The sequence below is a fragment of the Magallana gigas genome, chromosome 9 (assembly GCF_963853765.1).
Source record: "Magallana gigas chromosome 9, xbMagGiga1.1, whole genome shotgun sequence".
In the NCBI taxonomy this organism is placed as follows: domain Eukaryota; kingdom Metazoa; phylum Mollusca; class Bivalvia; order Ostreida; family Ostreidae; genus Magallana; species Magallana gigas.
In genome coordinates, this window is record NC_088861.1 from 27,907,457 (window position 1) to 27,979,545 (window position 72,089).

Sequence of the window (72,089 nt, forward strand, 5' to 3'; positions counted from 1 at the left end):
CGGTTATATGTGTGAAAAGGGTGTTGACGCAAGATTACGCTCTATATTTCCTGTAATTGAATATGTAGAAGAACCGATGAATGTTCATGCTTTTGATAAATTGCGGAAAAAATTCCAATAGTGTGACATTTCAGAAGCACGAGAAATTATTATAAAACTTCTAAATTTCTGTAACTGACAAAATCAGTTTTATGCTTTATTGAACTATCTAATATCAATTTTTATATGATATGATATTGCTTATTTTTAAATGTGAAATAATGGGGGCAGAAATAAGACCTTATTGAATATAGTTCTTTGTTTGATAAAATACACATGTATATGCATTATGTGTCTATGGAACAAAACGATAAGGATATCAAGAAGCAAAATGATATGAAAAACAATAAGAAAAGCAGTCAACAATTGGACAGATAAAAGTAATATAATTGCATTTCATTCTCTTGAATTACATGTGTACATACAAATCTGTTTCTAAAAGTTTGTTATTAAAAACTCTGACTACATCTGCATGAAATTTGTTGAACAACATAAAAAGCTTCTACAATAATACAAGGTGTAATAAAAACCACTTAAATGAATTCTCAAATCTTTCAATATGATATCACTTTAAATATGATAAAGATTTCTGTACAAATGAACTATAACTGCTTCTTAATATTTTTTTCACACAAAGCAAATTGACTAACAGAAGATTGACCATAATTTTCGTTGTTCTTTTTTTTCAGGTTGGGGGTTGGTATTGGGGTTGGGAATGGGGGGATGTGGGGTCAACTTTTGAAATATTCCCTGAACCAAACCATGGGACAACATTTTTAAATATTATGCAATGATTTTTAACAACTGTTTTTTTTTATATTTGAAGACAAAAGATATTTCCAGAGCAGTAATACCAAACATAAGGGCGGAATGTAAAAATTGAGCACTTTTTTTAATTTACAAAATCGTATAAAGCCGTATCGTAAAAATGTTTGAGAGAATCTTTTACAAAATTAGGTTGGTAAATGAATATTTTTTTTTATCAAAAGAACATGATATATTTAATAGTAAAACTACATACAAAACATTTCAACAAATCATTTTAAGTAATTTTTCAACTTCTGAAAATAAGAAAAAAAAATATTTTGAGTAGTTTTTGAACAGTAAGAATTTCCGGCAGGTACAACTCGTTTTGTTAAATGATCGACGTTGTATATGGAAACAGAAGCTAAAGGTCCAATGCTGAGCAATATAAGATATGGGTATTGAATACATTTAGTTTATCATACAGCATCATTGAAAATTGGACATCAGACTATGGACAGAATGTTTTCATGTTTTAGAACCTTTCAAATCTGCTTGGATCGGTATCGGATATCTCTTTTGGCATCCGTAGTAATTTTAATATGTTACTTTGTTTCAATTTGGGCCAATACTTATACAATAACAAACCAGAAACCAGAACTGCAATTATGACAATAACTGTTACAGCTATGGCAACAGCGGTTGTTGAAGAATTATCATTGATCTTCTTGATGTCGGGAGCCTTCGCATTGTCTACAAATATATTGATGATATTTATATCCTTAACAGATTTTCCCTGATAATTAAGAAATGATCTAGTATATTTTTAAAAATAGATTATGTCTCAGTGCTAGTGTTTTTTCCTTCAAAAAAGTTCCCTTTATAATGTTGACATCTAAAAAAAGAATATGTTATATACATGTGTGCACGATTATGATAGAAATTCATATGCACAGACTTAACGTTGTAAGAAAAACAATGAAAGAAAGCGTAAGGCATCATATAAATGAATGTGTTTCTGTAGCGGTTATTTTTTGGATCTGCTTTTCATAGTCAGACAGGAAGACATGATTTATATACCAGATATTTATCATTATTATTGATTTATGATCATACAATGGCCTCTAGGGCCTATGATATTGGTCTAAGGTAAAATACACATGGAATGGTTCAGTGATAAATGAAATAAACGCTTCCTATTCAAAAAGACCCGCGCAGGTATCTGTGATATACCACGTGAAATTAAGTTTTAAAAAATTGGTCATTAGAGATGTTTGAGTGGAATGATGCGACAACCAAGTTTTTAAGTATAACGAGCATTTACATAAATTAAGTAGAAAATATCGCACCTTTTGAGATTCCATAAAAATGAAGCCTCCAGGATATAAGAGTGGCTAAAATAAAAAAGAAAACAGCTTACACTTAGCCTTACGCATATACATATTCAACTATATTTATTTTTACAAAAACAATACACAATTTATGAATCTTTCTCTTTAATTTGTATCATTTTTTCTAAGATAGAAATGAATACCTGAAACATCATGTGTATTCAGACTATCTTCAGATTCGTACTTCATTGATAGGTTCCATTTTCCTTGAATGTTTTCTCCCCAGAAATGAACAGATGTATATGTCCATGTAACGATTCCAGGTGAATCATGTGTTATAAAAGAGTCCATTGACCGTGGGGTCATTAGGTAGGACTTAGTAAATGAAGGTGACTCCAAAATCAGAGTTATATCTCCTCTCCTTGAATCAAAGGAAAAACACACATCTATCTGAACCTTTTCTAGAGAACGTATTGTGCAGTTTTCACCGGAGTCTTTTATTGTACTGGTTAACTCTGAGATTGTTGTGTTAAACACATCCCTCGAATTGTTTCTGTAAAACATAACGGTAGGAAACTGTGATAATTAAAACCTTTAAATATTCCAGTTATTCATGATTATGGTTATCAGAAAATAAAAGATATCCTTACAAGTTTTTGTTAACGTTCTTTGTTTCAGAGGAACAATACAGTTGTTGGTCTACTAGGGTCCATGTCTTTGCGAGGGATACCATTGCTTCTGCATCCATCATTCCAAAACCAACAATCTGACTCACTGACATATGACATTAAAAAAAATAGACATGGCAAGGTTTTGCACAATGCAAGACTGCTCGAAATATTCTGTAAAATAAGTTTTTTCTGAATGCGTTTTTTATCACCTGTACTTATGAATAACTTTATGGAAAACAATTCAAAAGACAATATACCATTAAACCCGGCTCCATTGATTTGCCAAGGTTGTTTCTCAAAGTCATCGTCAATATTGTGTCGTTTACTTGTCTGTACAATCAAATGTTGAACATCTCGCCATGTGAGCGAAGGACTACCACAACAATATCATTTGCATTCAAAGTAGTGAAAGCAAGACAATTTATATATATTATATGTTTTGCATTAAAGTGACACGGTGACTTAAAATAGATGATTTACTTTTTGATTATGACTAAATATACTAAATTTTATCATTCGGAGGTTACACACAATATAATTTATCATCTATCAGTTAATTTATAAATCATTAAAACTCATCCGAAATATACACAAGTAAACAAACTGAGTTGTTTTGGACAGTGATTTTAGTGTCACGTGATTGCGATTAATATTAGTCTCTAAAAATAGTTACAATGGGATTAACACACCGAGAAAAGAATTTGAACTTGAAGCTATTTGATGTATGTGGTAAGAAATATGCATTTACAGAGAGTACATCTTAATAAACATATAGTTCTTGATGAAATCAGGTTTCAATGAGAGGCCCCTGGCTCATGATATATGTCAGACTGCAGCATTTACGATCCCCTGCGCTTGCGTGGCTAAGCGGAAGGAAAACGCAATATTTTTGTGTTGGACAAACACTTAATTCTATTTTTCTCTTTTTAATTTGATTTAATTACTTTTGAACAACGTAATTTTTAAAAAGTTCATTTTTTCATATGATAGATAAAAATACAGAAATCGTGTAAAAATTGCTAAATCATAGGTTTGTGCGTCAATATGTCTTTTTAAGACACATGTTATACTGTAATTGATTTCATATAAAAGTAAGTTTGCAAAAAAAATCTTAAATTAGTTACATTTCGTTTTGATAAATAAACAATATTAAAAACCAAAAATTTAATGGATGACGTTACATGAATGGTGCCATCTAAAAAGACATGATGTGCTGTTCACAAGTTTCTGTAAACACGTGAAAATCTTTTAAAGAATGAATACTTATTACTTTGCCTGAAGAGCTAATGCCACAATTGCTGAAGCTTGTGGAGCCGAAAAAGACGTTCCCTCCAGGTTGCTGTTGCTGACACATGTAGAGTTCAGAGATGTAGAAGTCTGTAAGAATAATCGTTATCAAATAATGAGAATAAGAATCGGTTATACAAAGTTGGGAGCATAATAATATTCCAGCCTTTGGCAAAAATCATTTATTATAAACGGAATGAAAAAAAAATACTCCTTGGACTGTTTTAAAGATCGTCGACACCTATGGAAGAAGTTTTGCATATAAGTCTTAATTTTTATTGTCTAAATAAATTTGAAATTTAAAATTCCTAGCATTTATTTGACTTGAAAATAAAGAAAATATCAATCTGAGAAAATAATCAAGTTTATAGATTTATTTCAATTCATAAAAGCAAAGGTCTTTGCCTTGATAAAACTCGTGATCTATTACCCATTGAGCTACATGCATGTATATGGAGACTTTGTTGGCGATATAATAAGGTTTACATTCACTGTAATAAATTGAAATCGCCATGTTAAGACGTAGTGTCATAAAAAAGTAAAAACAACAGAAGTGTCGGGGACCTTACTGTCTAAGAGATTTAAAATTCTAGCATTAATTGGACTTGAAAATGAAGAGAAAATCAAATTGAGAAAAAAAGTTCATAGATTTAATCATATTAAAGTATTGTTACATTACAGTCAGTTCAAGCATATCTTTTACAACATACACCATAGCATAGCATAGCATTGAAATCTCTTTACAATGTACTGGAATCTCATACCATAGCTTTGTGATCTCATACCATAGCATACAACTTCATAGAATCTCATTCATCACATCATGCCATAGCATAGCATACAGCATTATTTTAACTCGGTTTTAAATGTTTTTATTTGAAAAAAATAAATGTTCACATTGCAGATTAGTGGTAAATTTGAGCTTCTTATTTTATTACTTCGAAATGTGTGAAACGCTTCTGTGTGTGGAGGCGTTTTGTTCAAATCTCATAGCATACCTAAAATAACATATCAATAAGCCCTTCATTTCAATTTCTCATAGCATAACATACAAATCTTATAGCATATCATTAAAATTGCATAACATATCATTAAAGTCGCATACCATATTATAGCATAAAATTGTAAAAGATATGCTTTAAATGACTGTACCAACTGTCGTTCCGGTATGCTTGAATATGTTGCAGCGAAAGCTGAAGCGCAAACTTCGGCATATGGAGCAGCCTTTCCATCAATGCCGATACTTGTTATTGGAATTGTACATAGATTACTGAGTTTGCCATCCGCGTTGCAGTTGTCATCTTTTCCGCCATTGCCTGCGGCGAAGACATATATAACACCTTTCCCGTTTCGTCCCTGCGTTGAAAAAAGAAACCATACATAATCATTCGTTCAAAAGAAAAGCAGTGCCTATTTGTTAACTATTTGTTGTATACCCGTTATGCGTTTTCCACGTAATCATGTTTTACATTTAAAAAGAATCATTGCAGTCTTATCTTTAAAAGGCGGTTTACCAGAAGTGGTTTATATATTTAATATTCCTTTCCTTTTTATGTGGTACGAAAGAAATATGATGGGAGAAAAATCTCATTTACTTCAATAGTGTTTAACATTACAGATACAATTAGCTAAGGATCTGATTTAAATGGGTGTCAGTAAAGTTGATGATTATAAATCGTAAAAAAGAGAAAATAAACTCATAATAAAGTATGTGTGTTTATTTCTATATTAAAATTCTTTCACAGCGTCAAAAAAATCTATTTTACGCAGGTATTTGTTACAAATATTACAACGGACATCCAAACAAAGTTTGCAGTTTTACATCTATGTACTGTTATCTTAAATAGTTATGCCTGTGTAGCAGTTAAATGGACAAAACGTTATAAAGTAAGATAATCAGTTTCCGTAGATACATGTAAAAGCGAATATTGCAAAAGTGAAGAAGGTTAATTCGTATGAACTTTACCTGAGCAAAATACCGGTATTATTGCATGTACTAGTACTTCTCGTTTTGTGAATGGCTTTGTGTTACAAAAACTTTATTTAATGGTTGCAAATTTGATAATTCATTCATAACACGTTATTAAACCAATGTCTTTGCGAACCACCACGAAATAATTTCCAAGACTTGTTATTTAAATAATTTAAATGGATATCTACGTATACCTTTATCCTATAAGACACCTTGAAGAATAAGAAATCACACGATTTTGTAGTTGAAAATGACCATTAAATCTTGTTAAAAACAAAGTTACCAATGCTTTTTATTTGCACTTAGTCACGCATAATTATGTATACTTTCTCAGCAATATTTTTAGCAAACAAACATGACTAAACCTGAATTATAAATAAGTTTTGTTATGGTTTCGTCATCATATAAAGATATTTTAGAAATGAATGTAATCAACAAAGGAGAAAGGTATACTTCAAAGCAATGATAAATGTAGTTCATTTCTTTTATAAAAACTCCAATTTGTTCCTATTTGTTTCAAATCATTATAGTCAAGAGTTTTATAAGACTTGCATATGTTTGATCAGTTTGATCATCCACGATTGTGTGTACCTTTTTTGGAAAATCTATCTAAACTACTATATTAAAATAATAGACTCGAATTTTTGGTCTTTAATACTGAAAATTCGGAAGGGTTCTGTCCTTTGTTTTATATATTTTAAACATGATTGGAACTTGAAGATTACCAATTTGTTTTTTCTCAGTCAAGCTTTGCTAATTTACAAAATCAACGAAAATTCCTTTTAAAAATCCGGTAATCTTTTGGGTTTTTGTCGATTTTACAATTATGCACATGCGCATTATATTCACGCTAAATTACAGGAGGGCTCTTTAGTTTGTATCTCCACAATTTCACATTTGCATGGAGAAACGATATTACAAATACATGTACCTTTTCATTGAAAATTGTCATATATTCTTTTCATCAAAGGAAATATGGGAGATTACTCTAACTCAGTGCATCTAATATAAGAAATATCCAGAGTTTCGAATGTCAACATGGTGTAAAAATTCGAAGCGCGTAAAAACGTTAGAGAAAAAGTGTTGAAATTTTCAAACTTTTAGATGAAATATATTTTTAGCCTCAAAATGGTTTCTTATGACTAATTTAACTGTTATCTTCAATGCAGCTTCATTAATTTTCTCCAAAATCGTTTTGGAGCGATTTTGCAATTTTTTGCTACATTAAGGGTATATGGGAGGCATCTTAACCGGCTGTGGGGAAGGCCTGTTCCGAGACACGGTTAGATTATTCTAACTAAGCATAGTGTAGTGAAATTAATAGCATTATTGTAGTCTTAAAGCTTGGTTATGTAAATGTCAACAATACGGTGTGTAGATGTATATATTTCATAAATGTCCTATATTATATGCAATGTCAACCCGTGCAAGCACGGGTCAAATCTAGTTGTAATTTATAAACTTTAAGGCTCAAATCTAAAAGGCCTGAAGTCTACGCGATCCATATAAACGATGTCGATCGGCGTATGTGTGTACGCAACACTTCAATGCTGCCTATATACATTGGTAAGCTATTTCATTGCCATCTTGAAGTAACTAAATAAAAATGAATAATGTCGTTTTTAAAGATAAAGACACATTGAAAGCAGGAAAGGAGTTATTTGAATTGATCTCAGACTTACAGTAATTACAATTATGATGGAAACCCTCACATGGTAAATTAATGGCTGTTGTGTTTGTGTAAATTCCTGATTGACTATAATAATAACAATTCTACTTTCATGGTAAATGATGTAACAAATGATTCAGATATATATGTATTTATAATCAGAAAAATGATTTCTTTGGTGATACATATGGGCAATGAAGGTGGCGAGCATTACGTACTAGATACTTTACATAACGCATTTGTTCTGCATTCGAAGCCACCTTCATACCTGCATAAATCACCAAATCGCCATTTTTCGTTACTTTCATTTACGGATTCATTGACTTGCTTATAATTACATGTACTTTAAGTTAATATGTTTAACGGTGCGAGCGTTGGGGCGAGCGCAGCTTATGATTGAATATATATATATACGTATCATTAAAATAAATTGACTGAAAATTAGACAAATAGATGTAAACAAAATCCTTAAATATATTTGAATACAATTTGAATTGATTTGAATATTTGAATACAAATTAAATAGAATATATCTTCTTTTCATCTTTATTATTTTTACGCTACAGTATATAAGCAATACTTCAAGAATTATTGTTGTTTGATTTTTTTAATAAGTACTGTGGAACTAGCGTACATAGTCGTTGAATAATTAATATTTTAACATTGTTTCCTTTGAAAGTGGTTGTAACGTCAAGTAATTTGTAGAAACCTTCTCAAGAAACAGGGGCAGGAATACCGCAATTTTAAGGAAATCTTCTCAAAATCTATTAACTTTTAGCCCTCAAAAGACTGTAATGAACAGTTGATTCATATTCCTGAATAAATGACCTCATTCGTTAGCTTTTGCAAATTTTGAGAGAAATTCATCTTTCGGTTATTCAAGAAACATTAATTACCTTTAGAATAATCAGTTATACCCCGTTATTTAACGTCATTGTTACGTCGGAGTTCACGTCGGTTTAATGTCGCCTGTCTCTCTTAAAAACTCCCCCCTGATATCAAAAACTATGTGTAGTATACTGGGTTTTTTTCTTAAAAAGCGTGACGTTTTTTAAAAACACATTATATCTGGTTCTAAAAAGTTTTACTTTGATTTTCCGAGAACGTGCGAACGCCGTTTGCAATGCTTTAAATTGCATTATGGGTCAAAAATTTACTTATGCCAAAAAATTCTGACGGATCAATGTGCAAGAAAACCATTGTGACGTCACTCGATTGTATTGTGAAAGAGTACCGAAGTTAAAGAGTTGGATGTTGCATATCCATGTTCGTAATGTCAGCAATACAATGTACATGCATAAATATTGCTTATTTTTATCTTGCTTGTTCTCGAGAGAGCGTGAAATGGGAAATCATATTGCATGTTACAGGGGAACCACTGGTCCAATAAAAACAGGCAATTTCTGGTCCCAGTAACTGAAGCCACATTAATCCGTTTATTGAATATGCAGATAGTCCAAATTTTCTATTTTTCTATTACGCCTTGCTGGTAGAGCTTGCTTCTCTCGCTGGGGCTACGTGCCGGTAAGCTGCGCTCGCTATAATGATGTTTAAAAATTTATAGGCTTACCAAAGTTACACCATCAACCAATGCACTCTCGCTAACAGGTCCAAGTCTATGATATAGCAATCCACTATATGATCCCCAGCTGTTTGAGTATATATCTACCCTACTTAAATGATGAGTGAGGGCTTTTGCTTCAGTAATGTCGTTAACTGGTATGTCTTTTCCGATTAATCTTACACCTACAAAAAAAGGATCGGAGCTACAACAAACAATACCTTCACTGGAGATTTACATGCAAGAGTAATTTGTTTTTGGTATATGTACCTATGATTGTAGAAGCATGGGCAACTCCAACTATACACACGCCATTATTTGCTTCTGCGGCAATTAGTCCGGTAACTGATGTACCATGGCTATTTGAGAATGAGCTTAGAAAATTAGCTTCGAAAACAATTTAAGATTTTATTAACACTTCTGTATTTACTGCTACTTCTTTCAATATGCTAAATTTGTCCTGTAACAAAATACCTCAATATTTTTATCGCCTTTTGAAGGGAATTTTAACAAAAAATGGAAATGTTTAATAATATGTAGAGAAAGGGTATTTCAAACTTCAAACCGTAGATAATTTTTTACTTTATTTTTTCGAAAAAATAAGAAGTTAATGTACATTAGAAATGTACCTGTCACTGATTTCATCCGGAGTGATGTTTGAATCTTGATCTATGAAGTCATAACTATTAACAGCATCCTTGAAACATGAAAAATAAAAGTATTGGATTATTCAAAGATGAGTGTTTTGGTCATGTAATAATTGATATAGGCATCATTTAAGTAATTCTTACAATATTTTTTCTAAGATCTGGATGGTCAACCTGGATACCACTGTCTAGAACTGCAATAGTAATGCCAGATCCATTGAATCCATATCTCCAAGCCTCCGATACTCTTGTGTTTGGAACAACTTCTCCGTTCTTTAAATAGATAATAATGATCCTTGGTACTGTTTAAAAGTTTAGAATGATATTTTATTTACTATTCAATACTTTCATTTCAAATCAGCAGTGGTAATGAAAAGGTTTTTTAATTTGAAATCAAAATACGCTGATAAATATATAAGGTAACATTACCAAGTTCCACATATTTGACCATTGAGGGTCACTTGTTTTTAGGTAATTCATATGGAAATGCTGCCTTTCTAAACTTTTGATCTACAAGAAAACAATTAATAAATGTTACTTCAAGATTCTACTGGTCTATTTTTTGTTCTCAGAAATACCCATTTAAAATTCTTTCAATATTTTAAGTAAAAATTAAATGCTTATATTTCATAAAAAATGAATACTTAGACGAACAAAGCGAATCCTGAATAGGCTAATATTTTGACAGATTAAGAGCAATGCAGAGTGTTAATTGTATAGTTCTAGACTTAGTTAACGTACATGTCCATGCTCATAGTTAAATCATTCGAACGTTCTTTTTCCGTCATTGACATTTATATTTAATGCAAGTCTGCATTGCCATGGTTCTTTACAAATAAAGAAACTAAAGCAAATAACCAAACAATATTATATATTTTGTAAACATTACAACTTATCTATAAGATTTTCTCATCGTGTCACTTGTGAAGATATTAAGAAATACAACATTATGGTACGCGGGTATGATAAGGCAACTCTCAGCGATCAAATTCCTCTGATCAATATGACGTCACAATAAGCAGCATGATGTCATATTTTACTCAGGAACATGTCGATTTTAACTTTATCTCTGGTTTAAATTATAAAAACTAGAGGCATGAAATATCACTAGAAACTCTTCTAACTGAATATAGCTTCGATTTCTCTCTATTACGTATAATTATCATTGATGACGTCACAAGCATGTTTAATAGAGAAGATCATGTCGGGAGACAAATCATTGGAATGCAGTGAAAACAATGCCGAAAAAAGACTTATTTAATACAGATACCTAAGATTTATATGAGTGTCAGTTAGGATATAATCAGGATAATACAGGCATGGATATTTTGTTTTATCAGCGAGTGTTTTAAGGTAAGCAGATCAACATTTATATGGCTTGACCATCCTTTCCTCTGTCAATGTGTACAAAGAAAGCCAAAAGTGTAACACTACCCCGGATATTTTGAAAGATGACTTTGGTAAATATCAACGGTATATGACCTAAACTACTTGAAAAGTGCTGCTAGAATCCTGTGCTTTGTTGTTTTAAATGAAAAATATATAGTATTTTCAATGAAATTATAGAAGTTGAGAGGGTTTCCGATAAATATTTACAATATCTTTTTTATGCGATTAACAATAGGGTTCTAGCAGTAATACCAATAAACATGAACTATTTGCCGATCGAATTATAAAAGCAAACATACAAATAAACTTCGGGGTAGTGTTACACTTTTTCATTTTTTGTTAAGGTAAAAAAGTGATCTATTTTTAACTGTCACGTGATACCATGGCTCGGCAGCTTCAAAAATCGAGTCGATTCCGAAGTAGAAAAATGATATCTTTGGGAACACATTCACTTGGTATTCATATTCAGCACTGTTTTTATAAAAATGAACAGTTTTTGAATTGATCATAATTTTGAAGGTCACTAAACTCGGAGTTGCCTTAACCTACCCGCGTAAGTATACCTTCGAGAGGTAAAGAAAAAAACTAGCTAGTGTAACCATAATACATGCAAATGCATAATTGCAACTTTTCTGAACTTCCCGACAAACGGTAAAACAACCTTGAATATAAAACTGTTTTACTTACTGGGTGACCTTTGAAAAAACTTAATGAGCAATCAAAGCATTGCATCATTTGGTGACTTGAATTAATCTCTATCAAATTAAATTTCATCCTTTAAATACTCAACAGGAAAGTGAAAAGCCTGTTGGTAAGACAGTAATTAGTTTGACTCCATCCGATGGTGATACATCTGGTGACATTCAGAGTTATGTTAGCTATGTATTTATTATGTATGCAGCATAAAGAAAATTGTCTTAGAAAACAGATCTTTGTCAATATTATTGTGTCTTAAAGTGTGCCTATAAATTCTTTGACAAGGGTTCTAATGATAGATGTACAAGAACTGTTTATGGCTGCATTTAAGATCATAGCAGCTACTAGCATTGTCAAATCAATTAGAAATTATAATCGATTAATCAGCAGAATCAGTTGACCATTAGTCCATTACCAATTTATTATCAGCTAATTATCTAATCAGAAACAAATTGTATTATCTTTATAAAATATGGTCACTTAAAGTAAATCCACCCTCCTGTGACGTCATACATTTTACAAAAACCATGAATTCATTAAAATTCTTGCAAGTAGATTTGTAATTTCTATGTTATGATAGGTGCACATCAAAAACTCAAATCATTGTTTACTTGGATATATTTAATAAGCGTTTTTCATCCTTGTATTCGACATAATTCAATAATGACAAAGGGAAATAACTCTTTTCTTCTTTTCTCTGAGTGATATATCTAAATGCTATAATTTTTCTAATGTAAACAATATTTTTCTTTTTTTTAAATTAATTTTAGTTTTCTGGCAAAGTAAGCAATAAAATTTAAATATACAAACAAGTATCCATCCACTTATATTTAATTTTTAAACAAAAAAAGTGTGATTTTCAGATGATAATTTCAGCCTTTGGTTTTTATTACCTTACATCTTAAATAGTATTGATACATATATATTTTATTGATTTTTTGATGAAATTCAAGTCCACTAAGTTAGAAAAAAGTTATGTTTTTAACTTTGAACCCATGATTTTATAGGTACGGAGTTACCTTAATTTCATGCTATGGTTTAATTTAAAATAAAGAAATGCAATTTGCAATTACTTTGAAATTTTTAAGAGGTATGCTGTATTGTTTTCCATTTAGGAGGCCCGATGGTAGACAAAATAACCATCAGATCTGTGTAAAAGTTTAAGATATGATTTGTTTAGCTATTAACTATCATTTCGTAAAGAAAAAATCTGTATTAACTAATTTTTTCAAACTGGATATTTTTCTAAATTTGTAAATACAGCTTTTCTCCTAAACGAGATCAATACTGTCTAAAGATGGCCACAACCATCGAGTTGTCTTAGAGTGTTACATATCTTTTGAGATTAAAAAAAAAACAACCACCACTTTGCAACAGTTCATTTCATTAAGAACCAAATAAGAAAGAAATGATAGGTATAGAATTTATACATGTAACAAACTGATAATTATAGATTATAAAATCTCAAATCGATTAGTGTAAATCGACAACCTTTCCAAATGATTGAAAAATCACCGAACAAATTAATGATTTTATTACTATGCTTGCATATTGCTGATATGTAGAGCTAGGTAGCTGCTATGATTCTGAATACAGCTCATGAAGATTCAATGTAGTTAATTGGCTACTGTACAGTAAATCAGATCCAGTACAAACATTATATTTAGCTATGTAATGTAGCCTCATTGACCTTCATTGCTTTATTTATCTACCTGAAGTGGGTTTATTTAGCTACTCAATCATACCTTTTTCCAAAATGGCATACTAAAAATTGCATTCAGTTGCAGCAATAATTTTCAAACTTTGGAATGTTACAAGAGGCCAATAGGCCTAAGGGTTACCTGAGTACCATAGCCCATATGCAAACTTGTCGAGGAGTCTCATATATGCATTTAATTAAGTTTCAAGTTGAAAAATTATGATATAGTCATGATAACCACCTGCCTAAAATCTTTCAAAAAGGCTTCTGAAACCTTTAATTCTAATTTATGAATTACTTACAGATCACAAAAGAGTACATTACCTGATACTCAAAAATGTGCAATACTCTGATAGAAAATAATGTTCCCATATTTGTCGACTTTCAAATAAGTTTAATGTGTATATGTTTTCATAGATAAACTAAAACAAAATGGCTAGTATAAATGTTTTATCTAAAACAACCACCAATCACCCATCCCCAGGGGCAGACAGATACTCTCAGAGTTTTCAAAAACCAGAAAATTCGGACTGATGCCTGAGTATGTTCTACCAGTCCGGAGCAAATTTTATCAGTCCAATTAAAACAAATATTTATGTTACAGTACTTTTTAGTGTTATGTAATTACTTAAAAAAATATAAAAAGAGCTTTAATTACCAAAAAAAACCTCTAAAATATATAATCTAGAATTAATTTGTTTTGTTTCTAAATAAATAATTCCAAAATATGCAATCTTTAATTTATTTCTGTTCTGTTTCTATTGATGACTCTTTATAATTTATTTTATTCTTTCCTCGGACCTGTAATATATGAAATGTTATTGGTTTTGCCGGTAGGACCGGTAGTTCTCGGAAACTCTAAACTCTTCCTGTAAGCATTTTTAAAAAATCAACTATTGAAAGTTTTTTTTTGTGATACACACTTCTCTTGTTCCATCTTTGAAGATGTTGTCAACATCTACATTTATACAAAATCATTTTACATGTACTGCTTATCAGTGATTTTGATTGGCCAATTACTACTGTACTATTTACAAGTCTATTTGTTTATTTAGAAAGTTTAAAAACTGTTTTTGTTTCAAATGATCAATATACTTGCATAACTTTGATCATACAACATCTTCATTACATTAAAATCAATGAATAACACTAAATAGGACAAACACAGGAAGATAACTCCATTATGAAGACGCAAGTGAAGATCACTCCATTAACTGTAATACATGCATACAGGTGTGTGAGAGTAGAGAAAATAATAGTTAAACAATACATGCATTAACACTTTACATCAATTTTGGACCCGCCCTAGAGTAAAACTATTTTTTTTTATTCTAAAATTTACATCTTTAGTAGAGGACTTCCTGGTTAACATACATGTGATTGAAGTCAGTTTTTCTTAAAGATTTGCGAGAGTAGAGGAATTATTTGCATTAACAATATATATAGCCATATTGCCCCCCCCCCCCTTTATGGCCTAAACCCCTGAGCCAGGGTTTCACAGCTTAGGTAGAGGAGTTTGTGGTAATCAGAACAATGCAATTTTTTCCCCACATGTGTGAAAATGAAGAAGATTTTCCGAGATTTAATACATTTTTACTATATGGTTATACATTTCCATGTATTGGCCCTGCACTAGAGCCTAAACCCCTGACCCAGGGGTCGTGAATTTCACAATTTAGGTGAAGAACTTCATGGGCATCATTGCCATGGATTTTAGTTTTTCTTAAATAGATATGGGAATAGAGAGGAGGATTTCTTAAGAGTTAATACATTTATACTACATGTACATGTATATGGCCATATGTGTCCCACCCTAGAGCCTGAACCCCTGGCGAGGGGTCATGATTTTCACAATTTTGGTAGAGGGCTTCATGGACGTCATAACCGTGCATTCAGTTTTTCCCTCACATGTGTGGGAGTAGAAAAGAAGATGGTTGGCTCTTTTTTTTGCTGCCTATTTGGCCCCACCTGTGGTGCCCTGGGGGTAGAAGAGCCATGAATTGTACAATTTAGATTCGTCTTACCATATAGAGTGATGATTCTGTAAATTGTTTAAAATAGCTGAAATAGACTGGGGGTTGAGCCGCTGACAAAATTTAAGCTTTAGTAAACCCAACATAGCCTTAAAAAATTTACATCATATCCTGGCAGGGTAAATCCTGCTATGTTGAAAAGGAATACTCAATCACCCTGACGTTTGCTTTTACCTTACTCGGACATAAAAGCAAACGTATGGCTGATGCAGACAAGTTTACGGACTAAACAAATTAATATTTTTTCAAAACGGACGAAAACGAAAAAAAAATGTGGTATATCGGAGAATATATATAGCGTTTTATTGAACATTGTTATAATTTATAGCATAGAACATATTAAATTATGTGAATACAATTTCAAGAATTATTTTTAACATGTGGTTGGTGTACTGACCGAGCATCGGTCACTGCACTAAGTTCTGTGCAGTTCATAGCATGGCATGTAAAGAAGCAACATGCGGACTTATTATCATTAAAAAAAACAAAAACCGATTAAATGAATTTGTGATGACCACAAAATCTATTTCTTTTAAATTCCATAGCCATCGCATGTCATTGCACACGTAAAACTTGTAGGTAAAATGTAAAATATTTGTGTCATCATCGGATCCACGCTCGGTGACTCTCACTACATGTAAGGGATGAGTTATGAAACCATACACACAAAGCTTACGGGAAGGAATGCTTTAGAATGCAATTGCAGTTATGATATGACAATAGTTTTCATTTATACCATGTGCCTAAATATCAAAAGTGGTGGAGGTGAAAAGATTAAATTAAATCTCACTTCATGCTTTTTAAAGTTTGTTTCCATATATGAACTTTTAAATTAACAAATATCCATAAACGTGTTAAAAAATTGCACACAGTAAAAGCATTTCTCTGATAATGTGTAGCATTCCAACTAGTCAGAATCAACGTTTATGCGTCTTTTTTTTTTACTTTAAAGCACAAGCAGGTACCGTTTATTTGCCAGATTGCCACGAGTACTGGTCTACACGAATTACTTTTTACCCTCTTATTATGCAATACCCGAACACAAAAACAGTTTTATGAGATTAATAAGATCACAAATTACATTTTTTCTAGCGGTACCCCTTTTGAAAAATTTACCATTTTAGAGTTATAAAGCAAAGGATTTTAAGGGATCTAGATCACTAATTTAAGGGGCCAGCCCCTTTTTCATAATACCGAATGAAAACCCGTGGTATTTTGCACAACTTTTGTTTTATATGTATTTAGGAAATATTTAGGACTAAAAAGTTATAGAGGAAAAACATGAGCAAAATTTAACATTTTTTAAAACAAAAATTTCGTTTTCAGTTTGTTAATAGAATAAGTATGTTGATAAAACTGGGAGGACGACGTTAAAGTGCCTACTTTGAAGATTTGTAATTTAAAACTTCTTTCTACCGACCATCTCGGAGCCTTTTTAGGTACACAAGACCCATTAAAATAATTTTTATAGGGAAATTTCTCGAAACAGGAAGTACCGATCGCACAAATCTTTTAGTCATAGTTAGCTATTGACATTTCTAATGTACCCTGTTAATTTGAATTAAATCGGATAACAAACAAGCGAGATGTTAAGGTTTAAAGAAACGTCTAAAAGAAAAAGAAGAAAGATAATAATCAGCCTAAAGATATTTCTAAAAAACATTTTTAGTTTGTTATTTTGACTCACTATGTATTGCCTTTACACAGTTAATAAAAAAAAAACAGAGTAAAGGCAATGATATGAATTTTGAAATTTATATCATAGCTGAGGAAATTTTTATATCTAATCTCATATTTTAAAAATTACCCGATAAAATCTCTTCGCAGAGTCTTGCAGGTTCTTTTCTCCACCAAATTGTCTTATTTTCCATTCCTTGCATTTGATATGGAAATATTTGCTTGTTATCTAAAACGGAACATTAATAAATAATTTTGATGACTTTTAGGTTTAATCTCATGCAGGAAATAAGACAAACATTGATACATTGGTAAAATATTTCCTTGCTAGTTATTGGTTTGGTTAGAAAAGAATACACCCTTCAGTTTTATTAAAAGGCAACACTCGAACACAAATCTATGAGATCATTTCAGTTTATTGCCAATTTTTCAACTTTTCAGAATATTACAGAGAAGATACGGAAACAAATTATAAACAAATTAAAGAGTCTTTATGCTAATTCCATTTGTTACAAGAGGAACATGTGATGAAACATATTTCCGTATTCTTTAAAGGATCCAAATATGTAATGAAGATCAACATTGTGTGTATTTTGCAGATTTGATATAGTCATATTCAAATAACTTTATATCGATTTTGATCTTTGACTTCGACTAAGCATTCTTTTATGTGAAGAAAAACTCAATCATCATGCATATGTTTAAAAATATATGTGCTAGTGTGGTATATATATAAATGCAGTCGATAATGAAAGTACCTTTCCAAAAAATGAGCATTCATATCTTTTACAAAAGTCCACCACTGTTGATGCCGTGTCTGACTCAACTGCAAACTCTACTACATCAATGTCTTGGTGAAGTTGAGATGCTGAAATTCCTGCTGCCGATTTCTGTACAACTGCAAATAAAGCAGAACCCCAAATCAACGTAAACATTAAGGCAACCATGTTGTTATCAGTTGTACCCGTGCACATCCATACAATAAGGAAGTTTAAAAATAAAGAGAAATAACTAAAAACCAGTCATCCAGGGTGAAAAAGGACGATAACCCTTTAAATATGATGTTTCGTTTAAATGTGTTGCACGGACGAAATATTACTGTATACAGGGTTATTTTCACCTCGTGTAACTTACGCCCTTCTAACCTTGAAAATTTGCTTGGATACAGTTGTGTTGGAAGAAAGATCATTTGAAACGGAAAAAAATCGCACGGTATTGAATTCACTCGCTGACAACGAGAGCGAAAGGAGCAAAAATAAAACGGGGTCAACCAGTTACCTTTAGTTAATATATTATTGTTTTCAATTCGATAAAACAATGCTAGAAAGCAGAGGTTTTCAGTTAAATCTTTTCTCTACCGGCAATGCAAGCGCTTTTTTAAACATTAGTTGAAAATGGTTAATTATATACTATTTAAAACCAGATCTTTCTGACCCGAAAATACTAATGGCTTTAGTTACAAGAAAAAAGGAATTTTGGGTAGAGAAGTGCACCCGCTTGCTAGTGAAAGACGACTAATCTATAGGTCCGCTCAAAGAGACTGGTAATTTATGAAGCTATTAGGTATCAGTGTGATGCTAGCGATTCTTAACAAGTGTTCCAATTGCTTATATATTCAATGAAGAATTATCTGCAACGTTATTTTTAATCATACAGAGGAATAGGGATTTTTACGTCATGAGCCTCCTAATCAAAATGATACAGAAAAGGATTATTCAAATGCCCGAAATACTTAACTTGTCATTTATAAATAGTCATCCACCCCTTTTTGGGATTCGACGTACTTGCTTACAACTACATGTCTATGTAGGTGTGTCAAACCTATTTCAAAATGGCGATTTTTTCCTGTAGTTAATTTAATAAGTAGAAATATATCCTCAAAAATGCTATTTTTATCTGTTTTTTTTTTAAATATAATCAAGTTCCTTTTCTGTTTGTCATTTTGTAGAAATATGTATCATTTTATTTCTTAATCACTGACATTGTGTAAAAAGGTACGTAGTGCAAAATCCATACCGAAAAAAAGACAACTAATTATGTAAGAGTCAAACGTATATTGTTAAACCCGTAATATGACGTAGTGCAATACTCGGACAACTTAAGGGAGGGAATATATTAACATCATATTAACAGTAACCGTGAATTGCCAAAGCACAATGAAAATAATTAAATTTTTGGGGGTAAAAGAACAGTACTACATGTAGTTACTGGTTTTAAGCCAATATTTTTGCTAAACCGCGAATCCTTGTCTAGATTTTTACGACTCTTTATCAAATATTGACTTTTAAAACTATGCTTTCAAATAAGTGATAAATGATTGTAATTTGATTTTAATTTATCAAATCTTTACTTTTGCATTTCAAATACTAATGTTTAAGAAAGCTGACTTGTATTTTGGGGGTAATATTAGCAACAATAGCAAGTCTCCTCCTTTTTACATGTTTACAACTTGTATTATATACACCAACTCTCGTATATTTTCTAAGTTTAAAAAAATATACTATCAAGTTCTTTTTAAGGTCCATCGCAAAAAACATTTTAATGCATATACATTAACTGCAGAAATGTGTATTGAATTTATCGCTTTCTGCACTTCAGAACAAATTCATTATAAAATTACAAGGACAAGGGGTTTTCGTCATTTTGTTATATGTAACTAGTTATATTTTTTACCCTATTTGTGAAACGTGCTACACTTATACTGTATGATATAATCTGGTTTATAGCAAAGGTCACCTTAAATATCAAAATGCTCTAAATGTGGCTATTTATTTGGGTATTTCAGACGTAATTTCGTTAAATGACTTCATTTTAACCCCAAGGACAGCATACTTCTATAAACTTTACATTATTTAATTTTATTATATTGATTTTTTATAGCGCATTTATACATAGCTTCATTTTATCATAGGGTCGTATAAGCACAACGACAACATTTATTTAAAGCAATATGAGCTGTATTTTTTAGAATTTTATTTTGCTGTAAAAACTTGCTAGTATACTAAGTATGCATGCATGTAACTTAAACTTTTATGATGAATAAGGATGGAAAAAATCATTAGTTTTTGTTAGAGGAAAGATATTTCTTCTAAGGAACATATAGCAAATCAATTTTTGTTCAGGACGACAATAATTCAATTTCGCTTCAATTAAGCCTCCTTAAAGGCCTTTTTCACAAAAGTTTGACGAAAAGAAATTTAAATACCATGATATTTTTGTTATTTTAGAAGAAAATACCATTTTGGTTAAAACAAATTTCATCATGAAAATTGCAGCTCATATTGCTTTAACTGTATTGTTTATTGTGTTCAATGTCGTTATTGGTATTAAACAATCTCTTAACAGGTTTTAAGGTTTTAAATGTTATAATATTATGCACTGTATATAACTAGAAAAATAAGATTGTGCAAATTGCCGGTGTCAAGCGAGCGATCACGACTAGGTGTAAAGTCAGGTTAACTGGAATTAAAAACTAAATGAAAAGGTTTGGGAATCGGGGCATCAGTGACTTCTTAATTGTAAAGTAATAATACATTGGCTTTCCCAATGGATTTACGAATGTTTTCAGGTAGGAAAGCAATCAATTTGTTTATGTATAAGTGCAACTAATGGCTAATTGTTTTATATCCTACCTTCTCTACATAAGATTTTGTTAGAGTTTATTCATCGATCGTTATACATATATGTGGACTTTTCTGTTTGTTGATAATGTGGTATTTACCAGTATATTAGACGTAGTTTTTCTCTATGACTGGAAAAAGTTCGTAAAATTTGAGTATTTCATCAAGACTGAGTTACACGACAATGTTAAATGTACGTCCACACATGTTACACCTCTAAAACAAACTATATTAAAATGTTTAGAGGTCTGCGGCTTATATATGTAAAATAATTTCATTCATATCTTTAACAAATTTATGCTATTCTATGGCATGGTATTTTAATGAAATGCTATGAGATTTCAATGCAATGCTATGAGATTTGTATGCCATGCTATCTGAAATAAAAGCATTTAAAACCGAATTGAAATCATTCTGTATCCTATGCAATGATATGCTATGGTATGACATGACAAATGAGAATCAATGAGATTGTATGTTATGGTATAAGATTCCAATGCTATGCTATGAGATTTTAATGATATGCTATGCTATGGTGTATGTTGTAAAAGATATTCTTGAATTGACTGTAAAGGGGTTGAAGAGGAGCGGCTATAAAACAATCACAGTGCGGAAAGTACTGGCTGGAGTTAATTTTTTTTATTATATCTATTTCAAAATTAAGAATATGTAATTTCGCATGACAAGTACTGTAAATTCCTAATGAAACGCGAGGAATTAATATCCGCGTAAAATCGCGACGAACCCGTCTCGCAAATTCTAAAATTTCGCTTTTAATTTTGGGAGACATGTAAACTACATGAAACTATGATGAAATTTCGGCATTTGCGATTTTATGTTCTCGCGATTTGACTCGCGTAAAATAGGGAATCTACAATAGTTTCCCAGCCGTATTACATTACCCACATTTTCTTCTGATATAAATTAATTGGCTTTTTATACAAGAATTCCGAGTTACAAGTATGGACGAAAAAAACCATATGAATCATGTTGTGTAACATTTGAAAATAGAATGAACGCCACTCTGCGACGCTGTGTTGTGTGACAGTAAACGAAATATTTCTGGAAAATTGTAAACAAAAAATCGTATTTCTCGGTCATAGTGTTAGCTAGCTGAAATGTCCGAGTAGTTACGACTGTGACAGCAAACAACTGGCGTATGAATACATCCGACTACAAAAATATCTTAAATGTTTGTACCATTTTAAATCTTACCATTTTCAAGGCATTCATAAATAAGTTACCTTTAAAAACCTTGCTTCTGAATACTTTTCATCGAATCTATCGCTTATTTTCAACTGAGTCTTTTCAGCGATGATGATTTGTGCATAGGTTTAAACTCTGTTTCTCTTCCGTTTTGCCACAGTATAGGAGAGTTGATTGAACCAACTTTCGAAAATATGGCGGACAAATCCTTTTATATATACGAGTCGAGATCAGGTTTGTTTTCTAAATGTTAGTTTTGGTAAAAAAAAAATCACTTGCCAAATCTAAGACAAATATGATAATCAATTTGTTTACCATCCAGACTACTAAACAAAATTACAACTTAACTGATTATCAACAGAATTCATATTGACCATACTAATAAAAAAACATATTATCGGTCTGAATTTAAATCATTTTTTTTCTTCTGAACTACAAACCTTGATTATCAAAAATGGAAAGTCCCTCCTTTCTTCGTTCTGGAATTAATTACAACAGGAAGAAGGTCGGACTCCAGCCATCACTTGTTGCATGTATCACTTATGTATATCCAAGTACTACAAATTTGATATATTTGCGATTTTAAAAAAAATATGGGACCTAATTGCAAGTTCTAGATATTTAAGTGCCCAAAAAAATAATAAAGGCCTCTATCTAAACAAAAAATGACTTGCTGTTGTACGCTGTATTCTGTTAATAGATTCTTTTTGAAATCATGGCAACATTTTCATTGTAAGTAAGGTTTTTGCCAATTAATGATTTTAAGGAAGGCACAGATATAAAAGACTTATTCCAAAATTGATCTCTTTTGATATCAACTGCCTTTGTCATAGCATATCTTCCTTCCAGCTATACACACTATGATTATGTAAACTACGATGCTGAATTTCATCAAGGTATAAAGATAAAAATTATATCAACAGTGTTTATTTTATGCCAAGAAGTAATGTTTTGTCATGGATGAAGGAAGAGCAACACCGGTCTCATTGTGCATTGTTTGCTAATTTATATACTGTACAGAAAAAAGTTGAATTTAAGAAAATAAATTCAAAATATAAATTTAATAAAGGTAATACATTCAAAATGTATAATTTAATAAAGATAATAAATTCAAAATGTAAATTCAATAAAGATAATGAATTTAAAATATAAATTTAATAAAGATAATAAATTCATAATGTAAGGAACTAACAATCGTGTTAGCTGGGCTTAAACGCTTTAAAAAACTTTAACTGTAAAATATAAAACAGTTATTAACTTGCTCTTTGTGTCAATGCGCGTAAAATTGTATATAGATTATGCCCCCTTGGAGACACCATGACATTCTAGAACTAGAATTATCTTATTCATATGTTACAGTAGTGTTTGATCCATGTGGATGATTCCTAGCCTAATAATGTCACTGCTTCGTTTAGGAGACTTTACAATTGCCCCAAATAGGCGAATACACATGCATATAACATTTTGTTTATAAATATAAAAAATTGAATTAAGCAATTTCCAAAATGTTAATGTGCATCAGGAGAGAAAAAGCAATCAATAAATGATTTAAAATTTGCTACTGTACACATGTAAGAATGTATTAAGAAGACTGAATCTTTAGAACCAGGATAGATTGGGGGGGGGGAGTGAATGTGGAGTATGAACATTTATAATTTGAATCATTTATTGTTATTAATTTTAACTTGTCAATGAATACAACTTATTGATCCCAAGGTAGAAATATGACCTCTGATCATATCTCAATAGATCATTTGTCAAATATGCAAGGTGAAATGCAATTTTTTTAAGAATAACATTTTTTACCAGTTTATAAAAGTTTTTAGACACCCAAAATATATTTTGATTTTAATAGATCATTTGACAATTAAGGGGGGGGGGCAGTTTATATTTGAGTTTCTTTGGGGATGGGGGTTCCAAGTCATATATTTGACAATTTTTTAATGTAATATAAAATAAGACTAAGCCATACTCAGTCATGAACATGAATAGTATAGAACAAAACACAAACTAATACATGTATATATACATAGGAAGTATTACAAAACATAGATGATTGATATATATCTAGGTTCTTAAATTGAATCATATATCATGTACATATTATATTATTGTTTCTTTGTTCAAGGCATTTCAGATGGTATGTAGGTCAGGATCCCAAGTGCTCTTCCTGAAATTATCAAATATCATAAAAACCATTGAGATCCCCACCTTAATCCAAAGATATTATTCCTCCTTAGGTCATTGCGAATCATATCATTATGGCATGTAAGCCATGACCCTAAGGGGTCATCCTGACCCCCTTAGAATCAGAAATTGTCAATTATCTTTAATTTTTTTTTATGTTTGATGATCCTATCTCTATTTAATCTTTATTATTAAGTCTCCCGAATGAAATTTGGAGACTTATTGTTTTTGTACGCTTCTTAATACATGTATTATTATTCTTCGTCTTCTTCTTTTTCTTCTTTCCTGCTCTTAACTTGTTTCTGAGAGATGGCTGAACAGAATTGTACAAAACTCTAGGATATAATAGGCCTGCATATCTAGTTGTGCACCCTGGTTTAATTTTTCTCATTTTTGGTTAGACGATAGACAACCACTTTTCGGGGGGGGGGGTCAAAAGGGTGTGGGGTCTAACATTGAACCTTGTAGGAAGAATCGTAGACTCTATTGTAAATGGTAACTTGAAAACGGACAAAGATAATAATATAGGGTTTTCATAATCATATATTGACTGTTACTGGCAATACATAGGGTTTATTACATCTGACCCCCATCCCCCAGGAATTGGAAATTACCATATATCTCAGAAACTGTTATAATCATGACCCCTAAACCATATATATTCATGTTTTTGATGTCAAGGGGCATCAAATGTTATGTAGGTCATGGGCCTTGTGGGTGTCTTGACCCCCTCAAACAGCAAGTCCCTTAATATCTTCAAAACAGTTGAGATCCCCACCCTTAAACCATATATATTCTTGTTCCTTGTGTCAATGGGCATCAAACGGTATGTAGGTCATGGGCCCTGGGGGTGGTCAAGACCCCCCTTTCAAACAGGAAGTGCACAAATATCTCGAAAACTGTTGAGATCCCCACCCCTTAACCATATATATTCTTGATTTTTAAAGGGCATCAAAAGGTATGTAGGTATGTAGGTAATGGGCCCCAGGGTTAAATTTAATTTTTCAAAACCCTAATGTAATGTAATGCACATCTCTGGGACAGTTTCTATCATATCCCAAGATATGATGTGTCTATCCATTTAATCATAAAGGGAGTTCTAGGATCTATGTTTCTTTGAAGTGATAAACGTCAATTTTCTGCTACTTTTTGGATGAAATTTAAATTTTTTAAAGCTTACTGCACATCTATAGAACATTCCCTATCATATCCCAAGATATGATGTGTTTATCCATTAAATCATAAGAGGAGCTCTTGGATCTATGTTTTTTTTTTTAGTGATAAACATCAATTTTCTGCTACTTTTTGACTCCCTGGATGAAATTTAAATTTTTAAAACCTTATTGCACATCTATAGAACAGCCCCAATTATATCCCAAGAGATGACGTAGCTACTCCAAAAGTTGTAAGAGGAGTTCTGGGAACCATACTTTTTTTGCAAAAAACCGTCATTTTTTGTTGCCCAATGATCCTCTTAATAAAAAAAATTCTGGAACCTGATCACACTTCAATATGACCCCCAATCATATTCTAAAAGATCATTTGGCTACTGACCAAAAAAAATGACGTTTTTGAAACCAGTTTTTTTTGTAAAAAAACCCGTCATTTTTCAGCCATTAAATGACCCCCATGACCAAATTGAAAAATTCCGAAACCTTATTGCACATCTATAGGATACCCTAAAACATATTCCAAAAGATGATTTGTCTACTGTTGAAAATGTAGGAGGAGTTCGAGGAAGAAGGTTTTTTGTGAAAAAACGTCATTTTTTACCAATTATTTGACCCCCAGGACTAACAGAGAATTTTTGAAACCTTTTTACAAAACAACATGATACCCAAAATTAAACTCCAAGAGTTCAGTTTGCTGGTTTATAAGATGTAAGAGCAGTTTGAGAAAGTAAAACGTGACAGACGGACGGACGGACGGACGGAACAGGGTAACAACAATATACCCGAACTTTTTTTTAGAAAGTGCGGGTATAATGATCAGTGGAACAATTTATACACGGCTCAGATAATAAATGCATTTGAGAAGCAAATAGCAGAATTTAACTATAAACTTCAACACAATCAGCTGAACTGCAATTATAATGTTAAAAAATGGAATAAAGATGTTGGAAAAAACTGTATAAGTTGTGAACAAACTGAAAATATTAAACATTTGATTTATGGATTTTCTGAAACAAAAAGAATATTAGAAAAAGTATCAGGAATATTTAAGTTGACTATAACATGGAGAACAATTGCATTATGTTTTTAACGAGTTTACAGACACAACAAAAATTTTCAATAATGTCATATCTTTCGTGGAGTACAAAATATATAAATATAAAAAGTGTAGACTACAAAACGAAATTCCAAACGAGAATGCGCTTTTAAATACTCTGAAATTTATCTCTTTATCATTATTACTTTATTACAGTGTATGTGAGTGCAAAAAGTGTTAAAATTCAGTTACAAAATTTTGAAAACACTAGCAGACCAACTGTAATTGTATTACTTTTTTTTTCCCTTTTCCCTATATATTTGTAGATGCATATAAATTTCAAAAATTATTTTGATTTATATATTTGTATATATTGATACGAACATTATACCAATCACTGAATATTATCCCCCTGTTTTAATTAGTCCCCTACCGGTTTCACCGGAGGGGACTATAGCTTTCCTCTGCGTCCGTCAGTCCGTCTGTCCGTCCGTCCGTCCGTCTGTCTGTCCCACTTCAGTTTTCCACACTTTTCTTTATGCATTTTAGGAATAATATGAAACTTGCTGAACAGCTTCAAAATGTCAAACTACAGATCAAGTTTACACTTTTGTAGCGTCTGATTGACATATTTTCGAGAAAATTAATTTTTTACATTCCAATTTTTTAATGTTCGGGTTCGTTATCGGGTTCGGTGTGTATTGAATAAACGAAGCCAGTATGTAGTCAGTAATAATATCGTGCGTTACTTGTACCATTCCTTTTATCATTTCTAACAAACAAATAAATTCTGTAAGATAGTGTCAAGCATTGTGTTGAAAATTTAATCGGCAGGGATTTTTTTGTATTATTACAATCGGGTTCGTTGTCGGTTTGGGCTGTTTAACTGTTTGGTTTGATTCGGGGTACAGAAGACGGTTAGAAATGATATTGTGCATAACAGTGCATTGTTTTCACAAAGTTCTACCAGCGAATACAGAATAGACTTGGCGAAATTTCAGGAGATGAAATAAAGAGTATTATTTTACCAATTTTGTATTTAATTTCTATATCAATTATATATAGTTTTAATTTCCTCTGTTCTTTGATCTCTGATTAAAGCATGACATCTCGTTTACAATAGCTCTAAAATACTTGTGTGCTTCGAAGCTTTCATACAATAATACAAACCGGTAGGGGACGTGTATTGCTTATGCAATTCTCTCAGAATGCTTGTTTTACATTTTGAAATCTACATGTATGCATATATACCATGTGTTAATTCATATTTACGTATATTTATGCTTTAAAAAGATACAATTATAAATACTATATATATATATAATGTTTTACAGAACTCTTTCTTATGATTCTAAGCATGGTTATTCCAGCAAATAAACAAATTAGGAAGCTATTTTCCGGGATTTTTAGGATGGAAAGAGTTTTTTTGTTAAAAATTTACTTGTATCAAGTTTCCGACAGATAAAATTGGATCATTATCTTTCATGCGTATGTTCCAGTTTTGAGATGTGTCTTGAAGACATTTTATTTCGCTCTCAGTGATGAGCATAAATATTGTTAAGCAAAATAACCAACTTAAAAATATTATGACATATAATAATATAATTACAAATTAAAGGAACAATAAAAAATATTATGGGTGTATTAAGTGTTTGTATGCCCCTACATTCAAAGTTATAAATAGAGCTTGAAAAACTTGCTAAAAAGTTTTAAGGTATCTAATTTAAGTTAATTTATAAAAAGTAATCGTCTGATCCATCTCTTGATAGATATATGATACATAAATATAATATAAGCTACTATCATAAAAGTACGTGTTTTAGCCAAAAATGTTAAATCAGTTTTTTTAAAAAAGGAAACATCCAAGGCATGCTTGCTCAAACTCCATTTAAATATCATTGTATGATGTACATAATAATTTGAACGGTTATATGTGTGAAAACGGTGTTGACGCAAGATTACGCTCTATATTTCCTGTAATTGAATATGCAGAAGAACTGATGAATGTTCATGCTTTTGATAAATTGCGGAAAAAGTTCCAAAAGTGTTTTATATTGGGTACATCCCTTCAACTATTTTTAGAATCGGTAGGACAACAAAGTAGTGCTCTTAAACAAAATAGTTCCTATACTTGCCGAGTGTATATACATTTATTGTGATATTTTAAATCAAAATGCTTGACACATGTCAGAAAAGAGGATTTGCAATCTTAAAAGCCAGTGTCAAAATTGAATTGTCATTTGAAGAAAAGAATTGAAATTGTTTGATATACACCCTTTCCAAAACTGTGAAATTCTCTACTTTTACTTTCATTTTCAGAGTTTTTCAATGCAGACGCATTTTGCCGGAAAACGACTTTGACTTCACGCCACGAAATTTTAACAGGAAAGAGACAATTTGACGAGCTTTTATTCAAGAGGTCCCTCGTTGCTGAACGAAAATTAGGGCCGGAGCTTTGAGCCTTAACGTTAACATTACCGCCGCCGGAAAATGCATTCGTGGACTATACCTATTTTAGAAGCACGAGAAATGATTATAAAACTTCAAAATTTCTGTAAATGACATAATCAGTTTTGTGCTTTATTGAAATATCTAATATCAATTTTTATATGATATGATATGATATTCCTTATTTTCAAATTTGAAATAATGGGGGCAGAAATAAGACCTTATCGAATATAGTTCTTTGTTTGATCAAATACACATGTATATGCATCATGTATCTACGGAACAAAACGATAAGGATATCAAGAAGCAAAATGATATGAAAAAACAATAAGAAAAGCAGTCAACAATTGGACAGATAAAAGTAATGTAATTGCATTTCATTCTCTTGAATTACATGTGTACATACATATCAATTTCTAAAAGTCTGTTATTAAAAACTACATTTGTTGACTATATTTGCATAAAATTTGTTGAACAACATAATAAGCTTCTACAATAATACAAGGTGTAATAAAAACCATTTAAATGAATATACAAATCTTTCAATATGATATCACTATAAATATGATAAAGATTTATGTACAAATGAACTATTTGTTCAGGGCGACAATAACTGGTTCTTAATATTTTTTTCACACAAAGCAAATTGACTAACAGAAGATTGACCATAATTTTCGTTGTTCTTTTTTTTCAGGTTGGGGGTTGGTATTGGGGTTGGGAATGGGGGGATGTGGGGTCAACTTTTGAAATATTCCCTGACCCAAACCATGGGGCAACATTTTTAAATATTATGCAATGATTTTTAACAACTGTTTTTTTTTTATATTTGAAGACAAAAGATATTTCCAGAGCAGTAATACCAAACTTAAGGGTGGAATGTAAAAATTGAGCACTTTTTTTTTTTTTTCTTTCCAAAATCATATAAAGCCGCATCGTAAAAATTGTTAGCTTTTGAGAGAATCTTTAATAAAATTTGGTTGGTAAATAGATATTTTTTATCCACAAAAATAAGATATATTTGATAGTAAAACTACATGCAAGACATGTCAACAAAATATTTTAAGTAAGTATTCAACTCCGTCTGAAAATAAGAATAAAAATATTTTGAGTCGCTACTGAACAGTAAGAATTTCCGGCAGTTACAGCTCGTATTGTTACAATGATCTACGTTGTATATGGAAACAGAAGCTAAAGACCCAATACTTAGCAAAATAAGATATGGGTATTGAATACATGTAGTTTATAATACATCATCATTTAAAATTGGACATAAGAATTGTCGCTATGGACAGAATATTTTCATGTATTAGAACCTTTCAAATCTGCTTGGTTCGGAATTGGATATATCTTTTGGCATCCGATGTAAATTTAATATGTTACTTTGTTTCAATTTGGGCCAATACTTATACAATAACAAAACAGAAACCAAAACTGCAATAATGACAACAATTGTTACAGCAGTGGCAATAGCGGCTGTTGAAGAATTATCATTGATCTTCTGGATGTCAGGATTCTTTGCAATATCTACAAATATATTGATATCTATATTTTCATAAGTTAATCTCTGATCGTTTTTAAATTTTTTTATGGTTACTAGTATGTCTCTGGGCTAGTATTTTTTCTTCAAAGAGGTGATATCAGGTTTGTTCCTTTTATAATGTTGACATTTAAGAAAAAGAATCAGTTATATACCTATTTGCACGATTAGAATAGATAGACTCGCGCAGGCATCTGTGATATTTGCGAGATATTTGGTAAAATTTGTGTTCATAAGAGTCATTAGAGTGGAGCCATGCGGCAACCATGTTTAAAGTATAACGAACAATTAAAAAAATCAAGCAAAAATAATCGCACCTTTTGAGATTCCATAAAAATGAAGTTTCCAGGATATAAGAGTTGCTAAATAAAAAAAAAATGTTACACTTAGCTTAAAGCAAATACAACTAAAACGTTTTTTTAAATGCATTATTTATAAAACTTCTTTTTTACTGTGTTATGTTTTCTTGTATAAAATATGAATACCTGAAACATTGTGAGCAGGCAGACTGTCTTCAGGTTCGTACTTCATTGATAGGTTCCATTTTCCTTGAATGTTTTCTCCCCAGAAATGAACAGATGTATATCTCCAAATCACGATTCCAGATAAATAATGCGTTAACTGAGAGTCCTTTGACCGTGGGGTCATGAGGTAGGACACAGTTCCTGAAGGTGATTCCAAAATCACAGTAATGTCTCCTCTTCTTGATTCATACGAAAAATACACATCTATCTGAACCTTTTCTAGAGAACGTATTGTGCAGTTTTCACCAGTCTCTTTTATTGTACTGGTTAACTCTGAGATTGTTGTGTTAAACACATCCCGCGAATTGTTTCTGTATAACAAAGCGGTAGGAAACTGTACTGATTACAACCTTTAAATATCGCAGTGGTATTTGATTATATTTATATAAAAAAATAAAAGATATGCTTACACGTTTTTGTTAACGTTTTTTGTTTCAGAAGAACAATGTAGTTGTTGGTCTACAGGGGTCCAGGTCTTTGCGAGGGACACCATTGCTTCTGCATCCATCATTCCAAAACCGACAATCTGACTCACTAACATATGACATTTAAAGAAATAAACATGACGGGCTTTTGCACAATATAAACTGCTCGAAATATTCTTTAAAAGAAGTTTTTTTGAATGCATCTTTTCAATTTACTTATACATTAGTCAAAATTTCTAACGCCCTAGCCAAGTGTTCGTATTATACTGTTCGTAATTCCAATTATTTTGACCATAACAATAATCAAATAAAACAAATAAAAAATAACAGCCTTTTATTTTAAAAACTCAATCACAAAATTTCAAGGGCTTTATAAAAAATATCAAGACGGTACAGAAACCCTAAGATATTAAAATCACAACATTAATACCTCATACGTTCCCCAATTGCACTAATAATAACATCTGATAGAAATCCCATGATTTAACTAAAAACCTTAGTGGAATGTTATTTCATTTGTTTATGTAGTCTAGTTCTGCGAAATTCGGATGCTGAGGAGCTTTCTCAATCTTGAATTTATATCGTCCCGCTCATAAAGACCAATGATCTCGTCTAAAATGTACTGTGTTGTTGTCAAGCTGTACTGTGTTAATCGGAAAGGTTAGTTACCCTAATGTAGCAGTAATGTTGACCTGCCGTTACATGACGTTTTGGCCTTCATGGTGAATCTTCAACTCTTCTGATTGCACTGAACTTTTTGTCAAGCCTTAGAATGATTAAGTGGTGTCTGTAAAAAATCTAGCGAACTGTGATGAAAATTATGAATACGAAAAAGTTTTTTTTTGTATATAGAACGTCATTTTTATAGGTCAAAAGTAAATGCTGCAAAAAATGTGATAGGAAAAAAAACAATTGTGAACCGAGCTCAGTTTGGGCCACCACGCCGACTGACCTTGAAGATTCTTGGGCAGACATATCGAACACGCATTCAACGCTTTTCAGCAAAAACGGTCATGGTCGAGTAATTTCTTACTCGATTACAATTTATTGACTGGACATTGTCGGGCATTTCAAAAAGCAGGCGATAGTGACAACGACCTAAATATTGATGTTAAACTTCAGTTTGTAAATAATAAAAAAAAAGTCGGACGTTAGAAATTTTCGCCAATATAAATAACTTTACGGAAAACAACCCAAAAGATAATTTACCATTAAACCCTGCTCCATTCTTTTGCCAAGGTTGTTTCTCAAAACCATCGTCAATGTTGTGTCGTTTACTTGTCTGCACAATCAGATGTTGAACATCTCGCCATGTGAGCGAAGGACTACCACGACAATGTCATTTGTATTCAAAGTAGTGAAAGCAGGACGATTAAAATCTAATCTATTATATTTTTTAATTTCATTTGATTAAAACACTTGTCTTTGCAAATAATTTGGTAAATTATAATGTAAAATTAACAACATTTTGTTTTGATAAATGCATGATGTTAAATAAATGACGCTATTATACTTTCATGGCAAATACTAATATTTAATTGGTTTAGAGGCAGCTTATAATCCGTTTTGTTACCCTGTGCAATACACATGGCAGGCAACAGGTAACACAACGAATTGTTACATGCGCGAAAATTATGCGCGTACGGTTCGTAGTAGAATTCACGCCATTCTTAAAGGAAAAAAATGAAAGAGTAAAGACAGTAAATTTTTCTTTAGAATTAAGACATTCAGTATAATAAATTTAATAGTGCCTGTTTTGGAGGGTAGCAGTTGAAATTGACACCCCTCAAACACTATTGTCCAGGCACGTAGCATCGATTTTGAAAGAGGGCGGGGGGGGGCAGACTGATCCAAAAAATCTTGAAAAGAAAAAAGGAAATTAGGAATTTTCCAAAATCTTCAAAATCCTTATCGGGGAGGGGGGGGGAGTACTTATTAACTTCAATTTCAATCTTATACATGCTCCCAAAAGCGGGAGGGGGCAACTCCATGATAATTCAATTTTTTTAATGTAAATTTTTCAAAGATTTTTTGCCGCGAGAAAAAGTGTGGGTGCCAGCCCCCCCCCCCCCCCCCCCCCTTCGCTTCGCATCGGTTGACAGTGGTTTTATCTGGTGTGACAAGTGTTTTCAACTGTTGCCCTGAGGCTCCCAAAGAGGCACTTATTATATATCATGTATTTATATATAAAAATGATATAGACGTAAATGTAAACATCCGTCCTATTAAAAATTTAAAGCTCTTTTAGACACACATAAAACTCAGAAAAGTTACAAAAACATAACAGGGCATCAATATCACAAAAAACTATGCTTTATGCTGTTTACAAGTAAAAGTCTATTAAAGAATCAGTCGCAAATACCGCAAGTATTATTACTTTGCTTGAAGAGCTAATGCCACAATTGCTGAAGCTTGTGGAGCCGAAAAAGACGTTCCCCGTAGGTTGCTGTTGCTGATACATGTAGAGTTCAGAGATGTGGAAGTCTGTAGGAATAAAAGTTTTTAAAGAAAAAAAAATAAGAATTGGTTAACATGCATCAGATTAATATCTATGTCGTTTGCAAAAATCAATAATTATGAACGCAATATTAAAAATACGACTCTTTTTAACTATTTTTAAGGAACATCCACAACATTTGAAGAAATTTCGCATACAAGTCTTTTTTTTCTTCTTTGATATAAAAGGTTCTTGACTGCTTTCGACTTGAAAGTGACAGGGTTTTAAATTTATCATTATTCCTAAAAACTAAAGTCTTATCTATTAGTGTATAAGTTGTGTTCGAGTTTGGGATCTGTTACCGAATGTGGTACATAGATAGAGACCTGGTTTTGGCGATATAATCATGTTTATAGTTAATGAAAATCGGCTTGTTTTGACGTACCGGCATAAAATGAAAAACTGCAGGGATGTCAGGGACTCATAAGCAGATTAAAGTTTTCTAATATTACCAAATATCGTTCCGATATGCTTGAATATGTTGCAGAGAAAGCTGAAGCGCAAACTTCAGAATAAGGAGCTGCCTTTTGATCAATGCCTATACTCGTTATTGGAATTGTATAAAGATTGCTGACGTAACCATCCGCGTTGCAGTTGTCATCTTTCCCGCCATTGCCTGCAGCAAATACATATACAACACCTTTTCCATTTCGTCCCTGAATTGAATTAAAAAAAACATGATTAATTCTTTAAAAGAAAAGCAGTACCCATTCGTTGACTATTTGTTCTATACCTATTATGAGTTTTCCATATAATCATATTGAACGTTTAATAATAACAACAATCATTAGATTATTATTTTCGGAAGATGGTTTATAAAGTTGAAATAGCTAATATCTTTTAGATGTGCATTTCTTCTCTTTTATATGGTAGTAAAAAAATATGATTTGAAAAAGATCTCAATAATTTCAATGGTGTTAAACAAATCAAAGACTATTTGCAGTAGAGATCTTATCAAATGAAGATCAGTTACGTTTATAATTTTTAATCGTAAAAAGAGAAAATGACATCAACAATAAAAATACAGTCAACATAAATTACATCTTAAATTTACCATATTTCAATAATGTGTTTTATTCCCTAATTGAAATCATTTCCCCGTGCTAAAATTTTGTTCAGATTCACATTTAGTAGATATATAAAACACAAGAAAGTAATATAATCAGTTTCGTAAATACTTAGCGGAATATTGCAAAAATTAATTCTTATTAACTTCAAGTAACTAAAATAAAAAAAAAATAAGTTTTTTTTTTCAAAAATATGAATACATTGAGATCACGAACGGGGTTACGACCCCAGACTTCCATATAGTTACAATCATAATTAAAACATTTCAAGTGTAAAATATTAATGAACTATGGTAATACTTTAGCTACTTTTATACACTGTCATGGTAAATATATATAACGAATGATTAAAATATATATGAAATAAAATCAGAGAAGAGATTTCTTTGGTGATACACTTGGGCAATGGAGGTAGCATGCATTGCGTCGAAAATTAACATAACCCAATTTTTCTGCATTTTAAGCCACCTTCAGACCTGCATGAATCACCCAAACATCATTTCCTTATTTGTTAGTTTAGTTGTAGGTTGATCTGTTTCATAATTGCGTGTATTTAAAGTTATATTGATGTTAAAAAATTCTATACTTACCAATTTTACACCATCAACTAATGCACTCTCGCTAACACGTCCCAAACTATGATAATGCAATTTATCTCGGGGTCCCCAGCTGTTTGAGTATATATCTACCCTACTTAAATGATAACTGAGGGCTTTTGCTTTGGTAATGTCGGTGATTGGTACGTCCGGGCCAATTAATCTTACACCTACAAAGGATTAAGCATAGTTAAATCAAACCATAACTTCACTGGCGTTTTACATTCAAGAGAAATTTGTATTTGGTTCATGTACCTATAATTGTAGAAGCGTGAGCAACTCCAACTATACAAACGTCATTATTTGCTTCTGCTGCAATTAGTCCGGTAACTGATGTACCATGGCTAATTGAGGATAACGTAGACAATTAGCTTAAAACACAATTTCAGCTTTTATTAACACGCCTTCTCTCAATTCTTTCCATATGCTTGTTTTGTTCAATAACAAAATACCTAAAGTTTTATATTTACCTTTTGATGAAGTTTTTAACAATAATTGCCATGATTGAAAATATGAATTTGAAAGGCTATTAATAACTCTAAAATGAAAATAGTTTTTAAGTTATCTTTTATCATAAAAATCAAACTATATGTACATATACCTGTCAGTGATTCTATCTGGAGTGATATTTGAATCTAGATCTATGAAGTCATAACTGTGATAGGTATCCTAAAGAAGAAATAATGATAAAGTATTTTATTTAAGATTTTTAAAAATTTAAGATTTTTTGTAATGTAGTAAGTGATATTTACATCATTTTAATATTTCTTACAATATTTTTTCTGAGGTCTGGATGGTCGACTTGGATGCCATCGTCTAGAACAGCAATGGTAATTCCAGAGCCATTTAATCCGTGTCTCCAAGCCTCCGCTACTCTTGTGTTTGGAAAGACATCTTCGTTCTTTTGATGGATTAAAAAGATATATGCTTTTGTTTGATGAGTTCAAAATAACATAGTTCTCTCATCTTTTAGGTTTCAAAATAGCAGTGATTATCAGATGATTATTTTTTATTTGAACTCAAGATAAGAGAATAAAAATCATATAACAGTACCAAGTTCCACATATTTGACCATTGAGGGTCATTTGTTCTGAGATGATAAATGTGGAAATATTGCCTTTCTAAACTTTTGATCTACAAAAAAAATAACCAATTATTACATGTAACTTTAAGATTTGCTCGGTCTAATCTTTGTTTTAAGAAATGCCTCACATATATTTTATAACCTACGAATGTTAAAATACGGAAAAATCAAATAGCTAAGTAAACCTAAGTATATGCTGAGTCTAAATCGTTTAATTTTGGACTTACAAAAAGTAGAAATTCATGTGCATTGGAAAATCATGTGAATGGTTTTCTCCTTCATTAATATTTATATTCAACCAAAATTGAATTCTATATAGCCTTGCATCTTTACCAATATAGAAACTAAAACAAATAACCAATCACCAAAAAATATTGTACCCTATTTCCGGTTATATTCGCGGTCATCTAATGCTCGCTTTGGCGATTAATTTACATCGCAAATCATTTAATACGCAGAAAATTAATCCAGGACCTCCATTATTGTCTATCAGATACTTTCAAATAGCAAGAATGACAGACGTAACTTAAAAATGTTATACATATTCCATACTTCGGCAAATTTTGTGACATGCACGCGAAAGACCTGTTATTTATGCGGCAACATTTAGAAAAATAACATATCTAATCTATAATATTTTCTCGAAGATTTTTGGGCAATACAAAATATGATAAGTGTACCTAATCCCTTAAATACTCGACAGGAAAGTAAATAGCCTGTTGTTAAGACAATAAGTAGTTTGACTAGATCCGACGGTGATACATCTGATGCCTTTCAGAGTTATGCGAGCTATGTACATGTAAGAAGGCCTGGAAAGTTGCGATTAGGGTAAATGCTTTGTGATTTGGGTGATTTTCCATCGTCCTGATTGTAGCAACGCATTTACGAATCAAGTTATTATTATGGGGTCAACATATAATCTTTCATATGTATTATTCAAAACTTGATTTCTATGGCCATACATGTATAAACTAATGCCTCATACATAAAAATTTCAAATAGTTTTACTTTATACTTGTTCTTTTTCAAATTCATTTTGGGTATTCTGAATCAGTTTTTACAATCTATTTCAAAACTAAGGCAACAGTCGCGTTGTTTAGTATCAACAAAAAAAAAAAGAAGAAGAGAAAAAAAGAACTAGAGCAGAGCTCGTTGCAAAGCAACGAGTAGGTCTTCCTTCGAAGCTGCGTGAGTTGAAATAGAGTGAATACAATTGTCAATGTAATGAAAATAGACTTGTAAAGCCGCGTCATTCGTTATTCCATGCATTGATATAATTTTAATCTTGAAAGATATGTTTTCTTTAACATAAAAGCTGGTAACTTACTTTTCTACATTATCTTTTAAGCGCGTATTTCAACGATTAGTTTGAATCACATGTATTGTATATAATAACAGGCATTGCAGTAGTTTTCCAAGTTAGTTATCCCAAGTCTCCCCTAGATTATACATTTTGGCCGATATAGCGATGCGTTTAGTGACGACACTATTTAAGGTCTTCCGCTGGGATCGGAAGACCTTACTATTATTCTGAAAAATGTTCAGAATTTTTTTTATTTTAGACGCCAACTTTGATCCTTAATATCTCGCTCGTTTGTTCACCGATTGTTTTGAAATTTTCAGGTCTGATAACATGCCGCGCTATGTTGTCGTTGCATATTTTAGTTGATGAAAATCCTCATCCGGTTTTGAGTAATTCCCCTTTTAGTTAAATTTAACAACCTCTTTTGTCCGGTGGGTTTAACAATGACTTGCAGAGTCTCAAAGATGGGCTGGTTTGAAAGCTGATACAGTGAATTTGTGCAAGACATACTTTATTTGTTATTCAAATGCAAATAAAAAGAGTGGTATATATGTTGAAACGAAGGTTAGAAAAAAATGCAAAAAAATCGCATATTTTCCGTTTTAGTTTTCTACCTGATAATAATTTGTTATAAAATGTATTTTTAAAGTTCTTGGTTTTACCGAGACCTCTCATTCGGTATACAGAAAAAGGGGCTGGTCCCTATAATTAGGGTGTTAGAGGCGTCCAAAGTTTTTTTTGTCAATAACTTGTAAAAGAATAACAACTTCTAATGCATTATTGAAGCAAAGTTGTAAAGAAATTAAAACCAAATTCTTCCGTACTATTCAATTTGATGTTTTCGTAATTTATAGTCAGTATTTGCAGAAACAATTGTTGTCAGTTCGGTCCATTTTTGTGGGTGTGTGCACGTGTAGGAGGTTATGAAAGGGCTTCTTGTAATGCACTAACTATTACATGCAGCGCGTAAAGATGATTCCACATAAAATTCCCAAATGTTTTTATTCATATGTACATTTTCATTTCATAAAGATGAACCTCTTTTACCTTATTTTTCTTGTTTGTTCATAACTGTGCACCTTTCTATATACAGATGCATTACGAGACTCAGGTAACCGATCGATAGTACATTCGCTAGCTGTATTCAGGCCTTCGCCCAGACGACAGTGCATGTGCTTGTAGAGCTGGACGTACACATGTTGAACGCCCCACTGTTTTACTGTAACGGAGACATTTTGAATTGTTTCAGTACTGGGAGATGTGTTAATAAAATGGTTCCAATGCATGGTAATTAAACTCAATTACAGATAATATTATCATCATGGAGATGATTTAAAAAGTGAACTTAATATTCGTTTACGATAATATTTGAATCCAAAGCCGCTTATTTTTAGTTATGATTATTAAATATATTATTTATGACTTGCCCCGCGTCTCGTGTTTTTTATTTGCAAAACATCTACAAACGAAAATACCAAACAACCTTCAGCAGCAATTTATAAATCATTTATGACAAAAACAATTCTAAATTCCAAAAATTTATAATTGTACTCGCTTTTTCCCATGGAAAAAAGTTGCATGGAAAATTGTTGGTTCAATGTTCATCAAATACGCTGTAGCCTTAGCAATCGAAAATAATTAACAAACTGTATATTGATAGATTGACACATTAACAAACAGTCAGACCCGCAATGTTTATCTTTTTTAATTAGAATTACAAATTCTATAAAATGTAGAACCAATGACTGAATTCTTTATCGTTTTCCATCTGGGTTATTTTGAATCACGTGTGTACGCTATGTGTACATATGAATTAATAGCCTTATAGATAAACACTTTAAGTGTTTAATTTTTAAAAGAAATTGTGAACATGCAAAGCAATGCACTACCAGGGCAATTAAATTCGAACAATGTATATGGTGAGGGTCGGACTGATACTGGTTCTGCTTGTTTTACAAATAGCGAATGTAAGACAAAGTATTGGGGTGTTTTTTTTAAACAACGATAAGTACTTCTTTCTTAAAAGCTTGCATTACTAAATAAAGTATTTCATTGGAAGCATTATTAGTTACCTTAGCTGCATACATGTAGCTCTCGGTCTGGATCCCGGAAAAATTGACTACCATCCGAAATTTTTCATACAAGGGCTACAGACTTGCACCTAGCATTACTTTTAAAAATACATTTTAGAATTTGCCTCTGTTCATTAATTCATTAAAAGACGCACAGATTCAAGTGGTAATATGTTGTTTGATATGGGATTTATGACGTATATTTATATTGTTTTCATTAAAATTATTTCATTATATCATGTTTGTGGGTGGAATGAAAACAGTTTCACATGTTATATGACACAAAGATTTACAATATTCAAGGTTTTCCCTCATTTTCAAGCAATCATAAGAAGGACTCTCAATTATAAGAAAATAGACGCAAAGTAAACTGCATTCATGGTACATGGTCACGTTGTATGATGTGTCTCAAAAGTTCCTTTTTTGGACTCGTCTACTATAACTGCGAAAAATTAATGAATAAGACATTCTGGCGCGGAGTCTTGTAAATAAAATTTCCATTGGTCAGAATTGATTCTTTCGTCAGGGTCGGGGTAGGTATAAAAACCAATTTAATCGTTCAAAGTTTTGAATTGTCAACAATGATATATCAGATCGAATGTTTTAGAACGATTTATAAATCCATAATACAGTCATTTTTAATCGGTTGACGTGTGAGCATTGTGTATTATAAATTTAAGACAAATGAAATCGTCCAGCAGATAGAGAAAACAAAACCCCATGGCAATTTAGTTCTTCCAGTTAACTTTCCAGACTGCATGTTATAATAAATTAATTATTTTTTTGTTTATAATAATTCAACATCAATAATAAATTAACAATGAATGTACACTCTAGTTCGTTAGTACACAATCTTGTTGCGATGAACCCCCCCCCCCCCCCCCCGTCATGATACCTATTTCTAAATCAGGATTACTCATGTGCTTGCATGTGGCAGAAGACAAGCTGAAACTTAACTATTAAATGAACTATGATTTAGCGATATCATCTCTTTGGAAATGTATTTCTTCTTAGTAAGTACGTGTACATGTAGTAACTGATACATGTAATTGTGAAAACTATAGAGGAGTGCATGCATGATCTGCGCATAATAACTGCGTGATACAATATTTCTTTTTTTCCAATGATAATAAGAAAATATATGTCTGAAGTTGTAGTTTTAGATATACTAAGCCCCCCCCCCCCCCCCCCCCCCCGAATTAGATTTGGAAGATTTTGGAAAATTCAAAAATTCCCTTTTTTTTGTCTTGTCAAGCTTTGTTGGATGAGTTTGCCCCCCCCCCCCCCCCTTACACACACACACACATACACACATTCAAAAACGATACTACATGCCTAGAAATTACTCATTTTCTTTATTCCCCTTTTTAATAAACAAAACAAACCAACAAACAAAACTGATCCAGATAATTATAATTACATGTATCATAACTTAACCTCAAAAACAAACTTCACATTCATCCTTCACCCACAATATTGCCTTTTCGATATTTGTCATCGTTTTAGATCCGTGTAACAATCTATTAAGTAGGTGCTTGCACGACAAAGAACCCCTCGCTGATCTACGTTTTCATTAACGCATATAAAGAAAAAATATATTTTGATTTATTCTTGAATTCCTTTTGATGTAAAAAAAGAGAAGAAATTATTAGTTATCAGTCTCTGTTTATGCCTGTTTGTTAGCGGTTAATCTAAGTTCATTTTGTATATCCTTTTGTAATTAAAAAAATTCGATGTAAATCTTTTTTCCATGCAATATTTCGGATAAAGCAATGAAGAGTTGCTTCTTGAAATTCTATAAGACCATAAAATTGTAAAATGCTAGCGCTGAAAATTGTGCCCGATTTCTTCTTTTTTTTAAGGTAAACCTTTATTGATTAAAAAAAACCTGATTTTTTGAGACAAAACAAATTGACATAATCAATAAGAGTTTGACAATCTCTAACTGCAGGTCTGTAGCTCTTAGTTTGAAAAGGAATCGGATGGACGACCTAGGACCCAGATCGTTCATCCGAATTTTTTGAATATTGCCATTTCTTTTGAACGCGGACGCAATACTCACTGAGACTAAAAGGTTCGTATCTTAAGTTTTAACTGCTTTGACAGGTAATATTGACATTCCGATAATTTTGAAAATGAATAATTAAATAAAAATGGTTAAAATTACAGTAAAATTACCGGCATCGGTCTTCTCCATGCGCGGATCTAGATGGGAAGGGGAAGGGTTCGAGACCCCCCCCCCCCCCCGGCAAAATTTCTTTCAATTACGTGTGCATTATAAACTTACCAAAAATATGCCTCGGACATCCCTTGGCAAACTCATATAACCTTAAGACCCTCAACCCCCACCTCGGAAAAATTTTCTGATCCGTGCATGCTCCCCCTCCTCGAAAAACAAAATTATTCTTCAAAACTCCCTGTAAAATTTCCAGGGTCTCCGCATATATACTAAAATATTCATTGGTGCTTGCGTTCGATAAAAATGTGTGTAAAATGTTTGCCAATGCTCTTTACATCTTCATACCGGCCATAACCACAGTCCCACTGTGTGAATAAAATACGGCGAATCAAACTATAGACAACGTGTTAAGATCTGTATTTGCTTATAAACATGTAGTAAAGTACTTCGTTTCTTTTACTCAGTGTTTATACATCTAATATGGTACCATGGTCAGCTATCAATTTTTTGTATCACGTCACAAGTATGACGCAGCTACGACGGAAGACCTAATCATTTCTTGCAACAAACTCGTCTATAGATGATGTTACAGTTTAACAGGTCGAATCACGGGTTGCAGCTTATTAATGAAGCGTTTTATTGTCCGATTTGATGTCCTGCCCAATCTTACGCGATATTGATATTTCATTCCCTAATGCGAGCTATGACGTTTACTTTGTATCAAGAGTGCAAAAATTAATCAAATCGCCGCAAATTTGACCAAGGGTTGTTCTTTCAATAATCACTTTTTGTGTTTTATGGTGTAAAGATGGATGTTTTAAACAGGTTCCCAAATTTGTTTATCAGCATCGTGCTTTAAAGATTAAATTCAATCATTCTTTACAATAACGCATCAATTTAATTTGTGGCATTATTTATTTTGTGGAGCTTAAATCAAAGAATTCACAATAGGTATTACAGAAATTACATTTTATAGAACATAAATCGATCAATGGCACATTTTATTTTACAACTGACATGTGCCTTCAAACATACTAGTACACAACATTTTTATTTTGTAACTCAGTCTGTAGGAACATTAAATTACCTCAAAATTCATCAATTACTATTAATGTTGACGCTTTATTTTCCGAAGACTCTCTAAAACACGCTAACCGATGAAGGAGTGTTAAATTCACCATCAGATCGAGGTGCCATTTTACAGTTTTATACTTTTTTATTTTACGTAGCTGGTGACGATTTTTTTTTTAAAATAAACTAAATAAGGTCATTCGATGAACAAAGAACAATTTGTGTTAGATTAAACTATAATTTTTAATGTTTTCCCCCATTAACATTGTTTACACATGTACGTTAACATCGCCCTGTTTGTTCTCAAATGCCTTCAATTTGTAACTAGCAAATTCAATTCTATTATAAGTTTTCTTTTCCTGGCGTTTGTTTCTACGTGATATGTATTTAATAAATGGGAGGATTTATAAAAAAATACGCGAACCATAATGTTTGCTCCAAATCGCAAGTGTAATACACACCAATTATAGATATCATTACTCAACGCAATGCTGTATCGGGCCGCAACGTATACTTTCAAGCGATATTTACGAATAGGTATACCTCCATGGGAAAGCAGAATCTCAAAACTTGTTTTTTTAGAGAGCACAATTTAAATCAACCCAACAAAAACGAAGCAAAGACTTTCTATACATAAATTTTGTCATCTCGATTCATCGAAAAACACAACTATCATAATAACATTCCACTTAACAGGCCAAAGAACCGATTTCTCTTGTGGATATTTATTTGTAAGTTGTAACAACATTGGTCGCAATTCAAAAAATCAGTATAACCAATGGAAACTGGATACCCGATTATCTCTCATTTCGCAAAATATTGTTTTTTAGCTTATTAGCTTCTCTGTGAAATATTTATTGAAATAGCCTCATGGTAGCTATAATAAATTGGTATCGGCTTTGCTTGAATTTCTGCTCGATGTAGTTTTGAATACACACGGTCAATAAGTGTAGCATTTTCTATAGTTGGGAAATCTACAGACTGGTGATACCCATATTGTTCCATAAGTATGAGAACTGAAACATCCGATGCAAATAAATTTTCTTTAAAGTCTCCCATAACAACCTTGTCGTCTGTTTTGTTGTCTAACTCCTGTAAAAGCATTTCTAAATTCATTCGAAATTTCTGGGAGATGTAAACGTTTGTTCTGTAAAGAACAATATAGATAATATGATTCATTGGGTCTTCCTCAATGTTTTTTACAGGAAGCTGTTTTCTTATAATATTGCAGGTATTTTTAATATATATTACTATGCCACCGCCTTTTGATGTTATTAACTTTTTGTAAATGTCATCCACGTCGTCATAGGCTTGATATCTTGTAAGCTGGTCAAATTTGAAAGGACTATGTGCGGTATGGTCAACTATCTGCCCCCGATTTCAACCAATTTTTAAATAGTATCGTATAAAAATAAAATCTTCACAAATCATTGTATAGAGGATGCCTATAACTTTAATAATGATTTTAGTCATCATTGCTCATTCGCTGTGTATCTATGACGTCACCTAAATGGCCCAATTCCCGCAAATTTGCAAACAAATGAAAATATTCTCATTTTTGCTCTATATTTTGCATTCGGAAGTATAGAGCGCAGGTCTGCTCAAGTGCGATTTTAACATATACTTTTCTTCAGATAGTTATACACATTATACTAAAATATGGTACTTGAGCAAGCCTGCGTTCGATGTTTCCCAGTCGAAAAACCATCGGAAAACACCCATATTTTGCTACAAAACATCAATTTATCAAAATAATGCAATATTCATGACGTCATTTCTACATTATGACGTCACTGTGGTGATAACCTTTTACACCTTTATTTCCAATATGATTTTAACTATCTTTCACCTTATTTTAAAGCTCTTTCTAAAACTTCGATTTTGGGGGGCAAAAATTGCATAAAACCGCACTTAGTCCTTTGAAATTGAAATTTTTCTATATAGAATTTTTCTATGCCGTCAAAATTTGACAACCATGTCTCGATCAAGCATACATGTATCATATCTGCATTTAAAATTCTGAAATCGTGTACCATCTCATCGAAATGCATGCGTAGGCTTTTAACATTGTGAAGAACAATAGTTCTGTCCACTGTGTGATCCCTTGTACAATCATTGTCTCTGAAGAGATGCAGCTTTTTAGACATTAGTACATTATCACTGGAAACTGATATACTTAAACCTAGCACAGATGTTACCCTACTTAGAGCAACATATGCCTGACCAGGAGAAAAAACTCTGTTTAAATCAACAACTATTTCAGATGTTGTAAGTCCTTGCACTTTTTGTGCAGTACAAGCCCATGCTAATCGAATGGGAAACTGATGTCTGATGAAAGTTTTATTTGTTGCTCTTCAGTTCTATGAATCTACAAACTACAAAACTTTCATCTTCTCTTATTCCGCTTTTTTGCAAACAATTTGGTCGTCAAACAAGACATTGATTGATTTAAGGTCTCCATTTGATTCTTTTTTATAAATTCAGTGATTGTTCCAATAACCCCATTTACAAGTCCATCTGATACATCAATATTTCAAATTAACATGACTCTTGCATTAACAGATACATATAATACTAGAAAGCTGGACAAACCATCTCTATTGTGTCGTACAAACGGTTTTTACCTGAAAGACATTTTCCCACATGTTTTGTCCCTTTCAAAATCTTTTGCCAATATTTCTCGTAAATCTGTGCAAGAACCCTTAATCATCTTTAAATTAAGTTCATTGAACTCATCGTTTGCTGCAAACACTTGTAAAGCATTTTCATTTCCCACTCGAATACATCGTTTCAGCATATGCAAAACGTGTTCTCCTAATTCCTGGTTTAAAGTTCTAGTACGTATCGAATTGAAGTTGTTTGCAAAGGCTAGATCTTCTCTTTGACGCATTATTTCATCTAATTCTACAAGTTTGAAATACTCAATCCAAATGTCACAAGGATAGGTAGCATTTTCTTTGTATAATCTTTCAGCTTTACTTTGCTTCACATGTGGCAGTTAATAAAAGTCCCCAACGGCAGGAACTGATACACCACGAAAAGGACACTTATTTCTTTTAATTTGTATCAGCCTTTCATGTATATAATACAAAAGTTTCTTGTAAACCATAAATACTTCATCTATGACAAGTATTTGCAAATTTTCCAACTTAGCACATAGTGGACTTAAACTTTGCTCTCTCAGTGGTTCATATGGAATCGGCATGTACTTGTTCAAGGAGAACGCATGGTGGATTGTGCAACCATCTATATTGAATGCAGCTGTTCCTGTAAATACTGTCAACAATAATGTAGTTTCTACAATTTGTTTCACATGCACTAATTTGTTTGATCCTTCTAAACAAACATATTTGGAAAAGGTTCACAAACGAGTCTTTGTTGATAGTGATCAACAATGGTCGTCATCCAAATGTCATCTTCATCGTACTGGTTCTCTGAATCACTGTCTTTCATTTCAGGGATCTGTGTTTTGTTTTAAATCAATACAGAGAGAGGTTTGCTCAACCTTGTCGGGCTTTTTCCTACTGGAACGAATACCACTTTTCTCGAGCATTCTCTCATTCTTTGATTGCAAATTCGAAAAACAGCCTCCTGAGCACGCACTGAACTCCCGATTAGATAAATATGCCGATCCAATTGTTTTCATAGTTTTCCTTGCATTCATGTTTCCTTCAGAAGCCTCTATCTTTGTCTGTTACAATAGCATGCCCATTTCTCTCTCAGCTTTTGATATATAGGAGACTACATAGACAATACAACTGAAAGGATCAAGAACAAACTATATGTCCATATTGGCATCCCAGCATGTAAGTAAATATAGTTATACTGATTAATCCACTGTTCTTTGGGGTTCCTCTTAAGGACAATAGTTTGTATCGCCGTCATCAACTGAAACGCTTCTTCATAGAGCTCTTGTGTGATTTTAGGATCTTTGAAAATGTCTGTTGTTGTTTTATCAACATCAAAATCATCGGCTTGAATTTTTTCCCAAAAATTCTGTAAAACATTCCTTGCCTCTAATCTTTGTAGCTTTATTTCATCATCTGCAACTTCGACTTCAGCTTTTGATGTTTCCTCAGTTGGTGATGAAATGAATGTTTTGCTTGATGGCGTTCTGGGGAAATTAAATTGACATTCTTTCCCACCTTTTCTACACGACTTAAAATGGTTTTTACTGTGTTGCTGGACTTGGAGAACCGCATTGTGCAACTTTAAATCTTCCTCTTCGCTTGGAATGGAGCATGTTATATATTTTTATAATGAAATCACACACTGTCTGCTTTCCGTCTTGCACTAAATTTGGGGCGTTTTGAACCCAGAACATACAATGCACATGTGGTGAACCCCTTTTCTAAAATTCTACTCGGTAAAAGTAGTCATGAATTTTTCCAGTAGGTTCTGCTGGCCTAATTTATAAGAGGTGTGCTGTATTGTTTTCCATTAAGGAGGCTCGATGGTAGACAAAATAACCATCAGATCTGTGTAAAATTTTAAGATATGATTTGTTTAGCTATTAACTATTATTTCGTAAAGAAAAAATCTGTATTAACTAATCAATACTGTCTAAAGATGGCCACAACCATCGAGTTGTCTTAGAGTGTTACATATCTTTTGAGATTAAAAAGAAAACAACCACCACTTTGCAACAGTTTTCATTTAATTAAGTACCGAATAAGAAATAAATGATAGGTATAGTATTTTAACATGTAAAAAACTGATAATTATAGATCATAAAATCTCAAATCGATTATCGTAAATCGACAACCTTTCCAACTGATTGAAAAATCAGTTATCATGATAACAGTAGCAACTACCCCAGCTGCTAGGTTAAAGGAAAAACAATGAACAAATTAATATTAAATTAATATTTAGCTATGTGGCTTCGTTGACCTTCATTGCTTGAATTATTTATATACCTGAAGTGGTTTTATTTAGCTACTCAATCATACCTTTTTCCAAAATGGCATACTAGAAATTACATTCAGTTGCAGCAATAATTTTAAAACTTTGGAATGTTACAAGAGGCCAATAGGCCTAAAAGGCCACCTGAGTACCATAGCCCATATGCAAACTTGTCGAGGAGTCTCATATATGCATTTAATTAAGTTTCAAGTTGAAAAATTATGATATAGTAATAATAACCACCTATTTCAAAAAGGATTCTGAAACCTATAATTCTAATTTATGAATAACTTACAGATCATAATAGAGTACATTACCTGATACTCAAAAATGTGCAATACTCTGATAGAAAATAATGTTCCCATATTTGTCGACTTCAAATAAGTTTAATGTGTATATGTTTTCATAGATAAACTAAAACAAAATGGCTGGTATCCATGTTTTATCTAAAACAACCACCACTCCCCCATCCCCAGGGGCAGACAGATACTCTCAGAGTTTTTAAGAACCAGAAAATTCTATCAGTCATTCGGACTGATGACTGAGCATGTTCTACCAGTCCGGAGCAAATTTTATCAGTCCAATTAAAACAGATATTTATGTTACAGTATTTTTTAGTGTTATGTAATTACTTTAAAAAATATGAAGAGCTTTAATAACCAAAAAAACCTCTAAAATCTATAATTTAGAATTAATTTACATAAATAATTCTAAAATATGCAATCTTTAATTTATTTCTGTTCTGTTTCTATTGATGACAATTTATATTATTCTTTCCTCGGACCTGTAATATATGAAATGTTATCGGTCAATTCGATTTTCTATCGGTTTTCCGGTAGGACCGGTAGTTTTCGGAAACTCTGAACTCTCCCTGTAGGCATTTTTCAAAAACAACTATTGAGAGCTTTTCTTGTGATACACACTTCTCTTGTTCCATCTTTGAAGATGTTGTCAACATCTACATTTATACCAAAATCATTTTGCATGTACTGCTTATCAGTGATTTTGGTCGGCCAATTACTACTTTACTATTAACAAGTCTATTTGTTTATTTAGAAAGTTTACAAACTGTTTTTGTTTCAAATGATAATCTTAATTACATTACAATCAATGAATAATCACTCAATAGGACAAACACAGGAAGATAACTCCATTATATATGAAGAAGCAAGTGAAGATCACTCCATTTACTGTAATACATGCATACAGGTGTGTGAAAGTAGAGAAAATAATTGTTAAACAATACATGCATTAACACTTTACATCAATTTTGGACCCGCCCTAGAGTAAACAATTTTTTTATATTTTAAAATTTACATTTTTAGTAGAGGACTTCCTGGTTAACATACCGGTAATTATGAAGTCATTTTTTCTTAAAGATTTGTGAGAGTAGAGGAGACGATTTTAAAACATTATATGCATTAACAATAAATAGCCATATTGCCCCCCTCCCCTTTATGGCCTAAACCCCTGAGCCAAGGTTTCACAATTTAGGTAGAGGAGTTTGTGGTAATCATAACCGTGCATTCATTTTGTTCCCACATGTGTGAGTATGAAGAAGATTTTCTGAGATTAAATGCATGTTTACTATATGGTTATACATTTCCATGTATTGGCCCTGCACTAGAGCCTAAACCCCTGACCAAGGGGTCGTGAATTTCACAATTAAGGTAGAGAACTCCATGGACATCATTGCCATGAATTAAGTGTTTCTTAAATATATATGGGAATAGAGAAGAATATTTCTTAAGAGTTAATACATTTATTCTACATATATATGGCCATATTTGTCCCGCCCTAGAGCCTGAACCCCTGACAAGGGGTCATGAATTCCACAATTTTGGTAGAGGGCTTCATGGACATCATAACCATGCATTCAGTTTTTCCCTCATATGTGAAGTAGTAGAAAATAAGATAGTTGGCTCTTTTTTTGTTGCATATTTGGCCCCACCTGTGGTGCCCTGGGGGTAGTAGAGCCATGAATTGCACAATTTAGATTCGTCTTACCATAGAGAGTGATGATTCGGTAAATTGCTTAAAATAGGGGAAATAGGCTGGGTGTTGAGCTGCTGACAAAATTTAAGCTTTAGTAAACCCAACATAGCCTTAGAAAAATTTACATCATATCCTGGCAGGATAAACCCTGCATACAAGATTACGGACTAAACAACTTAATCTTTTTTCAAAACGGACAAAAACGAAAAAAAAATGTGAAATATCGGAGAATATCTATCTATATATATATATAGAGAGAGAGAGAGAGAGAGAGAGAGAGAGAGAGAGAGAGAGAGAGAGAAAGAGAGAGAGAGAGAGAGAGAGTTTTATTGAACGTTGTTCTAATTTATAGCATAGAATATATTAAATTATGTCAATACAATTTAAAGAATTATCTTTAACATGTGGTTGGTTAACTGACCGATCATCGATCACGGTGCAGTTCATAGCATGGCAAGTAAAGAAGCAGCATACGGACTTATTATCATTAAAAAACAACAACAACAACAAAACAAAAAACCGATGAAATGAATTTGTGATGACCAAAAATCTATTTCTCTAAAATATCATAGCATTTGCCTGTCATTGCACACGTAAAACTTGTAGGTCAAATGTAAAATATTTGTGTCATTAACGGATCCACGCTCGGTGACTCTCACTACATGTAAGGGATGAGTTATGAAACCATACACACAAAGCTTACGTGAAGGAATGCTTTAGAATGCAATTGCAGAAATGACAATAGTTTTCATTTATACCATGTGCCTAAATATTAGAAGTGGTGGAGATGAAAAGATTAAATTAAATCCCACTTCATGCTTTTTAAAGTTTGTTTTCATATATGAACTTTTAAATTAACAAATATGTATAAACGTGTTAAAAAATTGGACACAATAAAAGCATTTCTCTGATAATGTGTAGCATTCCAACTAGTCAGAATCAACGTTTATGCGTCTTGTTTTTTTTTTTACTTTTAAGCACAAGCAGGTACCGTTTATTTGCCAGATTGCCACGAGTACTGGTCTACACGAATTACTTTTTACCCTCTTATTATGCAATACCCGAACACAAAAACAGTTTTATGAGATTAATAAGATCACAAATTACATTTTTTCTAGCGGTACCCCTTTTGAAAAATTTACCATTTTAGAGTTATAAAGCAAAGGATTTTAAGGGATCTAGATCACTAATTTAAGGGGCCAGCCCCTTTTTCATAATACCGAATGAAAACCCGTGGTATTTTGCACAACTTTTGTTTTATATGTATTTAGGAAATATTTAGGACTAAAAATTTATAGAGGAAAAACATGAGCAAAATTTAACATTTTTTAAAACAAAAATTTCGTTTTCAGTTTGTTAATAGAATAAGTATGTTGATAAAACTGGGAGGACAACGTTAAAGTGCCTACTTTGAAGATTTGTAATTTAAAACTTCTTTCTACCGACCATCTCGGAGCCTTTTTAGGTACACAAGACCCATTAAAATAATTTTTAAAGGGAAATTTCTCGAAACAGGAAGTACCGATCGCACAAATCTTTTAGTCATAGTTAGCTATTGACATTTCCAATGTACCCTGTTAATTTGAATTAAATCGGATAACAAACAAGCGAGATGGTAAGGTTTAAAGAAACGTCTAAAAGAAAAAGAAGAAAGATTATAATCAGCCTAAAGATATTTCTAAAAAACAGTTTTTAGTTTGTTATTTTGACACACTGTGCATTGCCTTTACACAGTAAATAAAAAAAACAGAGTAAAGGCAATGATAAGAATTTTGAAATTTATATTATAGCTAAGGACCTTTTTATATCTAATCTCATATTAAAAAATTACCCGATAAAATCTCCTCGCAGAGTCTTGCAGTCTCTTTTCTCCACCAAATTTTCTTATTTTCCATTCCTTGCATTTGATATGGAAATATTTGCTTGTTATCTAAAACGGAACATTAATAAATAATATGTTGACTTTTAGGTTTAATCTCCTGCAGGAAATAAGATCAACATTGATACATGGGTAAAATATTTCCTTGCTAGTTATTGGTTTGGTTAGAAAAGAATACACCCTTCAGTTTTATTAAATAGCAACACATGAACACAAATCTATGAGATAGTATACTAAAGATCATTTCAGTTTATTGCCAATTTTGTTTTCTTAAATAAATGTGAGTCAACTTTTCAGAATATTACAGAGAAGATGCGGAAACAAATTATAAACAAATTAAAGAGTCTTTATGCTAATTCCATTCTGTTACAAGATGAACATGTGATGAAACATATTTCCATATTCTTAATAGGATCCAAATATGTAATGAAGATCAACATTGTGTTTATTTTGCAGATTTGATATAGTCATATTCAAATAACTTTATATCGATTTTGATCTTTGACTTCGACTAAGCATACTTTTATGTGAAGAAAAACACAATCATCATGCATATGTTTAAAAAATATATGTGCTAGTGTGGTATATATAAATGCAGTCGATAATGAAAGTACCTTTCCAAGAAATGAGCATCCATATCTTTTACAAAAGTCCACCACTGTTGATGCCGTGTCTGACTCAACTGCAAACTCTACTACATCAATGTCTTGGTGAAGTTGAGATGTTGAAATCCTTGCTGCCGATTTCTGTACAACTGCAAATAAAGCATAACCCCAAATCAACGTAAACATTAAGACACCCATGTTGTTATCAGTTGTACCCGTGCACACTTATACAATAAGGAAGTTAAAAAATAAAGAGAAATAACTAAAAACCAGTCATCCAGGGTGAAAAAGGACGATAACCCTTTAAATACGATGTTCTTTTTATTGTGTTGCACGGACAAAATATTACTGTATACAGGGTTATTTGCACCTCGTGTAACTTATGCCCTTCTAACCTTGAAAATTCGCTCAGACACAGTTGTGTTGGAAGAAAGATCATTTGAAACGGAAAAAAATCGCACAGTATTGAATTCACTCGCTGACAACGAGAGCGAAAGGAGCAAAAATAAAACGGGGTCAAACAGTTACCTTAATATAGTATTGTTTTCAATAAATATAATTGTTAAATTCGATAAAACAATGCTAGAAAACTGAGGTTTTCAGTCAATTTTCTTTTCTATCGGCAATGCAAGCGCCTTTTTAAACATTAGTTGATAATGGTTAATTATATACTATCTAATAATAGATCTTTCTGTCCCTAAAATACCAATGGCTTTAGTTACAAGAAAAAAAGGAATTGTGGGTAGAGAAGTGCACCCACTTGCTAGTGAAAGACGACTAATCTATAGGTCCGCTCAAAGAGACTGGTAATTTATGAAGCTATTAAGTATCGGTGTGATGCTAGCGATTCTTAACAAGTGATCCAGTTGCTTATATCTTCAACGAAGAATTATCTACAACGTTATTTTTAATCATACAGAAGAATAGGGATTTCACGTTATGAGCCTCCTAATCAAAATGATACAGCAAAGGATTATTCAAATGCTAGAAATACTTAACTTGTTTCTTTTCTGTTTGTCATTTTGTAGAAATATACTAGTATATCATTATATTTCCCTAATCAATGACATTGTGTAAAAAGGTACGTAGAGCAAAATAAAAACCAAAAATAAAAAAAAGAAGACAACTAATTATGTAAGAGTCGAACCTATATTGTTAAATCCCTAACAGGACGTAGTGCACGGACACCTTTAAGTGAGGGAATATATTAACATCATATTAACAGTAACTGTGAATTGCCAAAGTACAATTAAAATAATTCAATTTTTAGGGGTAAAAGTTATTAACAGTACTACATGTAGTTACTGGTTTTAAGCCAATATTATTGCTAAACCGCGAATCCTTGTCAAGATTTTTACGACATTTTATCAAATATCGACTTTTAAAACTTTGCTTTCAAATAAGTGATAATTGATTGTAATTTGAAATTTAATTTGTCAAACCTTTACTTTTGCATTTCAAATACTAATTTTTAAGAAAGCTGACTTGGATTTTGGGGGGTAATATCAGCAACAATAGCAAGTCTCCTCCTTTTTACATGTTTACAACTTGTATCATATACACCAACTCTCGTATATTTTCTAAGTTTAAAAAAATATACTATCAAGTTCTTTTTAAGGTCCATCGCAAAAAACATTTTAATGCATATACATTAACTGCAGAAATGTGTATTGAATTTATCGCTTTCTGCACTTCAGAACAAATTCATTATAAAATTACAAAGACAGGGATTTTCGTCATTTTGTTATATGTAACTAGTTATATTTTTTACCCTATTTGTGAAACGTGCTACACTTATACTGTATGATATAATCTGGTTTATAGCAAAGGTCACCTTAAATATCAAAATGCTCTAAATGTGGCTATTTATTTGGGTATTTCAGACGTAATTTTGTTAAATGACTTCATTTTAACCCCAAGGACAGCATACTTCTATAAACTTTACATTATTTAATTTTATTATATTGATTTTTTATAGCGCATTTATACATAGCTTCATTTTATCATAGGGTCGTATAAGCACAACGACAACATTTGTTTATTGTGTTCAATGTCTTTATTGGTATTAAACAATCTCTTAACAGGTTTTAAGGTTTTAAATGTTATAATATTATGCACTGTATATAACTAGAAAAATAAGATTGTGCAAATTGCCGGTGTCAAGCGAGCGATCACGACTAGATGTAAAGTCAGGTTAACCGGAAAAAAAAACTAAATGAAAAGGTTTGGGAATCGGGGCATCAGTGACTTCTTAACTGTAAAGTAATAATACATTGGCTTTCCCAATGGATTTACGAATGGTTTTCAGGTAGGAAAGCAATCAATTTTTTTTTTTTTTATTAAATTCTTATTGTCATTTTCATAATTATTACAAGGAATTCAAAAAGACAAAGCAAATATTTATTGGCACTCACACACCCTTTCATACACTTGCACACATAAATATCAGAAACACATTCTAATTGTTTACAGGAGAATTAAATTTCAAAAATATTTTTCCAGTTTGACCATTGTTTGTCAAATTTTAACATTTCACATGATTTAATTGATATGTATCAAAGCAATCAATTTGATTATGTGTAACTAATGGCTAATTTGTTTTATATCATACCTTCTCTATATAACATTTTGTGAATTTTGTTTGTTTAAACATGTATGTGGAGTTTCTGTTTGTTGATAATGTAGTATTTACCAGTATATTAAATTTGAGGATTGTATCAAGACTGAGTTACGCGACAATGTAAAATGTACGTCCACACATGTGACACCTTTAGAACAAACTATATCAAAATGTTATATGCACAATCATTTCATTCATATCTTTTACAACTTTATGCTATTCTATGGCATGGGAAATTACCGAAATGCTATGAGATTTCAATGCAATGCTATGAGAGTTGTATGCCATGCTATCAGAAATAAAAGCATTTAAAACCGAATTGAAATCATTTTGTATCCTATGCAATGGTATACTATGGTATGATATGACGAATGAGAATCTATGAGATTGTATGTCATGGTGTAACATTCTAATGCTATGCTTTGAGATTTTAATGATATGCTATGCTATGGTGTATGTTGTAAAAGATTTGCTTGAATTGACTGTAAAGGTGTTGAAGAGCGGCGATAAAGACAATCACAGTGCTGAAAGTACTTTTTGGAGTTAATTTTTTTCATTATTATCTATCTCAAAATCAGCAATATGTAATTTCGCATGGGAAGTAGTTTCCTAACCGTATTTGAATACGCACATTTTCTTCTGATATGAATAAATTGGCTTTTTAAACAAGAATTCCAAGTTATAGACGAAAAACCCAAATGAATCATGTTGTGTAACATTTGAAAATAGAATTAACGCCACTCTGCGACTCTTTGGTGTGTGACAGTAAACGAAATATTTCTGGAAAATTGTAAACAAAAAATCGTATTTCTCAGTCATAGTGTTAATTGTAGCTAGCTGAAATGTTCGAGTAGTTACGACTGTGATAGCAAACAACTGGCGTATGAATACATCCGACTACAAAAATATCTAAATTGTTTGTACCATTTAAAATCTGACCATTTTCAAGGCATTCATAAATAAGTTACCTTTAAAAACATTGCTTCTGAATACTTTTAATCGAATCCATCGATTATTTTCAAGAACTTTTCAGCAATGATGATTTGTGCAGAGGTCCAAACACTGTTTCTTTTCCGTTTTGCCACAGTAACTGCATTGGAGAGTTGATTAAACCAACTCTTGAAAATGGGGCGTACAAATCCATTTATATTTACGAGTCGAGTTCAGATTTATTTTTTTTAAATGTTTATTATGGTCAAAAATATCACTTGTCAAAATCTTGACAAATATGATTATAAATTTGTTTACCATCCAGACTATAAACAAAATAACAACTTATTATTCAAATTGACCATACTAATAAACAAGAGGTCCATGGGGCCACATCGCTCACCTGAGCAACAATGGATAACAATTCAAAAGATATTGTACCATATGGTCCCTCGGTAGAATAACAAGAAATAAATATTGTAAAGTATTCGAATTTTACACTTATTTTTGCATACACGTAATCTATGACATTGTACCTTCATGAAATACTATTTTTTGCCAGAAAAATAAAATCCTACGCAAGATATAAAACTAAACATTTGGTAGGGGTACACTGTTAAGTTGTTAACTTCCAATTCCCTATATTTTCGTTCTGCCCCCCCCCCCCCCCCCTACTTTATAAAGCGATCAAAATATATGAGAACATATAGGTACATTTTTTCATCAACTACTTACTAGTTATTGTATTAAAAAAAATATATAATACTTACTGTTTTTTATTTAAAAAATCCTACATGTAAGATGTGAAGAAGAAAATTGTACCTCAATATGCTCAATTCCTAAAATTAGAAACATTCAAAAATTGTATTTGTCTTCTCCATTATAATTAAATGACTGTTATTTACTTCGCGTACAAACCAGGATAATTTTCCGCTGTGATATTCTTAGGAATAGCGATAATTACTTTATCCCCGCAACAGAAATGTTTCAGAACTATGAAACTGTTTTAACGACGACTTACTCCACTTGGCAGAATAACTCTTATAAAATCATTGCTTATTGCACAATTAAATCACCTCTTCATTTCTCTACCCTCCCCATCAAATACTTTCATGAAAAATCTGAATGGAACTCTTTTTAATTTTTTATGGCATTCCAAAGTAGATAAACTTAAAAGAAAGCAAGTAGTGCAAGACTATATTAATGGAGGTTTAAAAATGCTTGATATTAACAATTACAATCTGGGATTAAAATCATCATGGATAAAAAGAATTCTTTATTCCCAAGAAACAAAATGGAAAGTGCTGCTTGGCAAAACTGTATCTATAGAAAAAATATTAAAAACTGGATCAGACTATATTAATGTTGTTAAAAAGGAAATAAAAAATCCTTTCTGGAAAGATACATTTACTGTCTTTCAAATAATTCAAAAAAAATTAGAAGTTCAATCATGGGATGAATTTATTACTCAGCCTATTTGGAACAACCCGAAAATCAAAATTGAAAATAAAACAGTTTTCTATACAAACTGGTTTGATAAGAACATAGTATACATAGCAGATTTGCTTGATGAAAATGGAAATTTTTATTCTTTACAAGATTTACAAAAAAAAATTAAGATAAAAACAAATTTTCTGAATTATGCATCACTTAGAAATTCAATTAAAGCAAGTCTCTCAAGCTCAAAAATTCAAATTGGAACAAATAGCCCTAGACCGTTTCTTCCTCATAATATTAAAACATTTTGTAACAACAAAAAAGGAACAAAACATATCTACAATATTCTTACTACAGAAAAAATTACTCCTCTTGGAAAAGTAAAATGGGGAAAGTTTTTTGAAATTTTAGACCTTCAGTGGGAAAATATCTTCACATTTCCTTTTTTATACACCAAGGATTCTAAATTGCAATGGTTGCAATTTAGAATAAATCAGTATATTTTGACAACAAACTCATTTTTATTTAAAATAGGTAAAACTGACACAAAGTTGTGTTCTTTATGTCAAAGTAATGAAGAAACTATCGTGCATCTGTTTTGGGACTGTTTACATGTCCAAAATCTTTTAAGCCACTTTATATCAATATGTGACGGAAAAGGTTTACATATTACATTAGAAGAAAAATCATTTATATTAGGAACCCCTAATTCAATTTATTTGGGTATAATTTTTCTTATAATCAAATCTTACATATACAGGAAAAGATGTCTACAGGAAAACTTATCAATCCAAGAACTTCTGATTGATCTCAAAACCCATATAACTACACTTAAATACACTGCAACAAAACAAGGCAAATATAATAATTTCTTAAACCAATGGACTGACTGGCTTTTTCTCATGTACATGTAGATCCTGACCATTGACATATTTACATAAGGCACGATTTATATATACCTTGTCTGAATACAACAACTCGGTAGTAAATATTTTGATTACGCCTAATTATTAATAAAATATTTCTGACATGATACATGTATCCTCATAATTCCCCCACTCTCTCCCCCCCCCTCTCCACTTCCTACTGTCCCTCATTTTCTCTCCCTTAAATTGTTGAAATTGATCTTGTCAACAGACTTTTCAATTGTGCTAAATATACTTACATGTATATATATATAGTATGATATATTGTATGTGCAAATGAAATTAATATCAATAAAAAAAAAAAAAAAAAAAAAAAAAAAAAAAAATGAAACTGTTTTAAAGATGTCGTTTTTATTTACTCGTGTCTGAAAAGCTATCAAAATTGATGTAGATTTTACATTATTTATTGTATAAAGAGGGGGCCCCAGAGAGTAGGTGTATACAGAATATCATTCTTTTATTTTGTTTGTACAAGTATTTAACATACTCTAATTCATATAGAATTTCTTATGTTCAACCAAAATTTCAGCGTCAATCGTAGAATTATAAGCAGGATACAGAGCTCACAGTTCGCCTAGGTTTGAGTCATATTTTGTTCACATGAGTTTATTACATTTTTAACTTGGTATTTCCTATTCAGCATTTAAAATGGAAACAAAAGAATGGCCTAAGATTTTCAATTCTTTTATTCATTCAAGACCAGTTCACTGGTATTTGAGGTTCAAAATCAGTTTATACAAATGTACACAAACACAGTCAAGGATCACATGTACACTAGGAGTAACAATGACGAAAAAAGGTTAAGATTACAATACAATAAGTTGTTAAAGTTGGTTTCTGGAAGAAAATACTTTTTTAATCTTTAGTTTTTAAGATCTGTGTACAAACATAGAGTTGTGAGCAAATCTCTGTATCTTGCTTATAATTCGAAGCTCAACACTCAAATATGGTTAGTAAATAGAAATTGTAAACAATTAAACACAAGAAACATGCACTATATCAAATAAAGAACACAATTCATTTTTCAAAATGAATCATATACATGTATATACCTACATATTTCCGTTAGCGATATCAAACTCTATTTAAACTGAATAAACTCGAGAAAATGCCGAGGATCGCAACAAAACTTATTGCATTAATCTACCATTACGCAAAAGATAATGCCGATCGAATTACTGATAGAATGAATTGTATTTCAGTACTTTTTTGATACATCAGATTTTGCTTAATTTGCGCAGGTAAACAGTTAACTGTTTGATTTACCGATGTCTCTGCTTGATTTGATACGTAAAAGTCACGAAATACAGACGATAGTTCCCATGTTACAAAGCATAAATGATAAAAACGAAACGAAAATCAGAACAAGTTAACACCAACGTCATGTGTGAAAATGCATTGAAATATCTAGCCTCAATTTACTTCAAAAAATCGGCACCAATTTATTTTGCATGTTTCAAAAATTTCCTTTCATACGCGAACTGTTGCACAACAAGCAAATTCATCATAGTCAGATCGACCCTTTTTCGTATAATGTCATGGCTGCTTTAAACAAAGAATCTCGTTTTAGAAGTATGGAATACGAGTCTTGGTAAAATGGGTATGCAAACCCGGGCCGTGGCAAAATAAAAGACAAGGCAGATCAGCAATCGTCAATTCCAAATACGCATTATTTTGCAGCAATATTTACAGCGAACACAAATATACTGGTCCATCAAATATCCTGAAATATAATGAGATTGGCAGATTAATAACTGCCAATCTTATGTTTTGCCCAGGCCAAGTCTTGCCTACCCATTTTACCGGATGCCGAACCCGAAGCTATTAAACTGATTGAAACACGCCTTTCCTTTATTATTATTTTCGTAATAACTCAGATTTGAAACAGAATTAGCCCTTAATTTTTGCAATTTATATTTTTCTTCCCATAAGGATAATTTATGCAAAACTACGTTGAATTGGAATCAGTAGTTCTTGAGAAGAAGATTTTTAAAAAGGCACCCCCCTTTTTTTACAGTTTCAAGGTTTTCTCCGCTTTGAATACAGATCAGACTTTTATATCTGCAATTTATATTCGCCCTCCCATAAGGATGCTTTGTGCCAAACTTGGTTGAAATTGGATAAGCCGTTTTAGAGAAGAAGTTCAAAATGTAAAAAGTTTACAGACGGACAGACAGACGGACAGACGGACGGACAGACGGACGACGGACCAAATGTGATCAGAATAGCTCACTTGAGCTTTCAGCTCAGGTGAGCTAAAACATATTATCGGTCTGAATTTAAATCATTTTTTTTATTTCATCTTCTGCATTACAAGCTAAATTATAAAAAATGGAAATTCTCTCCTTTCTTCGTTCTATAGACAATTACAACAGGTAGAAGGGTATGTCGGATTTCAGCCATCACTTGTTGCATGTATCACTTATGTATATCAAAGTACTGTAAATTTGATATATTTGCGATTTAAAAAAAAAAAAGGACCTAATTGTAAATTTTAGATATTTAAGCGTACAAAAAAAAAAAAATAAAGGCTTCTATCTAAACAAAAAAAGACCTGCTGTTGTACGCTGTATTCTGTTAATAGATTCCTTTTGAAATCATGGCAACATTTTCATTGTTAATAAAGAAAGGCACGGATAAAAAAAACTTATTCCAAAATTGATCTCTTTTGATATCAAACTGCCGTTGTCAAAGCATATCTTCCTTCCACCTATACACACTTTGATTATGTAAACTACGATGCTAAATTTCATCAAGGTATAAAATTAAAACTTTTAATCAACAGTGTTTATTTTATGCCAAGAAGTATAGCTTTTTCATGAATGAAGGAAGAGCAACACCGATCTCATTGCGTATTGTTTGCTAATTTATATACTGTACTGAAAAAAAGTTGAATTTAGGAAAATAAATTCAAAATGTAAATTTGATAAAGATAATAAATTTAAAATGTATAATTTAACCAAGATAATGAATTCAAAATGTAAATTTAATAAACATAATAAATTCAAAATGTAAAGAACTAACAATCGTGTTAGCTGGGCTGAAACGCTTTAAAAAAACTTTAACTGTAAAATATAAAACAGTTATTAAGTATATATTGTTTCATGTGACCGGTCTTACTTACTCCAAGACAAGAACACAAATTAGTTATTAGAGGCGCTTACACAATTCAGGAGAATTTTAATGTTCTCCGTGGAAATATGCGCAATCTTTGGCTTACTTGGTTAAAAAAAGCATAATTTATTCGTTAATTCAAAAAAAAAAAAAATAAAAACCAGCAGATCAAATATTTCAGTGTAGTTATTGCGAATAACAAGATTTAAAGAAGAGGGTTTTAATCGCACACGTCTGATTTATGCAGTTTTCAGTGTTCTTGATCAGTTAATATTATTACTTATTAGGTGAGTTACTGACTCACTACGGAAATATATTGGGTTGATCAATCTCATAGATGGCGAGGCGAAGCCGAGCCGTCAATGAGATTGATAAACCCAATATATTTCCGTAGTGAGTCAGTAACTCACCTAATAAGTGTTTTGTTTTCCCGAGGACTATCAAGCGACATATTAATTCACAAATAGCGATGATCTACGCAAACCCATGTACAAATGTCTTACATCTCGTCCAAGTAAATTCATTTAAACTCTTCAAAATTATCAATACCACCTTTCAAATACTCTTTAAAAATCTTCGCTTCACCCATATTACTTATAATGTTTTGTTGCTATTCAATTTTAAACATTTTCTCCCTTTCCTATGCAGAGATTTGAGCAAATTTCGACGCTGCCATTTTGTTCTGCTCCAGACAAAACAATGTGACGTCAATATTCAAAGAGCAGCTACTCTAATTTAAAAATAATTCCAAAAGGCAACTACTCTAAATATTTTAAGAATAAAAATAATTCCAAAAGGCAACTACTCTAAATATTTTAAGAACTCACGGAAAACGATTTCTGTGTTAAATAATATGAAAGGTCGAGATGAGTAGGCGAGGCGGCAGCCAATGACGGCCATATTGCCTAATATTAATCCTCACAGAACCTACATAGAGATATATGAGGCAATCACGTGCCATGTTTAAACCAATGAAAGTGTGACATTTCAGTCTGAGGGAAAACAACTTAAATTAATAGAAACTGTAAATAACTACAAAACTTGCATATTGATATTAATTATTATGTCAATATAGTGTTAACGTATATCTTTTGACAGAAACTATAATCGTTTTGTCTGATCAAACGCAAAACAATCATTTTGGTTTTGTACCATGCAAGTGGTTACTGCCTTTGCTCCCTTGCAGGCCCAAACTCTAGTTTTAATCAGATAGCCATAATCGCTGCCAATATTTACAAGTTCTACAGACTTTGATCACAGCACCTACGCCTTATCTGGACTCTATACGTACGTTACACAAGAAAGGATGCCAAAGCCACTGTCAATACAAGCAGGGACGACTTTACACTTGTGTTGATGCAACACTGAGCAGAGACTGTCATCGATTACCATCTAAAGCGGATTCCATGATAAAGTTGTATGCTAGTAGACCTCTCAATACTTTTTGATTTTTTAGGAATGTTTTTATTTTGATTCGTATTTACTTAAAGTGAAATGAAATTTACGTTACAATTCTTGAACGACGATGTCGTAACACTTCTTTACATCTCCGGAAAAAAGGATGAGTTTTATTCATGGAATCTCTTTTAGTAATAAACAACCTAGAAAACGATTGTATTTGACGGCAAACGTATCAAAAATGTATTACTGTAAAAATAGTTATTTAAGCTGGTGATAAAACACGCGTTTGCAGAAGCCAACGATTACGCATGGGTATTATATACGCAGGTGCGGGATTTACATAAAGCAAGTTTTGATATTATTACCTGTACCATACAAGTGGGGGAATTCTATACGGCTTTAATCTTACCGCGTAACTAGTGTAAATCCCCCCTTCGCGGATATCATCACCATTACCGTACACTGAAGAAATCAATTCTAAAGGAACAAGAAAAAGTAAGAAAAAGAACAAATGCACATCAAATTTATTCACGATTGATTATATTATTTTAAACCAATGTTACAAAACTAAGCACGTGAATAATAACACAATAACTACCAACACAAAAAAGAATAAATAAATACAAGACGCGTTATATTTGATCGAAAAATCGTTTTTTAACAGACAAACAGACAGACAGATAGATAGATAGATAGATAAATAAATAAAAGATAAATAAATAAATAAATGAAAACAAACCTATTTAAACCACAATACACAATTTTACAAAATGTCCTTTACGACAAAAATGACGTTGATTGCTTCTTTGTTCCAACGAGTTTATGACAGTTCCTTTGTTCTTCTCATTTTCTTTGTCCATGGAATGTCTATATTTCTTTCATATCTTTCAAATGTTTGATATTTTTTCTCGGATTCAATGTGGATCTGATCTCAAATGACGACTCCTCGGGACCCTGTCGACATATTTCTGGACCAAACCGGCCAAGAGATTTGCAAAGCATTAATTCGAGAGAACCTTGGGACTCGTCAAGAAATCGTTGAATTTTAAAAGTATTTCCAGGCAGCACAATCGCCATGGTTGGTTCCTGAATGAAGTGTCAAACATTTGTGATTTCTAAGTGTATATATATTAGACGGTTCATTAACACGTCTGACCAAGTGATTTCCATTGTATAAGCACGGTATTTTATTTTCCACGAGTGTAGAAAGTTGAAATGCGATAATTGAATATACTTTGCTTTGCTGGGTATTCTTTAATCTTCATTGTGGGCTAGATCTCCTTTTCTCTTAGTTATTCTACTCACGGATTTTCCAATGATTTTCGCATGATTTTCCAAATAAATTGTTTACATGTACATTGTTGATAATTTTGTGATATTAAAATTCTTCTTCATGTGTGACCTTTATCATGAAGGGAATGAGATTGTCCTCTTCCGGTGCAAAGAAGAACAGATACCATACATACGATAATGATTGGGAGTATTTATGTGCGTCTAAAACACTCTGGTCATTATTTAAAAGGGGTTGTCATTCTTCTTTACACCGGTTTTCCTGTTAAGATATCAGTATATATGCTTTTATCTCATTTTAACAACTGCGTGGAAGTGGCATTCTTCAAAATGCATTGCAAACAAATCACTTATAGTGATACAGAAATGTTTTATTTAGAGTACTTTCTAGTAATTTGTATAGGAAGGGGAATATAAAAAATTAATGCAAACTTTGTGTGAAGTTTTATTTACGTGTTTCAGCTTATCTATTTCAAGATGCTTTTCGAGTATACTAGTATATCTATTTATTCATTTGAAGAAGTTAAAGAGTGTTGGTTTGCATTACTTTGACAGATTAAAATGCATTTTCATTTTATGAAATGTCATCATTTAAATGAAAAAGAATGAAACATTATCTTATAAAAGACACCGCAGACGTTTCTGTTAAGTATTTGCAAATTATAAATATTGAGAGTTTAATATCATTTAATATTTAGATATCTTTAGTTTTGTTAAATAACTTGTGTTTGTGGAGATTTTAATTACTGGAGACAAACTAGTTCATGGATACTAATTTTTGTTATTAACATGCAGATTATCGGAAAATTAACATTACAGAAACATTTTGATGACAAATTCACTGCGAGAAATATTCGCAACGACAAGGCTCTCGCAAACCTAGTAAAATTTCCGGCGCGCAAATAAAAGTCGTTGGTTTAAAGTACTTAGTGTATATCTATTGAGAATTGAAATTAAAAATACACATCTTTAAAAAAAACACAGTGATTTGTTAAAAGGAAATCTTATAAGATTAGAAGAATTTATTGCACATTTTACATTATGAGTAATCAGTTTGAAACTTCACAATACCATTGAGAGTACGTTGTAAGCGTTGTGGATAGTTTTATTTTGGAACTGACCTAACCAGTAAATTGGTCCCCGACCCAAAAAAATCTTTTCATCCATTTTGCAATATTTGATGTAAAAACGCACAAAGATAAAACTAATTACATATACCATATTATTTAAACCATCGATACAAAAACTATAATTATGAAAATGAAAACCAATTAAAGCAAGTTCTGTTTTTCCCATAACTTCAACAGTTGACAGAAGCGTTATTGATTTAAGAATTTCATATTTTATCTCTCTTTTTTTAATCTTAATTTCAATTTCAACTCCAGAAGGGTAACAAACTACTAAGGAATTTGAGGTAAAGTGATTTAATTTCACATTTATCAGACGTTGACAGCATATATCAAATACTAAATGTTATCAATGTACGTTGGTTGCAAGCCATTTCGAAGAAAGAGGCGTGAGGCGAAAATAGAAATATATAGTACGTGGTACAGGAAACACAACGAACTATAGAGGTGCAACATTCTATAGAATCAATAACATGCAATCAAATTATTAGATCTTTTACAGCGCGGCAGATACATGTTTCAAATGATAAAAGAGAGACTGAGATTGGCATCTTGGCTCAATACAATGATTGACATGCAGTTACATTTGGTCAGTGATGGTACATGTAATCACAATAATTGAATTAAAATGACAGATTTTTACTTTGATTAAGGGGGAATGGTACAACTTAAAAATGCCAAAGTAACAATGCCATGTTAATTTTGAGAAAATAACACATGTAATTGCTTAAAATTGCTGTAGTTTTCTTTTTCAAAAAGAAAAAAATATATATCAAATAAGCAACTAGAAACATGTTCGCACAAATTCACCTAGATGACTCATAACTTTATAACTTCATAAATAAGTATGCCAAATTCTGATAAACACCACATTATTGTAAAAATTAGATAAGGACCGTAAGTGCATTTAAGGGGGAGTGGGGGGGGGCTATTTTTGATTCGTACTCTTGGATTGTCATTTCTTCCTGCATTTAATGTTGTGACCCTTCATTATTGGAATAAAATTTAAAATATTTTACAGAATTTGTACAAGCTTAAACTGGGCTGAGCTGTTCACAATCTGTAAAAGTCTAAAATGTTCCAACCTAGTCGCTATAAATAAACATAATTAAGCTTTTGATTTTTTTCTAAAAAAAAAAAATAATTTACATCTGCATTATTAGAAATACATTTGACCCATACAAATCCTTTCAAAAAATGAAGGTCTCATCAAGTGGAATAAAATGTTTTAGCGCAAGCAATTGTGACAGCATTATATTATTACAATGATAAAACTTTTTGATGTAGTTATTAAAATGGCGAGATTTAAACATGCATTGAATTATTAGAAAATGTTATTTTGTTGAGAGGAATTATCCAGTTATGCTTTGGTGATGTGCGGTAGTGCATACAGCGTAGGTTTATGACTGGTAACTCTCTCACCCTCTCTCTATCTCTATCTTAGTTTCACTGTCTCTCTGTCTGTCTCTCTCGATCGATCGATAAATAAATGTAAAATAGTTTGGAAAAATTGTTATATTGTCTATATCGACATGCAGTGTACAATTTGATCTAAAGAAGATTCATTTTATCATTTGTTAATTTGTGATGGTGCAGTAGACAAGTGATGCTGGTAACGCGTCAGAGAGTTGCCAAATTATATGAAGTCGAGTTAAAGAACCAATGCTCTTCAAAGTAGTGGCTGCATGGATACATGGTGTAATATTTGTTCCTGAAGTGCATTTATTCTTTTTTTTTTTTAGAATTATTTATTGATTTAGTAAAACCAATAATTTCTAGTCAAATTTATTTGAAAACAAAAAATCTCAAAAGGATTGGCAAAAGTGGGGTAGCTCTTTGTGTGACAATTTCGTAGAGCAGAAACATTTACTTTGACGCTGTTTGGGGTTTTGTTTATTTTTTAATGTTATGCTATACACAGTACTAAAAAGACCAAACCTAACAGAAAGTAAATCCAAACTTAACCCTTAGTTTACTCTCTGGGTTTACTCTGAGTTTACTCAAGTGGAACCAGAGTAAATCCAAAGTAAATCCAAAGTAAACCCAGAGTGGACACAGACAGTAAACACCAATCAGAAGTGCATCCCTAAAAGCAGACGCTAACTGTGTATTTGGAATAAACAAAGGACAGGACTTACAGGCAATAAGATGATAAGATTAATGACGGGTCTGCTTCACACTTCCCTGCGTACAGTTTACCCCAAAAGCAATTCTCAAGTAAACCCAAAGTAAACTCCAAGTAAACCAGGAGTGGAACTACATTTTCAAAACGTAAACCCAGAGTAAACCCCAAGTAAACCAAAAAAGTAAACCCGGGGTGGGGCTGAGATATGCCAAGATATGGCTGAAATTCTCATTTATTAAAAATGACGACAGGAAATTATAACAGGTAAAAAACTCAGTAAAGGGAAGATCACTCTTACACAATACACCTTTATAAAACCATATTACATTGATCTCTCCAGTGTATCAAATTATATTAATATTCAGATAAGACTACCCAATATAAAAATTATAACAATATGCAAATAAGAAGGTAGAAGATACAAGATTGTTTATTTTGAATATTAACTAAGTATTCCGCGAATACAGAGACTCATACGCCTGGTCATATATTGTTTTTGTAATTTTTCCAGGCAGTATTGAAGAGGACAATATGAGGAAATGGTCTCATTTTAATCGAGCCGCGCATGTTCTGGTGTGTTTTTATCAGACAGACTTTGCTCTCAAATAATCAACGTATTTAATGCAGAAATCGAAACATAGTTTGAGAAATTACTTTCTTAAAAAATTGAATTACGTCGCTGTAGAGCTTTTAATTCACAAGTTAAGGATCATACATTTTGTATAACTCTATAACACGCGATTTTTGGTGTTTCTGCGTAAGTCCCAGTGTTATATGGACATGTTAACGATATCGACGATAACAGGAATTTTATTTTCTACCTAAACGCGCCACTCGCTTTGTGATCACAATTAACACCGATCGGTGATTAATTAGCAACTGAAGGTAGTAAGCACTTGTAATATAAAAATAAAGGTCACAAAAGTTACACCTCTATTTTAAGATAGTTTTTCTTTTTGTTTACAATTGGTATTTATTCGCTATTCAAATATATTAATTAACAGTTGGTCTAAGGGTGTCGTGCGAATTTAAAAATAAACTAGACTCTTGTTGCTATAGCAACAAAAAGGTCTCCCGTTCCTCATATACCAATCTGCACATAAAAATCCATTTCTCTTGTGAAAAGAAACTAAATATACTATATACTGTAAAAAAAAATTCCCAAGAACTTATTTCTAAGTTAAACAAAACAAAAAGACAAAATGTCAAATTTTGAGTACTTTCTGTGACGACCGGAAATTACGACGTATCATACAGAACATTGTAAACATAACTTCGTACATTGTTTTGTCTTTTCTCAAAGTTCGGATGTTGTTTTTGTTAGTTATAACATCTCTTCGAGAAAACGTTTTTGTCTCGGGATCGGAAACGAACAAACGGAAGTGATTTAAGAAATTGAGAGTAGATATTTTAGTACATTTACCTACGGTACGTAACTGTTCATCACCTTGAGTAAAATGTTTAAACAAAATCTGAAGTTAAAAAAAAAAACTTCTATTGCTTGAACGCTTCGAGTGAGAACCAGAACGTACGACCAAATGAAACCAGTTAAAAGCATGTTCAATCAAATGTCCATTATCCATATAATTTTTGTGTCTTGATCTCTCACAGTTTCTGAGATCTTGTTGGTACTTTGTTTTTAAAAAAGAAGGCTACCTGAGTTATTCGAGATGTCTCACCGGAAGTAGAACTTTTTTACAATGTGTAGACGATCTTTTGTAATTCTAGGGCTAAAAGGTTACTTCCATGCTAAATAACTAAATTATTTTTTATAAATGAAAATTGTGTGTACTTCCTGTGACGAACGGAAGTTACGCCGGATTAAACAAATTAGTGTAAACACATGTACATACATAGGCGTGTCATCCCACAAAGTCTGTTGTTCAAGTCATTACTGTTTTAGAGATCTTGTCGAAATAAGGTTCTTTGTCTTAGGACAGGAAACGGACAAATGGAAGTGCTCAATGTAAATTGTATTTAATATTTCTTGTATACTCGCTTTTTGTACATTATTCTTTATCGAGCTACCAACAGATATCAAAGGAAAAAAGTTAATTTGATAAACAGCTCGATTTGTTTGAACTCTTCCTAATTGAACCGGAGTGCCGGAAGACAAAATGAAATCGGTCAAACACATCTACAATCAAATGTCTATCATCAATGAAAGATTCGTGCTTTGATCACTTATAGTTTCTGAGATCTCTTGGATACAAAATGTGTTTAAAAAAACTACCTGAGGTAATTGAGATATCTCACTGGAAGTAGAATTTTTTGTTGATATAACATCACATAATTAACCTATGTATAGATTTATACTCATATTTTTATTCTATGAAAAAAGATTAAATGCGTAAAAATAATTATTTTTGAAGTGCTACAGGTGACGACCGGAAGCTACGACGAACAAAACAATATAACTTAAACACATCTACAAATATAGGTCTATCATCACGCAAAGTTTAGATGTTCAAGTGTTCGCCGATTCTGAGATCTAGAGGGAACAAGGTTTGTTTGACGCGGGATAGGAAACCGTTGACTGGAAATGAATTTTGAAAAAATAAAAAGAGCACCTCGGGATATTATCATTTTCTATCATTCCTGAAAATTTCATGAAAATCAATCCAGCCATCTTTGAGAAAACTTGTGGACAAAAAACAAGGGAAAAAAATAATAAGAAACACAACAATCACTACATGTATAAGGTCTTCCGTTGGAAACATAAGACCTAAATGATGATGGTCCCCCATAGAGTAGGAAAATAAACTTAACACAAGTACAAAATGGTAAATTTAGTTCAAATACAAAAGCAATAGGCATCTCATTGTAGACTACATGTATTATTATTTATGTTTTACACAGTAATAAATTCACAAGTTCACTATAGCCAACAAAAGTTTTTTTACACACAAAATTGGTAATATTCCCTTGCATACCTTACTTCCTTTATCAAAAAAGTCACACAAACGCCAAGATATGGCTGAAATTCTCATTTATTAAAAATGACGACAGGAAATTATAACAGGTAAACAACTCAGTAAAGGGAAGATCACTCTTACACAATACACCTTTATAAAACCATATTACATTGATCTCCCCAGTGTATTAAATTATATTAATATTCAGATAAGACTACCCAATATAAAAATTATAACAATATGCAAATAAGAAGGCAGAAGATACAAGATTGTTTATTTTGAATATTAACTTAGTATCCCGATCTTATAATCATACCAATCACTGGTAGCCCCTGTTTCTTTTATGTGCAATATCAAAATGCTCTGGTTGACATTTTTAGCATTTTAAATTTTAGGGATCCCTTTTGATATTATCTTATCCAAACTACGAAACAAAAAACTTATTCTCCTTATAAATATTTATAAACTTTCGTAATTTATCATATACTGAAGTATTTCATGACAAAAAGATTTTACAACAAACTGCTATTCTGAACTTAAAAAGATTCGCTTCAATATGCTCTCTAATATGAACTGACAATGTACATCACTATATATTATTATATATATGTTCATCATTTTAAATTCTATGCTGCCATGGTAAAATTTAGCTTTTTAAATTTACTATGTCTATCTTCTCAGTACTGCATCACTTTAACATTGTTTTATTTGAACCTATTGATATTGACTTTGATGAAAAAAAAATTAAAGAATTTCAATAAAATACTAGTTTATTGTTAAGTTAATGGTAAAAAATAACATTTCGATGTTATCTTGGAAAAGAACATTACACATTATAATGAAAAAAAGTTATAAATTTAAAAACCAAAGTTTTTCTTATAGATCCTGTCTTGGTCAGTATCAAAAAAGGAAAAACTGAGTATTCTATATGTTTCCATTTTGAAAATGAGGGAAATACGCTACTGTTTATTGTTTAATTACATACTTGTACATATGGAATCGAGTAAAACCTCAAAACAAAGAAAGTGTCAAATCAAATGGGAATCATAAAATAAAACTAGCCATTAAGGTATATTTTATACATGTATAACTGTGCGACATATTTGTGAAAATGGAACTGCTTATTCTGTTTCGATAAATCATATATTTTGAAATCAGAACACGGAATGTAAACACCGATTGTTTGAATTTTTTGTTTATTACAGTTCTCGAGTAATGAAAATGTGGTTTTTATATGTTACTATGTTTAACAAGATCTTTTGCTGCAAATCAAATTTTTAATTATTGATAGTTTTGTTAAGTCGTTGCTAGGACAGAATTAAACTTGATTCCAGTTTAGATTATCTTCATAGAGAAAATGATTTATAATTTTACAGTGTTTGTA

At 31.8% G+C, this 72,089-nt stretch overlaps 2 protein-coding genes across 2 annotated transcripts; both read right to left on the reverse strand.

Annotated features, from left to right (window-relative positions):
* Nucleotides 1-400: 400 nt before the first annotated feature.
* Nucleotides 401-18,393, reverse strand: LOC105323116 (furin-like protease kpc-1). Its single transcript, XM_066071036.1, has 14 exons — nt 18,174-18,393; nt 17,546-17,644; nt 10,351-10,431; nt 10,066-10,194; nt 9,904-9,971; nt 9,545-9,633; nt 9,284-9,459; nt 5,225-5,428; nt 4,056-4,162; nt 3,043-3,158; nt 2,765-2,888; nt 2,318-2,667; nt 2,133-2,177; nt 401-1,536 (listed from the first exon to the last, which is right to left on the reverse strand). Exons 1-14 carry the CDS (start codon nt 18,387-18,389, stop codon nt 1,319-1,321), a joined length of 2,022 nt encoding a protein of 673 aa, XP_065927108.1. The 5' UTR covers nt 18,390-18,393; the 3' UTR covers nt 401-1,318.
* Nucleotides 18,394-29,436: 11,043 nt separating this feature from the next.
* LOC136271308 (furin-like protease kpc-1) lies at nt 29,437-53,044 on the reverse strand. Its single transcript, XM_066071037.1, has 14 exons — nt 52,830-53,044; nt 52,168-52,266; nt 36,784-36,864; nt 36,503-36,631; nt 36,332-36,399; nt 35,986-36,074; nt 35,725-35,900; nt 34,520-34,723; nt 33,948-34,054; nt 32,780-32,895; nt 31,556-31,679; nt 31,107-31,456; nt 30,939-30,983; nt 29,437-30,608 (listed from the first exon to the last, which is right to left on the reverse strand). The coding sequence occupies exons 1-14, from the start codon at nt 53,016-53,018 to the stop codon at nt 30,391-30,393; spliced, it is 1,995 nt and encodes a 664-aa protein (XP_065927109.1). The 5' UTR covers nt 53,019-53,044; the 3' UTR covers nt 29,437-30,390.
* Nucleotides 53,045-72,089: the final 19,045 nt, after the last annotated feature.

Excerpts from the sequence above, each read along its gene's own strand:
- LOC136271308 (XM_066071037.1), bottom strand. The coding sequence starts at position 53,018 with ATGGGTGTCTTAATGTTTACGTTGATTTGGGGTTATGCTTTATTTGCA. Across the intron at positions 32,896-33,947 it reads GCATTAGCTCTTCAAGCAAA|TCCTTCGCTCACATGGCGAG; the intron begins GTAATAATACTT and ends TTGTCGTGGTAG. Across the intron at positions 31,680-32,779 it reads GAATGGAGCAGGGTTTAATG|TGAGTCAGATTGTCGGTTTT; the intron begins GTAAATTATCTT and ends GTCATATGTTAG.
- LOC105323116 (XM_066071036.1), bottom strand. The coding sequence starts at position 18,389 with ATGTGCACGGGTACAACTGATAACAACATGGTTGCCTTAATGTTTACG. Across the intron at positions 4,163-5,224 it reads GCATACCGGAACGACAGTTG|ACTTCTACATCTCTGAACTC; the intron begins GTACAGTCATTT and ends TTATTCTTACAG. Across the intron at positions 1,537-2,132 it reads TTTTTATGGAATCTCAAAAG|ACAATGCGAAGGCTCCCGAC; the intron begins GTGCGATATTTT and ends ATATATTTGTAG.